Consider the following 60,948-nt stretch of genomic DNA (forward strand, 5'->3'; position numbering starts at 1 on the left):
AAGTGAGCTTGAAAGTGGATTCTCCAGCTCCAGTGGAGCCCTGCGATGACTGCAGCCCCAGCCAACCTCATGCAACCTTAGGAGAGACCCTGAGTCTCTCACAGAGACTCACCCACCTAATCAATGCCACTCCCAAATTCTTGACCTTCACAAACTGTGTGAGATAATCACCATGGGTTAAGTTGCTAAGCTTGGGGGTAATTTGCTAAGCTGCAATAGATAACTAATACACAAACAGAAAAAACACTGAAAAAAGTTACTAATACTTCAAAAAAGACATGATATAGCATTTCATGAAACAAGATCAGGATTCTATACGAAAGAGGAATGTGTTGAATTGACTGTAGTAATGGCCTCAATTTGTTAATGCCTCCCTGTATTCATACACTTTGATAGTGTTCTCCCACACTGACTCGGCCATGTGTCTTCCTTTGGGAGAGTAGCAAACACGACTCAGAGACTTAGAAAACACTTGCACATTGAAGCCTGGTCTCTTGCTATTCTTGAGACCCCGATACCATATGAGCAAGGCTGGGCTAACTAGCTGAAGGATAATAAACTAGATGGAAGAGAACGAAGGCACCCAAGGTGACAGCCAGCCTTTACCTGCCCCAGCAGCTGACTGCAGATGCATCAGTGAGCCAAACTGAGGTCAACTGAGCCTGGATCATAACAGCAGAACCTCATAGCCTAGTCCAGCTCAAATTTCTGACCCACAGAATCATAAGCTAAATAGCTGGCTGTGTCTTAAGCCACTAAGTTTTAGGGTGATTTTTAATGCATCATAAGGAAGCTGATGCAAGAATAGATGAAGAATAGGACAGAGCTCTTGGAAATGAAAATTATGACAGTCAAAATTTTTCAATGTTTTAGTAGAAATTCTAGGAATATAAAATCAAGAAGAAAAGATTAAAAAATGGATCTACAAGGTTTATCTCCAACCAATAGGAGTTCCAGAAAGAGAGAAAAGAGAAATTGAGAGAGGTAGAGGATGTATCAAAGAAATTGTAGTATTCACTGTTAATGTCCTGTCCCTAACTCTTCAACCTTACCACCTTAATATATACCATAATCAGCATCTGCATTTATTAACCTAGGGTTATTTCGTGGACATTGGAGCCTGCTTTGCTGCCTGCATATCAAAAAGAATAAATAAAATAGTTAGGAAGTGAAACTTCCTCTTTCCAAGTATTGGAAAACTATGTATTTCCAAACAACAAAGTGAAAGACTTATTCATCGAAAATTATAAAACACTGCTGAAAGAAATTTAAAAAGGCATAAATAGGTGGAAACACATCCCATGTTCATGGATTGGAAGATTTAATATTAAGATGTGAATTCTACCCAAAGCAATCTACATATTCAATGCAATCCCTATCAAAATCCCAATTATGCTTTTGCAGAAATAGAAAAATCCATTCTAAAACTCATGTGGCATAGCAAAGGACCTTGAATAGCCCAAACAATCTTCAATAAGAACAAAGCTGGATGACTCACTTTTCCTGATTTCAAAACTTACTACAAAAGTACAGTAATCAAAATAGTATGTTTCTGGCTTAAAAATAGACAAATGGAATAGGATAGAAAGCTCAGAAATAAACCCTTTAATATATGGTTAATGATTTATGACAAAGGTGCCAGGACCATTAAATGGGGAAAGGGCAGACTTTCAACAAATGTGCTGGGAAAATTGGATGTTCACATGCAACAGAATGAAGTTGTACCCTTACCAAAAATACAAAATATAACCCAAAATAGATCAAAGACCTAAAACTTTAAAATTCTTAAAAGAAAATATAGGACAAAAGCTTCACAACATTGGATTTGGCAATGATTTCTTGGGTACTTTACCAAAGGCACAAGCAACAAAAGAAAAAATAGACAAATTCATGAAATTAAAAAATTTTTGTACATGAAAAGACAGTATCAACAGAGTAAAAAGACAATCCACAGATTGAGAGGAGATATTAGCAAATCATACATCTGAGATCAATATCCAGAATACATAGAGAACTCTTAAAACTCAACAACAAAAAACCACCTGATTCAATGAACAAAGGACTGAATAGACATTTTTCCAAAAAGGAAATGCAGATGCCGACAGGCACTTTAAAAGATGCTCAACATCACTAATCATTAGGGAAATGCAAATCAAAACCACAATGAGATATCACCACATACCTGTCAGAATGGCTATCAACAAAAAGACAACAAATAACAAACATTAGCGAGGATATGGAGAAAAGGGAGTCCTCGTACACTGTTGGTGAGAACTGTACATTGGTACAGCCACTGTGGAAAGTATGAAGGTTTCTCAAAAAACTAAAAATAGAACTATCATATGCCTCAGCAATTCCACTCCTGAGTATATATCCTAAAAAACCCCAAAACACTAATTCGAAAAGATACATGCACTCCAATGTTCACAGCAGCATTGTTTGCAATAGCCAAGGTATGGAAGCAACCTAAGTGTCCATCAACAGCTGAATGGATAAAGAAATTGTGGTATATATATACACACAGTGGAATACTTCTCAGCCATAAAAGATGAAATTTTGCCATTTGCAACGATACGGATGGACTTGGAGGGCATTATGCTAAGTGAAATAAGTCAGACAGAGAAAAACTACTGTATGATATCACTTATATGTGGAATATAAAAAATACAACAAACTAGTGAATAAAACAAAAAAGAAGCAGACACAGATACAGAGAAGAAATTAGTGCTTACCAGTGGGGAGGAGGGTGGGCAATATAGGGGTGGGGGAAAAAGGGTTATTAGGGGATCATATGAAATCGTGTGTGAAACTTTTGAAAATTGTAAAGCACTAAAGAATTTAAAGAATTTTCGTTCAGGGACTTCCCTGGTGGCACAGTGGTTAAGAATCCGCCTGCCAATGCAGGGGACATGGGTTCGATCGCTGGTCCAGGAAGATTCCACATGCCGCAAAGCAACTAAGCCTGTGCACCACAACTACTGAGCCTGCGCTCTAGAGCCCGCGAGCCACAACTACTGAGCCCATGTGCCACAGCTACTGAAGGCTGTGTGCCTAGAGCCTGTGGTCGGCAACAAGATAAGCTACTGCAATGAGAAGCCCACACACAGCAATGAAGAGTAGCTCCTGTTCGCCACAACTAGAGAAAGCCCACAAGCAGCAACAAGGACCCAATGCAGCCAAAAATAAATAACTAAAATAAATAAATTTATTAAAAAAGAATGAATTTTCATTCAATAAAAAAATTTTAATTAAAATTTTTTTAATTTCAAAAAAATGAACAAAAGAGTTAAATAGACATTTCTCCAAGTAAGATATACAAATGGCAATAAGCTCATGAAAAGATGCTCAGTATCACAGATCACTAGGGAAATGCACATCAAACTATGAGATACTACCTCACACCCATTAGGATGGCCGCTATTAAAAAAAAAAAAGCACAGAAAATAACAAGTTTTAGCAAGAATGTTGAGAAACTGGAACCCCTGTGCACTTCTGGTGAAAATGTAAAATGGTATAGCCACTGTGGAAAACAGTACAGTGGTTCCTCAAAAAATTAAAAATAGAATTACCATATGATCCAGCAATTCCATTTCTGGATATTTACCCAAAAGAACTGAAAGCAAGGTCTCAAAGAGGTATTTGTACACCCATGTTCACAACAGCTAAAATGTAGAAACAACCCAAGAGTCCACCAACTCCATTAAGTGAATGGATAAGTAAAATGTGGTATATACATACAATGGAATATTATTCAGCCTTAAAAAAGCAGGAAATTCTGACATATGCTACAATATGGATTAACTTTGAGGACATTATGCTAAGTGAAATAAGCTAATCACAGAAAGGTAAATACTACACGATGTATGAGATACTTAAGAGTAGTCAAAATCATAGAGACAGAACATAGAATGGTGGTTGCCAGGAGCTGGGGAAAGGCAGAAGTGGGGAGTTACTGCTTAATGGGTAAAGAGTTTCAGTTTTATAAGATAAAAGAGTTACAGAGACGGATGAGTTGATAGTTTCACAACATTATGAATGTATTTAACATCACTGAGCTGTACACTTTAAAAATGGTTAAGATGGTAAGTTTTATTTTAGGTATATTTGACCACAATAAAAAAAGTTGGAAAAAAATAAGAAATTTTCAAGTCATCCTGAAAGCTAGAAGACAATGGAACATGTTTTCAAAATTATGACAGAAATTTATTTCCAAAGTATAATTCTATATCCAACCAAGTTATCACTCAAGTTAAAAATTATAATAAAGACATTTACAATGATTCAGGAGCTCAAAAAATTCACCTGGCATTCCTTCACTCATTCTCAAGAAGTCACCCATAAAAATGACTAAATAAATTAGGAAGAAAAAAGGCATAATGTCCAGGAGACAGGAGATATGACACAGGACAGCACAACATCTGTGTACCAGGTCTAGAGAGCAACCAGTCCAGATTGGAACAGGAGGAGAGGTCTGTGGGAGAAACGCCTCCAGAAAAACATATGGGCTGATAGATTGTTTGATATGTTCCAATATTTGGAAATATTATTGTGATGTGTTTGACAGGCCTATTAAAGCATTTGGGGAAAAAATAGTGATAGATATTGAAAAACTAAGCAAATGAGAAAAGGAGGAAGTTAACAACACCATGAGGGAAAAAAAAGCTCTATGAGAAAAGGACCAAAATCAACCATTAGGTCAGTGATAAATAACATTTACATAATCAAAAGAATATAAATAATAATTTTTCTATTTAATAAAAAATACAATATCACTATATTGGGACAGTAAAAGATGGGTGTCAGTGATTACTCATCATAAGGTAGTTAATAGATGGATAACTAAAATTATTAAATTAAGAAATGCAATGTACTAATATTGGGTTGGCCAAAAAGTTCATTCAGGTTTTTCTGTAAGAGCGTATATAAAAACCCAAACAAACATTTTGGCCAACCCAGTATTATCTTACAGGTAAGGATTTAAATAAACAGATAAAAGAAGGGAAAGTGGTTGCTTTAGGGAAGAGGGACTAGGAGTGGGGGAGCCAAAAGATCACACAATAGGTCTGCTGGGAACACCCTCTCCACCCACCCATCCTTTAAGATTCTGCTCAGCCTTTCATAGAACTTCTCCTCTAGGTAGAGATATATACTTCCCTCCAAGATTGCCTTGTCCCTAGGCCTCTGCCAAAGCACTCTTTACCCTGTATTTTCATTTTCCCTTTGTGGTCTAAGTATACATCTGACTTGGGCCCCTTGAGGGCAGGCATCTGTCTTCTCTTTGTAATCTTAGCACCTATCACACAACTGCCACTCAAAGTTGGTTGAATGAATAAAACAAGGAATCGGTGGGGAGTGGATTTAGAGAACAGGAGAGAACAAAAGGTAAGGAGTCTCTCTCTACTTTGCAAATTCCAATTAGTCAATATTTTTTGTGTGATTGGCTGGGGCTGCTCCCTACTTCACAAGAATCTCTGGTTGGAAAGGACTAAGGGTGGCAACTACTGTGTCCAATTTTGTGTATCTTCTGCACTTAACATGTATTATTTAGGATAACCGACTATTTTTAGCAGTATATGCGAAAGGCTTTTTAAAACACAGTACATAAATGCAAGAGATGGGTGAAGCAATTAGACCTGAATTACACCAGAGCCTTCTTTTTTCGTATTGTGTCTTTAAATAACCCCCTCCCAGCCCCCCAAACTTCCTTTCTAGTGGCTCTAGGGTGTTTCCATTCCCCTGGAGGGCTGTGAGAAAACAAGTCTGGAGTAATGAAAATGCCGAGAGCCACAGGTGGGGCAGGAGAGGTCTGTGCAGGACGGAGGGATGGGAGGGATGGGAGTAAGGGAAGGAAACAACTACTTCTCTGCCCGCCCAGTTTCCAGCATCCTCCTTCACCCCTCCCTTCCCTCTATCTACCTTGTGATGCCCGTAGAACCAGTGGGTGGGGACCAGGGGAAGGGGCGCAGGTCTCGAAGCAGCCGATGCTTCTGCAGGTAGAGCTTGACGGCCTGCAGCAGCCTCGGGGCCAAGCAGAACACCAACGCCAGGTCAAAGGGCCTCGCCCAGTGCGCCTCGCGCCAGGAGGATTCCATCGCTCTGCGCTGCGCGGATTGCAGGGGAGCTTTCTGTAGCCTGGCTCTTGGGGGAGGATCCATCCACTCACTCCAGGACAAAGCCAGCCCACCGCATCTCTGAGCCCTCGGGCAAGATCCCCGCTTCCCCCGGAGAAAGTAGGAGCTGTGGGAGGGGCAGCTCTGGCTTGGCGGGAGAAGGCAGGCGTGAGTTCCTGGATTTCTAGCCCTTTATCAATTGGTGCCGACCTTCGTTCAGGACACTTTCTTCTCATGGAGTGTCATAATTCAACTGTGACAGTTTTCAATCACGGAAGGTCTGCATTTAAGTTTTGAAATAATGCCAAAGCTGAGGTCATTGTTTTTCTTCTTTGCCACAAAGAACTAGTAAACTGCTCTGAAAAAGAGAACTTCTTTCCCACTGAAATGCTATCAAACCCCACAGGTGTCTGGGGGCTGGTAGTGGGTGTGTACGATCACTAGGCCTGAAGAGCGTGGCCTGTCCAGTGGTGCGCTGGTAAATGTTTTACAACTGGTTCTCACTCTGATTTCTGGTGCTTGCCAATGTCCACCATGTCCTATTTCAAGCCTGCCAGCAGAGGACCCAGAACACTCAGCTGGGAAGAGATGCAAAGTAGCTACCATCATACAGTATTTCCCCCACACGGACACAAGAAGGGCCCGCTGCAAGATTTGTGGGTCCCACAGCGCAAAATGAAAACGTGGGGCCCCTTGTTAAAAATGCAGCAGTTGATGACAGCAGAGCATTAAACCAAGCACCCTTCTGAGTGCAGAGCCCCGTGTGACTGCTCAGGACCGGGGCCCATGAAGCCAGCCCTGGATACAAGAGACGTAATTAATCTCAAGCTCATCTATTATTATAGATAATGGTAAAATATAGTAAAATAATTAGAAAGTGATGAGTTTTTAGTACTTATTACCTATCAGATGGTAAACTAGAACCCAACGGACCTAACTTCCCAAGCTGCTGTCCCCCACTCCCAGCCTGCTTTTTACACATTGCCCAGAATTCTTTTATTCATTCATTGATTTATGCTAAAACAGGCACATATAAGGTGTTGCATTTACAGCCCAGAACAATAAACCCAGTCTCTGCTACAACTCCCTGCTCTCCTCTCCTCACTGCCTTGCACTCCTCAGGTTGGGAACCCCAGTCTCTGGAGCCAGATTTCACTTGGCAGGGTAATAGTTAAGACACACTCCAGTGAGGATGACTTCATCTGGACCGAGTGCTGGCCCTTTGAATCCATCGCGCAGCACCCATGAAGTGTTTCAGCTTCTTCTTCTCCAGATCTTCCCACCTCCTGCCTACCTCCATCCCTCAGCTAGAAGTTGCTATTTGACAGTGTCTCAGAATCTTCTGGTTTATACAGTCTCTCCTGGGAGACTCATGGCATTTTCGTTTTTCAGATTCTTTCTCTGTGTCCTGCTCTTTCCCCAAATCATGATGAGTGTATGGTGGCCTTCATAAGACTGCATCATGGTGGTCGGGCTGAAGACCTCAGATCCATGCCTAGGGTCCTGGCTAGTCTAAGCTTCGTGAGATCTAGTCTTGTCTGGTCCCTGGGTTGGTGAACTTCTAGTTAGTTCTCTCGGCAAGGTCAGGGCCTGAGGACACCTTAGCTGACCCAGTCATACCCAGGCTCTTGCTGGAGGTGTTATCCCTCTGAGACCTGGCCAGTCCATCAGCTGCATTTCATGTCCTTCCTTGGAAAACAAAGGAACTTTGGGGCTTTTTACAATATACCCTGGAACCGAAAAGAGGCTTGAGGGTGCTAGCTCAGGCCTTCTTTCTGCTTTACTGCCATTTTCACTCTGGTTCCTCCCAAAAAGGAACTCTGTGCTCTCAACTTTTCCCTCATCTATCCAAAACTCCCCCTCCCCGGATCTGCACCTCGGTGGGAGAAATCAGTTACTCTCCTGAACACTGGCTTCCTGGCCTCTGCCCATTCTTGCCTCAGCCCACCAGCCTGGAAGAGGTGGATTTTCCACAACCTCCATTTCATGTAGTAGAAACTTTCCTTATGATATTACCTGTGTTCTTTCTACCTCTAATTGAGAGCAAAGATCTACAACCCACTCCAACAGTGGGAGATACAGGAATTTAGAAAATTATTTATTCTGGCCAAAGAAAGGCTTACCATACTTACTGCGACTCAAAAATCCCATTTTAGGGAAGCGATCCCTTCCTTCTCTTGGCATTCATATGCAAATGTCCACCGAATTAAATTTACTCAGCTGCAATACAGGGGACAGGGGACATTGAAAAAGCCCCCAGCAACACAGATAATGATGCTTGGCAGGTCCAGGTAAGGATTTCGGACTTTACTTAGGCCACTGAAGGGATTTAAGATGGAAAGTTACATGTTTAGATAGTAGAGCACCCTGATGACTATTTGGTTAATAATAGCAGGTAAATATTCATTGTGTACCGACTAAGTGCCAAGTACTGTTCTAAAGTGATTTATATGTAGTAGCTCATTTAATTCTCATATTAAAAATTTGAGGTTGGTATTAGCATTTTACTGATCCTCATTTTACATATATGGAAACTGGGACACAGAGAGATTATGCAATTTGCTCAAGGACATCAGAGGGTAAGGAGGCAGTTTCAGGAATCCACGTCCCAGGATCTTAACACTTATGGAAGCAAATTATGTGTGTGTATAGGGGGTATAAGACCTGAACTAAGAGACCAGTTCAAATGCTATTGTAGTATTCAGATAAGATGTGATGATGGCCTGGACTGGGAATTTCATGGGACAGAGAGGCAGAATGAGTGGGAGAAATATTGGAGTGTATTTTTTATGGGAATTGGTAACTGGCTGGATGTGGGCACAGTAGGGAAGAAATCTAGGACGATCCCTATGTTTCTATTCATTGAGATAGACAAAGGAAGAAGAATCAATATGCCTAACACCACCCTCCCCAACACCCCCCAACTCCTGTCCTGTGTGTCTCGTGCTCTTCTCAAAACCATGTTCATGACTCACCTCCTCTATAAATGCTTCTCTAACCACCACCCGCCCATGGGAATCTATCCTGTGAACAGTTAAAGCATTCATTTTTATAGCTCTCATTTGACACTTTGTTCATGGTTTCATTTACTATTCATTCCACAATCAGCAATCCTACGCAGCCTCTTTATGTATCTCTTTGTATATACAACTTGTCTTCCTAATTAGGTTTTGAAACTCTATGGTGATTCAAACATTGTTTTTTTCATCTCTTGGATTCCCTTGGAGCTCAGATTTGGGCTTGGCACACAGTAGATGTTTTACAGTTATTTAATTTACTTGAACTAAGAAGACGTATGGGAGAAGGGGGAGACTTAGGAAAGAGCAGAATGAGGAATATAGAAATGATCTCCAAAGCAAGGGGGCAACAAAGAAATGGAGACATTGCAGGTCAAGGAGTTTGTATACTAAGAGAATAAACATAGGGAAGGGAGTGGGGAAAGGAGCTGAGAAGAGGAAGACTAAATTAAAATGACGGCTGTTTTCATGACAGGGAGCCTGGTGTTTGTTCATAAGGGAGATGGTGCTGAAAAGTGCTGAGAGAGGGGCAGTAAGAGAGAAAAAATGGGGTCAGGGGGTGAATGGGCACTGAATAGAATGGATGAGCTGGATGGGATGGGGCTCAGAAACTTCATAGATGGACATTTTTATGAACGTATTGAGGCTAGGTAGAAATCACTTTGTTCTGCTCTTAATTTAAAACAGTAGTTGTAGTTTGTGAAGGGGTCCAACTGGGAAGACCAACACGTTAGAAGTATAAGAGACAAGAAAGGGGAAGGGAGTGGGCAGATTCGATTTCTGATGCTAAATAACCTCAATTTTCTTAGAGGATTCGGAGGCGTCATCTGCCCTGGCAGGGGCAGGGAGGATTGAGTGCCTGAGCAGAGTGGCGATCTGGAACAGCTGCTATTGTTAATGTTGAGGGCATGGGCAAGCAAGTTGTTAAAAGACAGGAACCAATAGAATTTACATAGCAGATTCCATACAGAGGGCCAAGGACTCATATTTCCATTATTTTCTCCCGCAAGAGCCTGGAGGTAAGAGAATGGAAATGTTCCGGAAGGAGGTATAGACTCAGTCCCCACACTCACTGCTGCCTCCTGTATACCAGCTAGTGCTGAGCAATGCCAGGATACAAAGGTGAATAAAGGGGTGGCCTTTCCCTGGGACAGCTCACAATCTGGTGGAGGGGACAGATTGATAAGCAAAGAGATACAGTATAATGGATAAATGCTACAACTGGAAGGACGTACATGGATTATCTAGACCTTGTCCTGTCTTCCGAATAAGGAAATTAAATCCGAAAAAGGGAAAGGGGCTTGCCCTAAGCCCCTTATCACCAGACTGAGAATTTCAAGGTCCTTTCTCCTTTCCTCATCACCTGTATGACACAGCAGTTGCACTATTCTCCCCAGTCCCTTTGAATGACACAACCAGTGAATCGGGGAGACTTTTGAATGAATGTGTCTAATCGTGTTGCTCTGTTACCTTGAGTAATTCCAATATTTTAAAAACTGGGTAGAGAAGTGTGAGGCTCCAGAGGAGGAAAAGGAGCCAGCAGAGAGGTATGAGGGAAACCAGGAGCACCAAGGGTTATGGCCTACAAGGAGTGTCGAAACACGTGAAAAGAAAGATGGATGTCAAGCGCTCCTGAGACAACAAGGACCAAGTATAAAATGTGTTTCTTGGAATTAGTGTCATGGAAGTCAGTGGTAACTGTTAGAAGAGTTGTTGAAATGATAGATATAGAAGCCAGAATAAAGTGGGTTGAGCAGTGAACACGATGGCAACTTGTCGAGACTGTGGAGAAAGTATTAACCACCCTGAAAAGTTTGGCTCTGAAAAAGAGAAAATCAGGATGTTACCTAGTTAGGGATTTGAGAGTGGAAGTTAAGGTCTCCCTGCTACCCTGGTTATTAGGAGAGGGGTTGGAATCCTTGGTGCAGTCACTAGTCTTGAGCTAGAATGGAAGAAGGAAAGGTTAGGGGTAGATGCAAAGTTTCACTTTTTGTGGTATTTCAAACCACAACAGAGAAGAGCACAAAATGTAAGTCTCCTAAAAATCCCATAAAAAAGTCTCCAGATCATAGTTTTGAATTATATGCATATCACTCAATTTTACAATTTCAAGAGCTAGTCTCTTATCTTCTATTTTAAAAATAGTTTCAAAACTATTGTAAATTCAAAATACTTGAATTTAAGAGGACATTGAAGTCATCTGATCAAAAGTATACTTGCATAATATCAAGTTAAATAAATTGCTATTCTCAACAGTAAGTTAAACAAATGCCTTCAGCAATCCTTCACATTTGTTTGAATTGGGTGCAATTCAAAAAATAATTATTTTATTTGAGCTATCACATAAGTAACGTAACTATAGGGCATAACAGCCTATGCTAAGATAGACTGTCATCCGGAATAATAATAAAATCAAAATAATATTGAACCCATACTACATGCCAGGCACTTTGCATGCACTGTCTCCATTCTTCTAGGTAGGCCTTACTTACCATCCCCACTTAACAGATGAGCACATTGAAGGCTAGAGAAGCTAAGTCACATAACCTTGATCTGTCCTCTGTATCACATGGTGCCTCCAAGGTATCATAAGACCCCTCCCCTGCCAGTTCTTCTCATTACACAGACACATACAGTGAGCCATAAATGGGCCAATATTTTCGAATATCAACCTGCGTTCATTATTGACTAAATAATATTTTACCCTGGTAAGAAACGAAAAGGAAAATCAGCCTGAATTATACATCTTGAAGTATTCAATATTACCAAATTCAAATCATCTAAGTATTTTTCCACATGACCACTATTCACATTTCCTTAAATTACTTAAATTCCTGAAACTTAGAGCACAGTTACCTACTCCAATTACAATGAACTCTGAGCCTTATTCAGAATTAGAAAAATATATCCAGGTTCCTATATTCTTGTAGAACAGGACCCAAACTTTCCTATGGACAACAGAGAGCTTATTTTTGTATAAGTAAATACCACATAACTTTATTCATAAAATGGCACTCATTTTGATAAACAAAAACTATATATACAAATATGAAATCTTAAACTTTAAGGAAAAACTTGACAAAGACTAAAGACGTTGCCTTTACAAGCAAATTTTAACATTTTTAAAATATTTTAAACTTAAAATATTCTTCTTTGTACTGTGACATTAGCAAAATTATAAATGTGTTACTACTTCCATTTTTTTCAATTGCTTTAGCTTCCATGGTCAACAGCACTAGCTCTATTAATCATGGCTATCCCATTGTGTTACTTAAATGGCTTTTAATTTTTAATATGCAGAAAGACATTCTACCATAGAGACAAAGATGGGAATTGTCAAAATAAAATTAATGAAGAACCTATTTTGCAAAACTTGCATGTATATTGTATTTATGATAATGATCTCAGCAGATCTGCAGAAGTATTTTTTCAATTTCATTTTTAATGATTTTATTCAAGGCCTTCATTGTATTGGTAATAGCTCTGATGGGTCACTTCATTTTTTGTTTTTTTGCAACCTTTATATTTTTTACAATAGATTTTCCTCCACTTGAAATAATTGGGTTGGAGGGGAAAAAAATGCAAGTATGTCAGCATCAGTAGGTCATTTCTTGAAATATTAAAATTGCTAAAGTAATCACTCTATCAAGTGCAGAACGAAAATGATACTTTATAGCCCTTTTGCCTGAAACACTGCTCAGAGTTGGGAGCACACCATCTGGATCTCAGCCAGTAGAAAACAAAGCAAGAGAAGAAACCAGTCTTTCTGCACTGCCTGCTCTATGTTAAACTTTCCCCAGGACAAGAAATAACCGAGCCAGTAAATGGGAGCAGGAAAGAGGGAAATGAGGATTAATGTCTCCAAAAATTATCCTGCTTTGTGTCAGATCTACTTACAGATTAAACCGCTCACCAGCTTCCTGCAATGTGCCGTTCTGTGGATGGAACATAACTCCTGGACTCACGTGGTACTTAAGCCAGTGGCAACCTAAGCCTCAGTTTCCCCAACTGTAAAACATGGCAATGACAATAGCACCCACCACAGTCAGTTACTGTGAGAATTAAATGCATAGCACTGAGCACTGTGCCGGAGCAGTGAGTGCACACGTGTTTTTATATACTGTGATTATCAGAGAAACCAGGGCTCCAGCCAGGGAAACCTAAGGAAGTGAAGGAAGGGGTTTGTCATTCAGCCATTAAACAAACATAAATTAAACAAAAAATGTGTATACTAAACAAACACACCCCATCAATAAACAAGCATGCAAAGACACTGTCATGCAGTTTACCATCTACAGCATATTTCCGACCGAGTGAATGTTTATTAAGTGAATGAATGAACCATGGTTCGAACCTCTTTTTCAATGCTTTCATCCCTACATTTTCAAAAATTCTGAGTGAACCAGCTACAACAGCTATTGAGGAAATGGTGGGGTGGCTTTGCCCCTAGAATGAAGCTGAAAGCTGGAAATTACCTTATGTGCTGCGAAGGAACTGAAAAGCACAGCCCAAACCTTTTAAACAGAAAGATGCTCAAATGGGCAGAAATGAGTTAAGTAATAAGGTTAGGTAAAGGACTTTAATTATTTTTTGTTACAGAAAAAGGGACTTACTTTAGAGACAAATGGACTTTTAGACTCTTGTAATTTAAAAGAATCCATACCTGGAAGTGGAAATAACAAGAGCTTACAGAAGTATGTCACTTTCAGAAATATTCCCTTGCTTGATTCTCCCGACTGCTCTGTGAAAGGTAGGGCAACATAAGGTTCATTTCACAGATAAGGATGCGGAAACACAGAGAGCTCCCAGGGTGAGCGGGATGTACAAGTGAGACTAAATCTGGGTCGCTGGTCCCAGCTCGGGCTCTCAGCAGCCGTTGCAAAAGGGACTGGCATGTGTATTGTTTCACATCTGTGTCATCTCTTTCTGGCCAGGATTTTCCAGAACTGGTAGGAGGGCATGCATGTGTTGCCAAGGAAGGAGGATGTAGGAAAGGAGAGTGGAGGTCAGACGATCAGTCAGTCTTGAAGAAGCTGAGCTGAGGAGGTAGAAAAAATGCAATGCCTGGGGTAGGGGCTAACTTATATAAGTCAGAGAGACCCACCTGATGATCTACAAGGGATACTAATGTCTGGACCCAGATGAGGAAGTCGTGGTCAGGGTGTGGATCAAGACCCAGTGCAGAAAGTAGGGGTGTAGTGATGAGGATAGATTCAGATCCCCCAGATTCCAGGGTAGAACAGATGCCTTACCCCCCATTCCAAAGACCCTTCCGTAGCCCGTATTTTGAGAGTCAGGGTAGAAGCCCTAAGTCAGTCCTTATTCTGGGAGCTCAGGAAGCCTTTGTCCTCCCCCTACCCCACCTCAGAATGGATGCTTCCTATCTGTGCTTGGTATTTTTAGAAGTCCAATGCGCTATCCATTGCGCCACTGAGCCCGACTGTGCTTGGTATTTTTAAAGAAACGTAGGCTCTGCACGGGGTCCCACTCAGACTTCCTTTTTTTTTTTTTTGCGGTACGCGGGCCTCTCACTGTTGTGGCCTCTCCCGTTGCAGAGCACAGGCTCCGGACGCGCAGGCTCAGCGGCCATGGCTCATGGGCCCAGCCGCTCCGCGGCATGTGGGATCTTCCCGGACCGGGGCACGAACCCGTGTCCCCTGCATCGGGGCAGGCGGACTCTCAACCACTGCGCCACCAGGGAAGCCCTAAATTTTTTTTTTCAGACTTCTTAATGAGCCTAGTGGGGGACCCCGGGGGTAAACTGACACTTTGTTCCCTGAGGGGGTGAATGGAGACCTCTCTGAAGTCTGACAGATACTTTCTCTTCCTGTTCTGCCTCACAAACTGCTGACTCTACCTTACAAACAAATTTCAAATCTGATCTGTGCAGTCTGGCTGCTGCCATGGTTGTAGGTCAGACCTAGACCAAGTCCATGTCTTGCTTCAAAACCATCATGGGTTTTGGAAAAGGTCTTCTTTCTTGTGATGGCATGCAAGGTATACCCCTACTCTTACTTCCATCTCCATCTTCCACGGCCCTTTTTCCCCCTCAGCCAACTCACCTCATCATTCCCTAAAAGCACCATGCCTCCAGACCTTTGCCTTTGCTGTTCCTTCCTTCTGATTCCTTCGCAATTCACCTCCTCCCCAATTGGATGGGCTCTGAAGGTTCCAGCAGAAAATTCACAGCCAGTAGAAGATTAGAGAGGATAAAGCAAGGGATTCATTTCATATCAGGAATGCCAACAGGCACAGAGTTTCAGCCAGCTTCCTCTTGAGGCCTTTCTTTCCACACATCTCCCCGCCCCCAGGGACTTACTTGAGGTCCCAAAGTAGGTAGTCAAGTCCAGACCAAGAGTGGAGTCTACTAGCCCGGCCACTGTCATTGTTCTTACTGCCATGAGGTGGCACTGTTGGAAACTGGTTTTGCTCTGTAAAGCCACCTGGGAGTGATGCAGAGGTACCACTGATGTTGCCCAAGCTTCAGTCAGGGCTACCCACCTAGGAGATTGCTAATGTCACAATTCTTTTTAGTTGACACCCTCTACCATTTCAGCCACTGTGCCTCAAAGCACTGCACCAGAAAAAGCTACTAGAACGAGCCACAAACCAAGGCAAAAATCATTCCTTCCCCTAAAAACTCCTAGGGGCTTACGTTGAATGTGGTGCCCAGTCTAGAATATCCCTTTGCATAAGGTAATTTTATTTAAATGGAATCACTGCCCTTCCCTGCCACTGAGATTATCAGGACCACGTTGTTGGTCCTCCCAAATCTCCCTCACTTCCAATTATGCAGCTGAGGAAGGAGTGTGTGTCCCTCTGTACCTGTCTGTGTAGAGAACTTTGACTCAGAGACACAGTTTTTGCCAAATCCCACAAACAGAAGGTCCTATTACACCCTGAGTTGCCCCAGAAAATGGATGTCTATTCTCCCTACAACTCAAGGGACTCTCATAGGACAAACAGAGTCAGCTTCAAGGTGTACATCTGATTCTACTTCTAGGTTAATATCCAAAATATATAAACAGCTCATACAACTCAATATCAAAAAAACAACCTGATTAAAAAATGGGCAGAAGACCTGAATAGACATTTTTCCAAGGAAGACATATAGATGGCCAACAGGCACATGAAAAAATGCTCAACATCACTAATCATCAGAGGAATGAAATCAAAACCACAATGAGATATTACCTCACACTTGTCAGGATGACTATCATCAAATAGAACACAAATAATAAATATCAGTGAGGGTGCGGAGAAAAGGGAACCCTCACACACTGTTGGTGGGAATGTAACTCGATGCAGCCACTGTGGAAAATAGTATGGAAGTTCCTCAAAAAAATAAAAATAGAACTACTATATGATCCAGCAATTCTAATCCTGGGTATATATCTGAAGAAAATGAAAACACTAATTTGAAAAGATACGTGCACCTCAATGTTCATAGCAGCATTACTTACAATTGCCAAGATATGGAAGCAACCTAAGTGTCCATCAACAGAGGAATGGATAAAGAAGATGTGGTATGTATATACACAATGGAATACTAATCAACCATTTTAAAAAATGAAATTTTGCTATTTGCAACAACGTGGTTGGACCTGGAGGGTATTATGCTTCATGAAATAAGTCAGATAGATGAAGACAAATACTGTATGTTATCACTTATACAAGGAATCTAAAAAATAACACAACTAGCGAATATAACAAAAAGAAACAGACTCACATATATAGAGAAGAAACTAGTGGTTATCATGAGGAGAGGGAAGTGGGGAGGGACGAGACTGGGGCAGGAGATTAAGAGGAACAAACTACTATGTATAAAATAAATAAGCTGCAAGGATGTATTGTACAGCACAGGGAATATAGCCAATATTTTATAATAACTATAAATGGAGTACAGTCTTTAAAAATTGTGAATCACTATGCTGTACATCTGAAACTTATATAATATTGTAGATCAACTATACCTCAATAAAATTGATTAATTAGTTAATTAAATTAAAAAAGAAGAAAAGCCAAGATGAGAGGTGGAGAGAATGTGGCCCCCTTGGAATCTCTAATTGCAGGCCTATGGCATCCTGTGATTTGGTTATGTGAATCAGTAAAGTCTCAGGTTAGGTTTCTGTTACTCTCCACTAAAACATAAACAAACAAACAACAACAACAATGAAACTCCCAACTAATATATCTGATCCTCACTAAAAATGGCACGTTGTAGTTTTATAAAGGTTTTGTGTACCCTTTCTCTCTAATGATAACCCTGTTATGAAGCACATGTATTTTCTTTAAAAAGTGAGACGTAATTCACAAACTACAAAATTCACCATTTTAAGGTGCACAGGTCAGTGGTTTTTAGTATATTCCCAAGGTGTCCAACCATCACCCCCGTAAAAAAATTTTTTTTCAGCTGACACTGTGCAACTCTTATAGCTACACAAATGGAGGGAAGCAGGAATAATTTCAAAGGACGGTGTATTCATTTTCTACTGCTGCCACAAAGTGCCACAAATTTAGTAGCTTAAAATAACACTAATTTATTATCTTACAGTTCTGTAGGCCAGAAGTCTGACGTGGGTCTCACTGAGCTAAAATCAAGGTCAGCAAGGCTGCATTTCTTTCTGGAGCCTCGAGGGGAGAATCCATTTCATTGTTTTTTCCAGCTTCTAGAGACCATCCACATTCCTTGGTTCATAGACTCCTTCCACCATCTCCAAAGTCAGCAACACTGGATCTCTGACCCTTCTGTAGTCACATCTCCCTCTGACCACAACCTGGAAAGTTTCTCTGCTTTAAGGACCCATGTGATTCAGTTTGGACCCATCCAAATAATACAGGAAAATTTTAAGCTCAAATTGTTCACTCAGTAGTTATAGGAAGCCCTGGAACTACTCTCCCTCCTCCACCAGCACCCAGGAACTGAGTCTTGTCTCCTGACAATACCAAAGAAATAGGGGGTGGGTAAAACAAAGAACCTAGGGCCTAGACCTGGGCTGGACAATATCTCCCATAGTAGTGTGGGAACTGGGTATTTCCCTGGGGTCTGTATGCCTTTGTCTTGTCTTTTGCTTCTACAGCTGATGACACTTCCCCCCCCTTTAAAAAAAAATCTTGGGTCCCCAATCCCCCTTGAATGATTCCAGCCATTTGAAAATCAACTCTTGTCATGCTCCGGGGCCCCAGTAGAGATAAGGTACCTAACCATGGAGCACGAATGACCATGTAGTCACAAACATTTGTTTGAGCTGGGTCTGTCAGACCTACTAAGTCATAAATTTGGGCAGGCCCAGCAGCAATAGATCATAAGATAGAAGTGGTACACCCGGGATCCGGTGCAACTAGGACCAGAGAGCACAGAGAAGCTGCATGAGTTCTATGTTATGCATGAGCTAAGTGGCTCAGACTTTCATGTTGTCCACCACTGTTGCTTGGGACACTTTCCCTCAGTTCATACCAATAGCTGCAGGTGTGGTCCTTTATGACTCACAGAAGAGGAAAAAAGGCTGAGCACGGAGCTCACGTGGGTTGGTGCAGTCTGTGAGTGCAAGTTGTTAATGGACTGCTACTGCTCTACAGCCCCATTCAGGGGCGGTTCTGAAGGGCAGCAGTGAGAGGAAATCTTCCCAACGCACAGAGCTTTAGGAAGTGCATCTGATCATACTTTCAATGGGAAATAGAATAAGAATATGTACAGACTCATGAGCAGTGGTGAGTGGCTTGGCTGGTTTGACTGGGACCTAGAGGGAGAAAGATTAGAAAATAGGAGAGAAGAAGGTCTGGGAAACAGTTGTGTGGATGGAAAAATGGCAATGGGCACGAAGTGTGAAGATCTTTGTATTGTATCCTAATACCCACCCAAGAGTTTCTATTACAAAAGAGGCATAAAAATCCTGGTAGACAAAGTGACTCAATCAGTTAACATCAGCCTCTGTCATCATGTGTTCCAGTACTGGCACAAAGGGTACATGAGCAGGGTAGCCATAGTGGCAGGGAAGGAGGCTATGAATGGGTCCAGTAACATGGACTCCCTCTTACTCATGAAGTTTTTACCTAGTGACTGCCACTGTGAAACATTCAACCTACCAACAAAAGAGACCAATGCTAAACCCCTGAAACAGGACATCCCCTGAGAAGATAAACACACTGGATATCTTGCATCCTGAAAGAAAGAGAATTAATCTTAACTGGATTTGGCCAAGTTCCAGTTATTGGTTTACCATTCTTGCCTGCAGGGCTTCAGCTAACACCATTGTTCAAGGGCTTACACAGGGTTTGGCTTTAACACAAGATCTCACACATCATCTTCGACTATGAGAGCTGCTTTACAGGAAAGGAGGTATGGTGGTGAACATAGAACCATGGGACCCATCATATACTGCCCACCAAAAAGTTTGTCCTGAAAAGGTGATGAAATGGCCTTTTGAAAGCACAGCTGAGGCTCCAACTTGGAGATAATACCTTGTGAGAATGGGGCCCCATGGACGTAATATACAACCTACTCATCGACCTAATGGTTCTGTATTTTCAATGCATAGATTACATCGGTCTAGAAACCAAACAGTGGAAGAAAAATTGACTCTGCTCACCATCACTCTCAGTGATTCACTTTGGGGAATTAATGCTCCCTTTATGCACAAAAATAGGCTCTGTGGATCTAAAGACTTTTTTCCCAAGCGGGAGATATTTCTACCAGGGGCACAGCAAAAATCCCATTAAACATTAATCTATGCTTCCACCCAGTTACTTCAGGTTCTTTTTACCAAGAGACAAGAAGGCAAGACAAGGAGTCCCATCCTGTAAAGGGTAATTGACCCTGATCATTAGGATGAGGTATGGCTACTATTCACGATGGGAGCAGGGTAAATTACTTTGACATCCAAATGACCAATTAGGAAATCTTCTGGTATTTACCTACCCAATTATGACAGTAGACAGACAAGTGCATCCTGAGATGATCATGTGTGATCAAGGGCTCAGTCCCTAGGGGATAAGGAGCTGAGTCACCCCATCTAGACCAGCAGAGATGCTAGCTGAAGATGAGGAAAATTTAGAAGGAGTAGAGGAGGGAGATGATGAGTATCATTTGTGACCTTGAGAGCACAAATGGTCATCTCATTTGCCTTCTAAATTTCCCAAGGAATTTACTACATGAAGCAAGTGGATCCAAGCAGTGAACAGTGTGGATTATAAAGGAGATTATGGTGCACCACTAAGTTCCCCCTTTAGGAATGAGGTACATATTCCCCCAACTGCTAGGAGTATTAGCTGCTGATGGCTCACATCTATGTTCCTCTGTGGGAAATTCCCTAGGCCACATGAGCCTGCCTTGCCCAAGGTCACATTCCTCCTTTAGGGGCAGCCTGCAATCAATGACTGGTCAGTGTAGAGGTACAATAGTTATTCCCCTACCCCTTTTCAGAACAACTCTAAAGGACACCCCAGATTCAGTGCTTACCATGAGATTGCCTGAGCCAACTATTTCAAGTGTATCACAGTTCATATTCTCCCCCTGCCTAATCCCTGCTGTCCTTGCTTCCTCACAGGTGTTGTTCCATAGAGCATTTCCTAAAAACTACCTTACAGGGTAGTATAAGTATTAAGGAAGCTAATTTAGTACAATGCTGAGAATATAGTATTGTGCCAAATAAATGATAGGCCAGTAGTAGCAAAACTGGAGTTAGAAATCTGAGGTGTGGGTCCTGACTCCAACACGTACTTGCTTTGTAACCTTGAGAAAGTCAATTGATACCTCTGGGCCTCAGTTTTCTTATCTGTAAAATAAGGTTAATAACACCTGATAAATTGAGGAGTAGATATGAATGTGCTTTGGAAAGGTTAAGCACTAGACAAAGGTAGAGCAGAATTTTTTTTTTTTTTTTTTTTTTTTGCTGCTCTACTGCTACCAGCACTGTGTTAGGTGCTAAGGAAAGAAAATCTCACTTTCTTAGAACTTGCCTCTGACTCTCATTCCAGATATGAAGTGGTGATACACAATGTTCCCAGCTGAAGAGAAACTTGACAGTTCTGTGCTTCGCCTTGGATGGGAAAAGTAGGCAAATATTTAAATATTTGAGTATTAGAAGGCCCTCTGCCACAGTGACATTAGGAAAGATGGCAAAGTCAGAAGCCCCAGGAATCCATATCTCCATTGAAACACTTGAGCTAGCAGGAGCTGTCTTAAGCAACTATTTTGGAACTCTGAGTCTAGTAGAACACTCATAACATCTAAGGAAAAGCTTGATGAAGGGACAGGTAAATTTCAGTCAGTTTCAGCTTTGTTGCATTAGTGGCTACTATCTCCAGGGCAGGCAGCTGTGGGGACAGTGGCATGTGTTTCCAGTGCAACCTGCTGGAGCCAGGGTTGGCAATAAGGCTCTGTCCTCCCAAGGCTGGAGTTGAGTGTTTCAGTTGCTGATTTGCTGCTTTTCATCACTAAGGGACCAGCACAATATGTTTTGGCCCCCACAGGCTGAAATGGCTTCCCAACTAAGAGGGAATTTTAAGTGACAGGATCTCCTCACCCCATCCTGTGAGCCAGATATTTAAAGAAATATTTTCCAGGTCACTGGCTGACAACAGAGACAATGGAAAACAACTGGCTGGCCACACACAACAAGGAATACACACTTTGCAAAAATAGTTTGGAAGAGTCACAAGGGATGGCTCCCAGCTTCAACAAGTAAAATACAAGTAATGACTGAAGAGTGACAGAATTAGACTTCCAAATTACTACAACATAAGAGTCAGAATGTCCAATAATCAACAAAAATTACAAAACGTGCAAAAAAACAAAAAATATGACTCACTCAAAGGAAATAAAGAATATGACATAAACTATTCCTGAGGGAGCCTAGACATTGGAATTGTTTGTCAAAGATGTTAACCAACAGTCTTAAATATGTTCAATGAGTTAAAAGAAACCATGGACAAAGAACTAAAGGAAATTAGGAAAATCGTGTTTGAACAAAATGAGATTATCAATAAAAAGATAGAAATTATAAAAATAAACAAAACAGAAAAGTACAATAACTGGCTCTGAAAAGTATAATAACTGAAAAGAAAAACTCACTAAAGAGATCTGACAGCAGATTTAAGCAAGCAGAAGAAATGATCAGTCAAGTTGAAGATAAGACATTTGAAATTAACCAGTTGGAGGAACAGAAGAAAAAGGAATGAAGGAAAACAAACAGAGCCTGAGACCTGTGCGACCCATGAAGCATACCAATACGTGCATTTTATGAATCTCACAAGAAGAGAGAGAAAGAGGAAGAAAAAATATTTGAAGAAATAATGGTCTAAAACTTCCTAAATCTGATGAAAGATTTGAATACACACATCTAAGAATCTCAATGAACTCCAAGCAGTATAAACTTGAAGAGATCCACACTGAGACACATTATAGTCAAATTATAAAAACCTAGAGGCAGAAAGAGAATTCTGAAAGCAGCAGGAGATAAGTGACTCATCACATACAAGGGATCCTTGATAAGATTAACAGCTGATTTCTCACCAGAAATCATGAGGGCCAGAAGACAGTGGAATGATATATGTGAAGTTCTGAAAGAAAATGTCAATTAAGAATTTGATATCTGGCAAAATTATCTTTAAGAATGAAGGAGAAATTAAGACATTCCAAGATAAACAGAAGCTGAGGGAATTTAATACCAGTACACCTGCCCCACAAAAAGTGCTAAAGAGGGACTTCCCTGGTGGCACAGTGGTTAAGAATCTGCCTGCCAATGCAGGGGACACCAGTTTGAGCTCTGGCCTGGGAAGATTCCACATGTCGTGGAGCAACTAAGCCTGTGCACCACAACTACTGAAGCCCATGCACCCTAGAGTCCATACTCTGCAACAAGAGAAGTCACCACAATGAGAAGCCCGCGCACCACAACAAAGAGTAGCCCCCGCTTGCTGCAGCTAGAGAAAAGCCTGTGTGCAGCAACAAAGACCCAATGAGCCAAATAAATAAATAAAAATATAAATAAAAATGCTAAAGAAATTTCTTCAGCCTAAAATAAAGGACACTAAACAGTAACTTGAAGATATAAAATATATGTTAAAAAAAAACTAGTAAAGGTAACTTCATAGGTAAATATAGAAGCCAGTATTATTGTAGTTTTCTTTTGGTTTGTAGTTTCTTTTTTCTACATAAATGAAAAGGAAAATTCATTAAAATTATATAGCTATGTTAATAAGCATACAATATATAAAGACATAATCTTTGACAATAATAATATAAAGAGGTTGGGACAGAGATGTATAGGAACACATGTTTATATACTACTAAGTATTATTCAATAAGATTAGTATAAATTTAAGGTGGTAATTGTAAGCTCCAAGATGACCACTAAGAAAATAAATTTAAAATATACATAAAAGGCAAGATGAAGGGAATCCAAAAGGTGTACTACAAAACATGAACAAAATGCAAAACAAAAAAGGCATTAATGGAGGAAATGAACACAAAACATATAAGACACACAGAAAACAAATAGCTGAATGGCAGAAGTAAATCCTTCTTTATGAGTAATCACATTAAATATAAATGCATTAGACTCTTCTATTGAAAGACAGTAAGTTGGCAAATTAGATTAAAAGAAAAAAAACAGGATCCATCTATATGCTTCTAGAAGAGACACACTCTAGATACAAGGACACAAATGGTTGAAAGTAAAAGGATAAAAAGTAAAGTAAAAGGATGAAAAATATATCCCATGCAAACAGTACCCATAAGAGAGCTTCGGTGGCTATATTACTATCAGAAAAATGGATTTTGAACTCAAAAATTTATAAGAGATAATAAAGGACATGATATATTGATAAAAGGTTCAATACAGCAAGAAGATACAATTTTAAATATATACACACCCAACAAAGGGGCCCCAGAATATATGAATCAAAAGTTGACAGAATTGAAGGGAGAGATAGATATTTCCATGATAAGTTGACGACTTCAATACCCCACCCAATAATATATTCTTTTCAAGTGCACATGGAACATTCTTTGGGATAGACCATATGTTAGGCCACAAAAAAGTTTGAATAATTTTAAAAGATTGAAATAATACAGGGACTTCTCTGGTGGTCCACTGGTTAAGAATCTGCCTTCCAATGCAGTGGATGTGGGTTCAATCCCTTGTTGGAGAACTAAGATCCCACATGCCATGTGGCCCATACGCCACAACTACTGAGCCAGCATGCCACAACTAGGGAGAAGCCTGCGCACCATGATGAAACATCCTGTGTGCCACAACTAAGGCCCAATGCAGTCAAAAATAAATACATACATACATACATACATATTTTTAAAAAAGAAATAATGCAAAGTACATTTTCTGATTACATGGAATGAAACTAGAAATCAATAACAAAAGAAAACTGAAAAATTCACAAATTTGTGGAAATTAAACAGAACACTTAAACAATCAATAGGTCAAAACCACAGGAGAATTAGAAAATACCATAAGACAAATGAAAACAAAAGCATAATATGTCAAAACTTATGAGATACAGTGTAAGCAATGTTAGGAGGGAAACTTACAGCTGCAATCACATATATTGGAAAAAAAGAAAGGTCTCAAATGATAACTTAACTGCATACCTTAAGGACTTAGAAAAAGAAAAGCATACTAAACCCAAAGCTGACAGAAAGAAAGAAATAATAAAGGTTAGAATGGAGATAAATAAAATAGAGAATAAAAAAAGCAATAGATAAAATCAACAAAACCAAAAGATGGCTCTTTGAAAAGATCAATAAGATGACAAACCTTTAGCTAGATTGACTAAAGAAAAAAAGAGATGACTCAAGTTAAAAAATCAGAAATGAAAGTGGGGATATTACTACTGATTTTACAGAAATAAAAAGGATTATAAAAGAATACTTTGAACAGTTGTATACTAACAAATTAGGTAACTTAGATGAAATTGACAAGTTCCTAGAAACACATAATCTACCAAACTGACTTAAGAAGAAATAGAAGATCCAAATAGAAGTGTAACTAGTAAGGAGATCAAATAAGTAATCAAAAACCTCCCAAATAAGAAAAGTCCAGATCAGATGGCTTCACTGGTGAATTGTATCAAATGTTTAAAGAAGAAATAACACCAATTCTTCTCAAACTCTTCCAGAAAGTTGAAGAGGAGGAAACACTTCTTTTCTCGTTCTATAAGGTCAACGTTACCTTGATACAAAACCCAAAGACACCACAACAAAAGAAAGCTGCAGGTCAATATTTCTTATGATTATAGAAGCAAAAATCCTTAACAAAATACTAGCAAATTCAATAGTATATTAAAAGGATTATACATCTTGACCAAATGACATGTATTCCAGGAATTACAAGGGTGATTCAACATACAAAAATCAATAAATATAATACACCACGTTAATAGAATGAAGGGGGAAAAAACTGACATGATCATCTCAGTTGATGCAGAAAAAGTATTTGACAATATTTGTCAAGAAGTATTTGACAATTTTATGATAAAAACACTTAATAAATTAGAAACAGAAGGAAACTTCCTCAAAACAATAAAGGTTATATATGAAAACCCCACAGGTAACAACATACTCAACAGTGAAAGACTGAAAGATTTTCTGCTGATATCAGGAAAAATAAGGATGCCCAGATGCCCACTTTCATCACTTCTATTCAACACAGTACTTGAAGTTTCAGCTGGGGCAATTAGGCAAGAAAAAGAAATAAAAAGCATTCAAATTGGAAAGAAAGTAGTAAAATTATCTCTTTGCATATGATAAGATTTTATATGTAAAAAACCCTGAAAAATCAACAAAAAAAATTGTTAGAGCTAATGAACTAATTCATCAAAGTTGCAGGATATAAAATCAACAGATAAAATCAGTTGTATCTCTATATACTTGCAATGAACAGCTGAAAAAGAAACTTTTAAAATCCATTTACAAAAGCATCAAAAAGGATAAAATAATTAGGAATAAATTTAACCAAAAAGGTGAAAGACTTGTACACTGAAAACTATAAAACATTACTGAAAGAAATTAAAGAAGACACAAATAAATGGAAAGATGTCCAATGTTAATGGATTGAAACACTTAGTGTTGTTAAGGTGAAAATACTACCAAAAGCAATGAATAGATTCAATACAATCCCTATCAAAACTCCAATGATTTTTTTTTTACAGAAATAGAAAAACTCATCCAAAAATTTATATAGAATCTCAAGGGACACCAAACAGCCAAAACTAACTACAAAAAAAGAACAAAGTTGGAGGCCTTATACTTCCTGATTTCAAAACTTACTACAAAGCTACAATAATCAAACCATTGTGGTACTGGCATAAGGATAAATGTATAGACAAAAGGGAAAAATAGAGTACTCAGAAGTAAACCCTACCATATATGGCTTATTGACATTCAACAAGGGTGTCAAGACAATTCAATGGGGGAAAAGACAGTCTTTTCAGCAAGTGATGCTGGGAAAACTGGATATCCACATGCAGAAGAACGAAGGTGAACTCTTACCTTACACCATATACAAAAAAATAACACAAAATGGATCAAAGAGTTAAAAGATAGCTTGCACAATGGCAGAAAATATTCATATATATCAGAATGAAAAAAAAAAACTCCTACAACTCAACAACAAAAAAACAGCAATTCATTCAAAAATAGGCAAGGGACTTCAACAGACACATCACCAAAGAAGATATGCAAGTGACCAAAAAGCACATGAAAAGATGCTCAACATCATTAGTCATTACAGAAATGTAAATCAAAACCAATGAGATACTATCTCACACCCTTGAGGATGGCTATAATTATTTTTTAAAAAAAGCAAATAAAAAATAACAAATGGACAGGATGTGGGAAAATTGGGACTTTTGTGCATCACTGGTAAATGTGAAAGGGTGCAGCCACCACCAAAAACAGCTTGACAATTTCTCAAAAAGCTTAAAATAGAATTCTACTCCTAGGTATATACCCAAAGGGATCGAAAGCAAGGACTCAAACAGATACTGGTAAGGCAATGTTCGTTGCAACAAACTAACAACTGACAAAAGGTAGAAAGAACATAAATGTCCATCGATAGATGAATGGATACACAAAATGTGGTATATACATACAAAGAAATATTATTCAGTCATGGAAAGGAATGGTGTTCTGATATACGCTACTACATGGATGAAGCTTGACAACATTATGCTAAGTAACAGAAGCCAGACACAAAAAGAAAAATATTGTATGATTCCCCTTATATGTAGAATTTAGTATAGTCGAATTCATAGAGACAGAAAGTGGATTGAGATTACCAGGGCATGTGGGAAGGCAGAATGGGAAGTTAATCCTTAATGGCTACAGAGTTTCTTTGGCGTGATGCAAAAATTTTGGAAATATGTAGTTGCAATGGCTACACAAAAGTGAATGTAATTAATGCCACTGAATTTTATACTTTAAAATGGTTAAAGTGGCAAACTTCATATTATATATATTACTAATTAAAAAAATAAGAATGTAATATTCCAAAAATCTTTGTTGGTAAATGGATGAATTGTATAGTATGTAAATTATATATCAATAAGGCTGGGTTTTTTTTTGTTTTTTTTAACTTTTTTTTTTTTAACATCTTTATTGGAGTATAACTGCTTTACAGTGGTGTGTTACTTTCTGCGTTATAACAAAGTGAATCAGTTATACATATACATATGTCCCCATATCTCTCCCCCCTTTGTCTCCCTCCCTCCCATCCTCCCTATCCCACCCCCCTAGGTGGTCACAAAGCACCAAGCTGATCTCCCTGTGCTATGCGGCTGCTTCCCACTAGCTGTCTATTTTACGTTTGGTAGTGTATATATGTACACGCCACCCTCTCACTTTGTCCCAGCTTACCCTTCTCCCTCCCCATATCCTCAGGTCCATTCTCTAGTAGGTCTGCATCTTTATTCCTGTCTTGCCCCTAGGTTCTTCATGACCTTTTTTTTTCTTTTTTTTTTAGATTCCATATATATGCGTTAGCATACGGTATTTGTTTTTCTCTTTCTGACTTCATTCTGTATGACAGACTCTAGGTCCATCCATCTCACTATAAATAACTCAGTTTCGTTTCTTTTTATGGCTGAGTAATATTCCATTGTATATATGTGCCACATCTTCTTTATCCATTCACCTGTCAATGGACACTTAGGTTGTTTCCATCTCCGGGCTATTGTAAACAGAGCTGCAATGAACATTTTGGTACATGACTCTTTTTGAATTATGGTTTTCTCAGGGTATATGCCCAGTAGTGGGATTGCTGGGTCGTATGGTCATTCTATTTGTAGTTTTTTAAGGAACCTCCATAGTGGCTGTATCAATTTACATTCCTACCAACAGCGCAAGAGGGTTCCCTTTGCTCCAGACCCTCTCCAACATTTATTGTTTCTAGATTTTTTGATGATGGCCATTCTGACTTGTTTGAGGTAATACCTCATTGTAATTTTGATTTGCATTCCTCTAATGATTAGTGATGTTGAGCATCCTTTCATGTGTTTGTTAGCAATCTGTATATCTTCTTTAGAGAAATGTCTACTTAGGTCTTTTGCCCTTTTTTAAACTCGATTGTTTGTTTTTTTGATATTGAGCTGCATGAACTGCTTGTACACTTTGGAGATTAATCTTTTGTCAGTTGCTTCGTTTGCAAATATTTTCTCCCATTCTGAGGGTTTTCTTTTCGTCTTGTTTATGGTTTCCTTTGCTATACAAAAGCTTGTAAGTTTCAACAGGTCCCATTTGTTTATTTTTGTTTTTATTTCCATTTCTCTAGGAGGTAGGTCAAAAAAGATCTTGCTGTGATTTATGTCATAGAGTGTTCTACCTGTTCTGCCCTAAGAGTTTGATAGTGTCTGGCCTTACATTTAGGTCTTTAATCCATTTTGAGTTTATTTTTGTGTACGGTGTTAGGGAGTGTTCTAATTTTTCTTTTACTTGTAGCTGTCCAGTTTTCCCAACACCACTTATTGAAGAGGCTGTCTTTTCTCCACTGTGTATTTTTTCCTCCTTTATCAAAGATAAGGTGACCATACGTGTGTAGGTTTATCTCTGGGCTTCCTATCATGTTCCATTGACCTATATTTCTGTTTTTGTGCCAGTACCATACTGTCTTGATTACTGTAGCTTTATAGTATAGTCTGAAGTCAGGGAGCCTGATTCCTCCAGCTCCGTTTTTCTTTCTCAAGATTGCTTTGGCTATTTGGGGTCTTTTGTGTTTCCATACGAATTGTAAAATTTTTTTGTTCTAATTCTGTGAAAACTGCCACTGGTACTTTGATAGGGATTGCATTGAAACTGCAGATTGCTTTGGGTAGTATAGTCATTTTCACAATGTTGATTCTTCCAATCCAAGAACATGGTATATCTCTCCATCTGTTTGTGTCATCTTTGATTTCTTTCATCAGTGTTTTATTGTTTTCTGAGTACTGGTCTTTCCTCCTTAGGTAGGTTTATTCCTAGATATTTTATTCTTTTTGTTGCAATGGTAAATGGGATTGTTTCCTTAATTTCTCTTTCTGATCTTTCATAGTTAGAGTATAGGAATGCAAGAGACTTCTGTGCATTACTTTTGTATCCTGCAACTTTACCAAATTCATTGATGAGTTCTAGGAGTTTGTGAGCATTGTGAGCCCACATATATAGAAGAAGCTGAGGACTGAGGGAGGGAAAGAAAGAGGTACAACCAGAATTCAAACCCAGGCTCTCCCACTTCAAAGGTCTTTCCCTTACTGCCCCTATCCTGTGGGCGAAAACCTGGTGCTGAGCCAAGTAAGGGAAAGATTTGGAGTCCAAGAGTCCCTGGGGGGGGGGGGGGTGTGGGGGTGAGGGGGGCCCAGAGGGGGATGGAGAGCAACCACAGAACTGGGGGAAAGTGGAGAGGAATGAATGTAAGTGGTTACATGCCCTGGAGTTTGGACCGAGCCCAGGATTTAGGGGAGAAAGGAAAGAACTCTGGCCTCATGGGTTGTGTAATGCATTAGCTGTCACGAGGACGGGCAAAGGAGGAGGGTGTTGGGAGTAAGAGGTAAATAGGTGGAAGAGCATGTCTGTAGGAAATGGGGCCCCTTGGAGGATGCCTTCCAAGGAATTCTTCCTGAAATGCATATTTTTTTTACTTTCTGCATTTTGGGTCTTGGATATGACCTTGAAGGAGATAATCATGAGAAAAGTGAGAGAAGTGTTGGGTTGAAGATGGTGTCCTCATCCCTGGCTTTTTTCTGTATGATATCCATGGATTTGCTAATACTTTAAAATCTTTTCTAGCGTTTGCCAACTGGTATTCTATCCATCCTCCAAGATATCTTTATTTTTTAATTTTCTCTTTCTCTAGGTGGTCTATGCCTACTATTCATTCCTTCAGGACATCCTTTATCATAATTTATTGTACTAATTTTTTTTTCTGCCTTTAGGCACTAAACTGTGAACTCAAAAGATAGTAATTTTTGAGTGAATGAATGACTGAATGAATGAATAATTCTATGAGGTATTCAGAGAAAGGATTACTATCCTACCTATCTTAGTCTCCTGGGACAACTGTAGCAATGTACCAGAATCTTCGTGGCTTAAAACAATAGAAATTTAATGTGTCATCATTCTTGGGGCCATAGTGTGAAATCAGTATCCCTGGGCCAAAATCAAGATATTGGCAGAGCCACACTCTCTCTGGAATCTCTAGGGTGAATTCATTCCCTTTCTTTTCAAGCTTCTGGTGACTGCTGGAATTCCTTGGCTTATGGCCACATATCTCCATTCTTCAAAATCAGCATCTTCAAATCTCTTTTCACTCTGTCTTCACATGATCACCTCCCATGTGTGTTACATCTACCTCTGCCTCCCTCTTATCAGGATACAAATGATTTAATCTGGGAGCCACCTTGATAATCCAGGATAGTCTCCCAGTCTCAAAATTCTGAATGTAATCACATCTTCCCAGACCATTTTTTCTAGTAAGGTAATATTTACATGGTCCTAGAATTATCAATAGAATCTGATATATTTGGGAGTCATTATTCAGCCTACGAATGTCTGCCCTCTGTCTCCCAAAGATTCATGTCCATTCCACTTGCAAAATACATTCACTCCATCCTATAATCCCCCAAACCTCAGTCCTTTATAGTATCAACTCAAGTCCAAAGTCTCATGGAAATATCATCGGCTCAGAAGTCTCAATCTTATTACCTAAATCATCTCACTTTGGTATGGGTGTGAGCCTGGGTATCAGCCATCCTGGAACAAAATTCCCCTAAATATTTGGCCCTGTGAAAGTAAAAAACAATTTATCTGTTCTCAAAGTAAATTGGTGACAAAGCCTAGTATAAGAGTTATAGACATTCCTATTCCAAAAGGAAGACAAGAGAAGAAAGGAGTCTCTGGTTTGTTGCAATTTCAAAATTCAGCAGGGCAAATGTCGTTGTATTTCAGGCCTGGGAATAATCCTTTGTGGCTTGAGGTTCCATCCTCTGGGCTCATGACTGTACCCTCTGACACTAAGGTTTTGTCTTGGAGTCATTCTCCCTTTCTCTTGAAGGACAGCACATATCTGCAGCTGAGTAGTTTTGTTAGCTTGTTTCTTTCCTGTAGAATTTGGAGTCCAGCAGCCTTCCTTCATTTTGTCCTCTCTTGATCCCTTTCAGTACAAGCTAGCTCAGCTAACAGAACATTCTCATAAATCCTGTGGATCACACCATTAGACACCATTAGACAGGAAGATCCTCCAGAGGCTTTTCCTGAATAATCCCACCTCTATTCCTGCCTTCTGAGTTTCTTGAGAGAATCTATGTGTCACACATTTGACCTCTTCAGAACCGACAAAGGACACCCTTGGACTTCTCTGCACGGCATGATTTCCTAAGAGAGATTCTCTTCATTTTAGCCTAATTTTTGCAATCTGGATAGGCTGGCAATTTCCCAAATCATAAAGAACTAGTTTCTTTTTGTTTAACAGCTCTTCCCTCAATTTATTTCTTTATTCTCACTTCTTATTATAAGCAGCAAGAAGAAACCAGGCTATATTTTCAATATTTTGCTTGGAAATCTTGTCAGCTAAATATCCAAGGTCATTTCTTAGAGGCCCTGCTTTCCACATAACTGTAGCATATAAGTCGGCTAAATTTCCTGCCACTGTATAACAAGATTTGCTTTTCTCTAGTTTCCAATAACATGTTCCTCATTTCTTTCTGAGCCATCATCAGAAGCGCCTTTAATGTTTATATTTCGCCCAACATTCTGTTATGCTGAAATGTATATTCTGTAAGACTATAAGCATTTCCTTCCATGCTTCCACTTCATTCTGAGTTTTCACCAAAGCGTCTTTCATGTCCATATGCCTACTAATCATCTGTTTAAGGCAGTCTAGGTTTTTTCTATCATGCACTTCAAAATTCTTCCAGCCTCTACCTAGTACTCAATTCCAAAGCCACTTACAGTTTTAGGTATTTGTTACAGCACCCCCTCCTCTGGTACAAAACCCCTAGGGCTGCTGTAACAAATTACCACAACCATGGTCACTGAAAACAACAGAAATTTAATCTCTCACAGTTCTGGAGGCCTGAAGTCCAAACTCAGCATCCTGGACCAAAGCCAAAGTGTCAGCAGGGCTGTGCTTCCTCCGAAGGCTCTAGTGGAGAATCCGTTCCCTGATGCTGCCAGCATTCCTTGGCTGTGGCTGCATCACTCCAATCTTCAAGGCCAACATCTTCCAGTCTTTCTCTTCTGCATTTTGGCATGCATGATCTTCTCCTCTGTGTGTGCCAAATCTCTCCCTGCATTTAGGGCCCACCTTGATAACCCATGAAAATTTCCCCAGCTTGAGATTCTTAAGTTATCTCATCTACAAAGACTCTTTTCCTAAATCATATAACATCCACAGGTTCTCAGGATGAGAACCTGATATCTTTGGGGGTCATTTTTCAGCCTACTGAAGTCTGCCCTCTGGCTCTCAAACATTCTTGTTCATCCCCTTTGCAAAACACATTCATCCCATCCTAACATTCCAAAATCCTCAACCCATTACAACATTAACTCCAGTCCAAAATCTCCTCAAATATCATTGGCTTAAAACTACAGTATCTTTCTTTCTTCTTCTTCTTTTTTTTAATGTTTGTGGTGGAATAGTGATAACGTAATGGAGATTGAAACATGTCACATGAATAGGGCTCAGGTTAGTGGCAGGAAATTCTTTCATAGGAAATGAATGAGTTGGCCATAACAAAATAATGGGTAAGATACTTGCACTCATAGAAATAAAATTGTTAAAGTCTTAAAACTAAAATCAAATGTGTAGATTTCTGGAATACAGAGGTTATGAAATGCTTCTAAAAATTGAATTTTGAGGGTGAGGGATAAATTAGGAGTTTGGGTTTAACAGACACACGCGACTATATAGAAAATAGATAAACAACAAGATCCTACTGTATAGCACAGGGAACTATATTCAATATCTTTAAATAACCTATAATGGAAAAGAATCTAAAAAATAATATATATACATGTATATATATATGTATGTATAACTAAATCATGTTGCTGTACACCTGAAACTAACACAACATAGTAAATCAATTATACTTCAACTTTAAAAACTGAATTTTTTTTTTTTTTTTTTTTGCAGTACGCGGGCCTCTCACTGTTGTGGCCTCTCCCGTTGCGGAGCACAGGCTCCGGACACGCAGGCTCAGCAGCCATGGCTCACGGTACCAGCCACCCCGCGGCATGTGGGATCCTCCCGGACCGGGGCATGAACCCGTGTCCCCTGCATCGGCAGGCGGACTCTCAACCACTGCGCCACCAGGGAAGTCCAAAACTGAATTTTTATAGGAGTATTGATCATGATGATATTAGCATACTCAGCTAATACTCAGCTAAGAAGAATAGGGAAATGGTCCAACTGCATATTTAACATGAAAGCCAGGTACAGGTTCTGATTCTCCCTCAGTTGAGTCAAATGGAGCTCAAGTCATTTCTTTTAAAGTTGAAATAAATCCTATTATGGTAAGTGGCCATGAGGGGAAATTTAATCATAAATATTCTTGAGTAATCATAAGAGTACGTAGTATACATGACCCACTTATTAATATAACTGATAATAAAATGATTGCTGAAATTACTTCATATGAAATTGTGCAACTGCTCCTATGTACCAATTTTAGGCATATTTTGAATTTGAAGCCTATCCTGATCTTGGGATGGAGTACACAGCTAACTTGCTATTCGTATAATAAATCATATCCCTAATTTCATATTAATTAATGGTATGGGTAAGGGCATTCAATTTAACATTAAGGCAAGCAACAGAAGTGATATAATGATAAATATTAACATAGAGGAAGTTCATGGTTATAATGATTCTTTAATAATTTTACAGCTTTGGTGATTATAGTAGTCCATAGAAGACAATAATACTAGGTCCTTTTTGAAGTTGTGTATACCCTAAAACTTTTTGTACAATTAACATTAGGAATGCTATGGCTAATTAAATAGGAATAGCTTGTAACAAGTGATTAATAATGAACGTATTGTTAAGAAGAAGTGTTGCAGGACTTCCCTGGTGGTACAGTGGTTAAGCATCCGCCTGCTGGGCGGAGTCAAAATGGCGCACTAGGAGGACGTGGAATTCGTGTCTCTGTACAACTAGGACACCTACCAGGCACCGGTAGGGGACCACGGACACCTAAGGGGACCATAGACACCCAAGGGGATGGGAGGAACCCCAGCGACCGGGTAGGACATGAGGTTTTGGGGGTAGTGAGGGGGGAGGAGAAGTGGAGGTGGGACGGGACCCGTGCCGCTTAGGGGTGGGTGGGGGAGGGGAAGGGATCCCACGCCTGGAGGGGGAAAGGGGGTCACCATTGGGAAGGCACAGGATAAAAAGGGAGTGTGGCCAGGGTTTCCCCTGCCCACTTGGCCCCTGGGAGTTTGCTGAGATGCCGGGCCTGATCCTCTGCCCACAGAGGCCCCCTCCAGATGCGTGGGTCCTGAGGGAGTGGGAGGGAGGGCAGGGGGAGGCCAGACCTATGGGACCGGCACCCCGAGGGGCGGCTGAGGGAGAGGAGGAGTTCCTACACCCAGCAGGACCCTCCCATGGTTAGGGGCCCAGCAGCAATGGGGGAGACCCTCAGGGGAGGCAGAGGAATGGAAGGGAATGGGGCCAGTGCTTTCCCTGCCCACGTGGGCACTGGGGAGCCTGTTGGGCTCCCAGGCATAATCCTCTGCCCTCAGAACATCCCTCTTGCCACAAAGAGCCCAAGGTCCGCACCTACACCCCCACCCAGGGCCCTACCTCTACACTCGGAGACCCCCCTCTGAGACCCCCTCCAACTGCACTGGGCCTAAACCTCACACACATACCCTCACTGAGGGCCTTACCTCCAAACTCCGGAACTCCACATTCCGGAGGCCACCCTGAGGACTTGCTGCTTTTCCCCTTCCGCACAGGCCCTAAGACTAGGCCCCGCCCCATGCTTAAAAGTAACCACCCCCACCACGCCTAGGCCCTGCCTTACCCTAAACCCCACCCCTGCCTAAGTCCCACCCCTGCAGAAGCTCTACCCTTGATAGCCAGGGCCTTTTTTCCTTCTTCTTCTTTCTTTTTTTTTTCTTCTTTTAGGTTGGGGTTCTGTCTTACCTTGTTGTTGATCCATTTATATTTTTATTTTTCTAATAAATCTTTAATTTTTCTAATTTTATTCTTTGTTTTTTTTTCTGCTCCTTTTGGCTTGCCCCCCACAACCCACTTTTTTTTTCTTTATTCTGTTGTGGTTTTGTTTTACCTTGTTGCAGTTCTTTCAATAATATTTTTATTTTTCTTAATCTATTTTTTATCTTTCTAATTTTATTTTATTTTTTATTCTTTGTTATTGTACAGCTCCTTTTGTTTCTTTTTTTGTTTTTTGCTGTACTGCATGCCTTGTGGGATCTTGGTTCCCAGGCCAGAGGTCAGGCCTGAGCTCCTGTGGTGGGAGCACTGAGTCCAAACCACTGGACTAACAGAGAACCTCAGACCTCAGGGAATATTAATCAGAGTGAGGCCTCCTGGAGATCCTCATCTCGGCACCAAGACCTGGCTCTAGCCAACCACCTGCAAACTCCAGTGCTAGACACCTCAAGCCAAACAACCAGTAAGACAGGAATACAACCCCACCCATCAAAAAAAAAAAAAAAAAATGAAATGACAAAAAACTATGTTACAGACGAAGGAGCAAGGTAAAAACCTACAAGTCCAAATAAATGAAGATAAAATAGGCAACCTACCTGAAAAAGAGTTCAGAGTAATGATACTAAAGATGATCCAAAATTTCAGAAACAGAATGGAGAAAATACAAGAAATGCTTAACAAGGACCTAGAAGAACTGAAGAGCAAACAAACAGTGATGAACAACACAATAAGTGAAATTAAAAATACTCTAGAAGGAATCAATAGCAGAATAACTGAGGCAGAAGAATGGATAAGTGAGCTGGAAGATAAAATGGTGGAAATAACTGCTGCGGAGCAAAATAAAGAAGAAAGAATGAAAAGAATTGAGGACAGTCTCAGAATTCTCTGGGACAACATTAAGCGCACCAACATTTGAATTATAGGGGTCCCAGAAGAATAATAGAAAGAGAAAGGGTCTTTCTATTTCTATAATAGAAAATATGTGAAGAGATTATAGCTGAAAACTTCCGTAACATGAGAAAGTCCAGGAAGCACAGAGAGTCCCATATAGGATAAACCCTAGGAGAAACACTCCAAGACACATATTAATCAAACTAACAAAAATTAAATTCAAAGAAAAATATATTAAAAGCAGCAAGGGAAAAGCAAAAAAATAACATACAAGGGAATCCCCATAAGGTTATCAGTTGATTTCTCAGCAGAAACTCTACAGGCCAGAAGGGAGTGGCAGGACATATTTAAAGTGATGAAAGGGAAAAACCTACAACCAAAATTACTTACCCAGCAAAGTTCTCATTCAGATTCAGTGGAGAGATCAAAAGTTTACAGACAAGCAAAAGCTACAAGAATCCAGCACCACCAAACCAGCCTTACAACAAATGCTAAAGGAACTTCTCTAAGTGGGAAACTCAAGAAAAAGACCCACAAAAACAAACCCAAATCAATTAAGAAAATGGTAATAGAAACATACATATTGATAATTACCTTAAATGTAAATGGATTAAATGCTCCAACCAAAAGACACAGACTGGCTGAATGGATACAAAAATAAGACCCACATATATGCTGTCTACAAGAGACCCACTTCAGACCTAGGGACACATACAGAATGAAAGTGAGAGGATGGAAAAAGATATTCCATGCAAATGGAAATCTGAAGAAAGCTAGAGTAGCAATACTCATATTAGATAGAATAGACTTTAAGATAAAGTCTGTTACAAGAGATAAGGAAGGACACTACATAATGATCAAGGGATCAATCCAAGAAGAAAACATAACAATTGTAAATATTTATGCACCCAACATAGGAGCACCTCAATACATAAGGCAAATGCTAACAGCCATAAAAGGAGAAATCGACAGTAACACAATAATAATGGGGGACTTTAACATCTCACTTACACCAATGGACAGATCATCCAGACAGAAAATTAATAAGGAAACACAAGCTTTAAATGACACAATAGACCAGATAGACTTAATTGATATTTTTAGGACATTGCAGCTGAAAGCAGAAGAATACACTTTCTTCTCAAGTGCACATGGAACATTCTCCAGAATAGATCACATATTGGGTCACAAATCAAGCCTTGGAAAATTTAAGAAAATTAAGACTGTAGCAAGCATCTTTTCCAACCACAATGCTATGAGATTAGAAGGTAATTACAGGAAAAAAACTGTAAAAAACACAAATACATGGAGGCTAAACAGTGCACTGCTAAATAACCAGGAGATCACTGAAGAAATCAAAGAAGAAGAAGAAAAAAACACCTAGAAACATGACAATGAAAACATGACAACCCAAAACATATGGGACACAGCAAAAGCAGTTCTAAGAGGAAAGTTTATAGCAATTCAAGCTCACCTCAAGAAACAAGAAAAATGTCCAATAAACAATCTAACCTTACACCTAAAGCAACTAGAAAAAGAAAGAACAAAGAAAACCCTAGTAGAAGGAAAGAAATCATAAAGATCAGAGCAAAAACAAATGAAATAGAAACAAAGAAAACAATAGCAAAGATCAATAAAACTAAAAGTTGGTTCTTTGAGAAGATAAACAAAATTGATAAACCTTTAGCCAGACTCATCAAGAAAAAAGGGAGAGGACTCAAATCGATAAAATTATAAATGAAAATGGAGAGATTACAACTGACACTGCAGAAACACAAAGCATCATAAGGGACTACTATAAGCAACTATATGCCAACAAAATGGACAACCTGGAAGAAATGGACAAATTCTTGGAAAGGTACAACTTTCCAAGATTGAACCAGGAATTAGAAAATATAAACAGACCAATCACAGGTAATGAAATTGAAACTGTAATTTAAAATCTTCCAACAAACAAAAGCCTAGGACCAGATGGCTTCAGAGGCGAATTCTATCAAATATTTAGAGAAGAGTTAACAACTATCCTTCTCAAACTTTTCCAAAAAACTGCAGAGGAGAAATACTCCCAAATTCGTTCTACAAGGCCACCATCACCCTGATACCAAAACCAGACAAGCATATCACAAAACAAGAAAATTACAGACCAATATCTTCATAAACATAAACAGATGGAGAAATATACCATGCTCCTGGACTATAGACACAAAAATCCTCAACAAAATAGTAGCAAACAGAAACCAACAACACACTAAAAAGATCATACAAGATGATCAAGTGGGCTTTATCCCAGGGATGCGAGGATCCTTCAATATATGCAAATCAATCAAGGTGATACACCCTATTAACAAATTAAAAAATAAAAACCATATGATCACCTCAATAGATGCAGGAAAAGCTTTTGACAAAATTCAACAGCCATTTATGATAAAAACTCTCCAGATGGTGGGCATAGAGGGAACCTACCTCAACGTAATAAATATCCATTCTAACAAAGGATAAAAGGGAATAAGTAAAACTACTCCTGCTACAACTGTAGTACTTCAATAAAGTAGGACTGAAACTGGTGGACCCTCTACGGGTGATGGAAGCAAGGGGTGCAGTCCCAGTTGAGCACATTTTCTGGTTGCACTTCAAATTAAACTTATTAGTAGGAAAATATCATAATTTAGATTAAAGATAAAACTTAATCTTGAAATTCTCATGTATTTGAATGGAGAAATGATTTTGCTATTGATATTGCAAAACCGATCTCTCCAATGTGATTATAAAAATGTTCTTGAAGGGCTTCTAATTAGCCACGGGCACAACCAGGAGGTAGGAAGGGGTGGGACGGGGGGAGTGGGAGGGCAGGGAGGGCCAGGGCTCTCAGAGCATGGTCCTGGTCAGCAAGTCCACAGGACAAAGTCTTGTTGTGTAACAAGCACGTGGTTCCTGGGAAAAACCAGGAATATTTGATCAATCAATCAGTGAGTCCGGGGAGCTCCCTCCCTCCCAGGACCCCGTGCTGCTGTCCTCGGGTCTGTCAGACACTCCTTCCTTAGGGAGATCTGCAGGCCGTCCTAGCAGCCCTGCGCTTCGAGGACAATTGCTCTTCTTACTAAGTCTCCCTGCTCTCCAGGCTGAGTAGCTTCAGCTGTTCTCATAGAACAGGCTTCTAGATGCTTCCCTGCCCCATCCCTCAATCGCATCCTCTCTGTCTGGCCCTGAGCTTGCCTGGGAGCACAGACATCAGTCTGATGGATGCTGTCCTGTGGGTTCACAGTCCATGGAGATGATAGACAGGAATCTAAGAAGGTGTCAGGTGACAGGAAAAGAGGCCCACCTGCTGGGTGGGGGGTTATGTCAGCCAGAGGGGGGCCAACTGGCTCAGTTTGGTGGAATGCAGGACTCTGAGTGGTTAAAACTGTGATATTCCCAGGCAAACTGATCAATCAGGCCTCAAGGATGGCCTCTAGGCAAAGGGTATTGACATTTGACTGTGCCATTAAGTAGGGTCTGTTCATCTCTGGGCTCTCTTCCCTCATACCGCGTACTGCGAGCTTCCTGGGGCTGAGATATCATCCCCTTCCTGGACGCCAGTACCCAGCACAGAGCCTGACCTGGAGAGATGCTCTGCCCAGCGTGTGGAGTGAGAGAGGATGGAGAGAAAGGAACAGCTTGCAGGCTGGGGAAGGGCAGTGCCTACCCACTGAGTGAGCCAGCACTCAGCCCTGGGGGGATGCAGGGGGTGAGGGCACACGGGGAGAGCCAGTGTTTTCTCAAGAGAAGGAGGCAGAGCGATTATCAGCAGAGCGGAGCTAAGATGGCTCCTACTGGAGTCAGCCACAGAGAGTCAGCCAAAGCCCAGTTTGTTCATGAAAATTGTTGTATTCGATTTCCAGATTATTTTGATTTTGAGAAATTCTGGTCTTTTTTTGATGCAGTTGTCACTTTTCTGACTTAAGAGTTGACCGATGGAACCACTAAAACACCTCCAGTGATGTTCCCATTATATAGATGGCCATCAGAGAATATATAGACTCAATAAGTAGATAATTTCTCTTACGTAAATTATACTACTCATGGTGCTTAATCACCTCTCAATTTCTACTGGCCTAATATAGCAACCACAACCAAATATTTCTAGCTCTTATAATACTGAGATTTCTTTCAACCCCTCTAATATTGGCAAAGTCAGGAATTAGAATGCCATACATAATCGGGTAGAACAAAGGCAGTGCCAATGAAGAATGATTTGCAGGCAGCTGGCTGGCTTGGGCACCAAGCAATCAGAAAGGAGGCATGCTCCTGTGCGGAAACACGGACCCCAAGTCCTCAGGGCCAACAAGAGGAGATCCAGGAAAACCAGGTAACACAGCTGGGGAGGTAAGAGGCTCCCACCAGTCAGTGTCTGCACTGGATCAACAGAGCAGGGCAGTCCCAATGATGGACGTGACCTGGGAACACAGAGCAGCCCCCAGAATGAATTCAAGCAGGACACGTCTCAGTTCAGGGCAGGATTGTCAGCCCCGCCCACACCCCCACTAGAACAGGAGCTCCACAACAGCAGGGATCTTGTTGTTCACTGCTGGATCTCTAGCTCCTAGGATGGTAATTGATCCAAAGTAAGTACTCAACACATAGTTACAAATAAACGAATGAGTCCTTCTACCCATCTACTCATTCATGTATTTGACATTCATTTGGATGTCTGCTCTGAGATCTCTTCCCTCGCAAAGGGTCGGCCTTTGAAAGCCCTATTCACCACCAACCACAGTTGACTATAGCAGATGGACGCCTTGGCCATGAGATTAGAATCAGATTCTTGGAATAGGATTCAGCAGTGCCACTCAGACATGATGGTGGCAGAATGGTAAGGTGCCAACCCCAGAAGGGTAGACGTTCCCTCCTGCATCGCCTGGACCCAGCTGCACAAGGACAGCGACTGTATCTGTTTATCTGTGACTGTATCTCCAGCTTCTAGTAAAGTGTCTGGTACGAGGTAGAGCCTCCAGAAACATTGCTGAGAGATGAAGGCATGATCGTACAGAGAGAAAGAATGGAGGATGCAGACAAACACAGATTAAGTCAATAATTAATAAACAGCAAGGTGAAAACAATGACTCTGAAAGGAATCTTGCTTTAAGAATCTTTAAGCCTCAAAAGGTGACTAAAGCAAGAGATCTGAATTAAATTTATTTAAATATTAAGTACATAATCCTAAACCTTTTTTAAAACTAAGACTATCGTATTTCAATAGTAGCCATATTTTACTGCATTTCAAATTTGTATTCTCTCATTTCTTAAGAAGGAAGGCAGGGGTATTGACACAGACATATCACTGCAAACTTAAGAAAATATTAAGCATCCATACCCTCAGTGTTCATTAACTTACTGGTTAGTTAAAAAAAAAAGCGGGGGAGATGGAATTTTCAGTTGCATGAGACGAATGAAAATGATTCATGTGGTCACGCAGGGTAGTCCACAGCTAGATGATACTACAGACTTAAACTCTGGTTCTGTACAATATCACAGTGTTAAACAAGATATCACAGGGATATGTTATTCAAAGAAGTTTTAAAAAAACATTCATTTTTCTGTTTTATTTCCATTTGTATAAGTTTTTTAAAAAGTAAGCACGTGATAGTTTGCAGGATCCTGCTACAACCTAAACTCCCATTTCTATTTATAAATATTATCGTCTCTTTATATTACTTACATTTTGTAACAGATATTGGTTTAAATTAAAAAAAAAAAAAACAAAAGACAACTCGGGAGACCCAGGTCTGAGCTCTGTCCTCACCTTCACCCTCACCCAGGTGGGCGGGGCAAGCCTCCCTGACCAGGCTGGGTGTTCAGGGGAGGTCAGCCACCTTCAGGGACAGTCAGCAATCCAGAAGCCGCTGCACCATGAGTGTCTCTGTGCTGAGCACCCCCAGAGCCCTGGGCGGTGTCTCTGGGCTCCTGCAGGTGGCCTCCCTGCTCGGCCTGGTTCTGCTTCTGCTCAAGGCAGCACAGCTCTACCTGCACAGACAGTGGCTGCTCAAAGCCCTCCAGCAGTTCCCGTCTCCTCCTTCCCACTGGCTCTATGGGCACATGCAGGAGGTAGGATGGAGTGGGACGGGGAAGTGGGAGGGCAGGGAGGGCCGGGGCTCTCAGACCGTGGTCCTGGTGAGCAAGCCCATGGGACGAAGCCTTGTTGTGGGACGAGCACGTGGCCTCACAAAAGGACCCAGCTTACCTCTCAGGTCTTGGCTCCTCATCCCAGTCCGGGGAGCTCCCTCCCTCCCAGGACCCCATGCTGGTGTCCTTGGGTCTATCAGACACTCCTTCCTTAGGGAGATCTGCAGGCTGTCCTGGCAGCCCTGCACTTTGAGGACAGTGGCTCTTCCTTCCTGAGTCTCCCCCGTCTCCAGGCTGAGCAGCTTCAGCTGTTCTCATAGAACAGGCTTCTAGATGCTTCCCTGCCCCATCCCTCAATCGCATCCTCTCTGCCTGGCCCTGAGCTTGCCTGGGAGCACAGACATCAGTCTGATGGACGCTGCCCTGTGGGCTCACTGTCCGTGGAGATGACAGACAGGAATCTAAGAAGGTGTCAGGTGACAGGAAAAGAGACCCACCTGCTGCGTGGGGGTTTATGTCAGCTGTAGGGATAAACTGGCTCGGTTTAAGACTGAGGAATTTTCCAGTCTCCTGATTTCGGTGCTTAAACCCTGACAAGTTGCTGGCACACATGAGCGAGGTTCCCAGGATGATGCCAGGTAAGGAGAACTGACATTTGAGTTGCAGCATCCGCAGGGTGAGGTCGCCCCCCTGGTGTCCTCCCTCAGTGGACTATGTGCTCTCGGAACCGAGCGTGAAATCCCCCTCACCCCCAGCACCCTGCACGGAGCCTGCGCAGAGGGCTGCCCATCCAGTGTGTGGAGGGACAGGAAGGAGGGAAGGAGCGGCTTGCAGGCTGGGCAGGGGCAGCGCCTACCCACCCAGCACTGGCAGCACTAGCCTGGTCGGCGGGGGGCTCAGAGCCACGCCAGGGGCCATGTGGAGAGGGGCTCATCAAGGGTTTGTGGACTGAACAAATGCTGGGAGAAAATCAGGGGTTGCAGAGAGCTGAGGCCTCCCTTTCTCTGCAGCGTGATTAGAGTAGAGTGGAGCCAAAGACGGGAACCGGAAACAGCCCGAGCCCCACGTGGGCTGGCCCAGTACCTCTCTCCCCTCTCCTTCCTAATCTCCGGCACCCCAGGTTACTCAGCATCCTCCCCGCCTGCCTGGGCATTCTGGCCTCTGGGACTCTGCTCCCATGTACCCTCTACCTGGAATGATCTTGTCCCTCATATGTCTGTCTACAAAGGCCCAACTCCAAGCCACCTCCTCCAAGATGTCTTTACGGGTCTCCCAGGAGCGGAGGGGATAACCCTTCTTCCCTTGGCTGTCCTTCTCATAAAGCAGTGCTAACCGGATTCCACTAGTTTTGTCTGCAGTGTCATAGCTGTGAGCTCCTTCCGGGAGAGCCTTCCTCTGGTTCATCTTTATAACCTGAGAGCATCTGGGTAAATGATGACTCAACGAATGAGTACATGCATGACAAAGAGCTTTCTAATGTCCAGATCTGAGTTAGGGCCCCTTCCCCAAAGCTTCCCCAGAGGCTTGGTCTTCCCTCCATCACACATTCATGAGCCCCTACGGTTGTCATGTCCTCAATCTCGCTGTCTCCTCCTGGAGGCTCCAAACAGACAAGCATCTACAGCCACATTCTCATTCAGTGCCTTAAACCAGTGCCTGGCACATAGTAGATGCTCAGTAAATACGTGATCAGTGAAGGAACCCATCCCACAGTAGGCAAGTTGCCTCAGAGCTGGTGAGTCCTGATGGTAGAAGGATGCAGGCAGAGATTAGATACCAAAGTGGCAGATGGTTGCTTTGAGTTACACAGAAGCCATTGAATTAAAGACGAGGTGACTGCATGGAACATGCCTAGGACCAAATGTTGACGAGAAATCCAGAGCTGATAAAACGAAGCTGAATCTGCAACGTTAAAGAGAGGCAGTTGCTCTGTGGCAAAGAGGAGGGGCACACCAGGTAGAGGAAAGAACCTGGGCAGAGGCTTAGAAGTGTGAGCAGGTGGGACCAGTGCAAGGCGCACAGGCAGCAGCATCTTTGGGGGCAGAGCAATGGGTCCTGTGGACTCACCAGCCCAGCAGGAGGCAAGAATAGAGAGGGTAAATGCAGACAGCAAGGGCCTTTGTGGTCCACACTGAGGAGTTTCAGGAGATTCCTTTAGGTGGTGGAAAGTGTACACAAGTTTCTGGACACTGGTAAATGAAAATGGGATAAAATAATCCACATATCAAAACCTTCCATATATACATCCAGAATCTGTGTACACACGCAATATGTAAAATAATATGATACAAACACAATTTAGTATATAATTTTTCTCACTTATCCATATACATCCGACACTCTTTCAAATTAACAAACATTTATATGTATGCTGGGGTACTACTGAAAATATATAACAACCAGTATAGCAAAATGAAATTAATTTATAAATTTAATTTTTATAATATATTTTATTCTCTAAATAAACAAAATTATATGACAAAACTACTTACCAAGTGATACGAATTATCATAAATTGCTCATGCAAATGTTGTACGAATCACTTCCCAAAGTTTTCTACGGCTGGGAGTGAATCCCTGATGTAAGTTTCTGTAGGCAGTTCGTACTGGTGGCCCAGGGCTCTACCCAGCAAGGGGACAGAATGTGGTCCTAGGACAAAGGTGGACAGCCAGCAGGTCTGGGGCAGAGCCCAGGTCAGAAGAAATAGTTCCAAACTCCTAGTTCTGCTGATCGATCAAGAATGATCTCCCTGTACCCATCCTGCCCTTCACCCCCACTCCAGCACTGGAACTCAGAGAAGGGTTTTATTGATTTATCTTTCCCTTGGGGACAGTTCCAAGACGAGACCGAGCTGCAACCCCTACTGAAGTGGGTAGAGAAGTACCCAAGTGCCTGTGCTCGCTGGCTGTGGGGGACAAAAGCCCTGGTGTTGATCTATGACCCTGACTACATGAAGGCGGTCCTGGGGAGATCAGGTGAGAGGGAAACCCACATCCCAGCAGGAGAAAATCTTCCCTCTCGGGTACATGGCCCTGGATCTGTGAAATTCCAGAAGAAACTGGCACTACAGCCATCAGTACCTGGCTCCCTACCAGCCGTCCTTGCAGCCCACAAGCCAGACTAAGGCCAGCATCACTCACGCACAGTGAGTGCTTCAGCACCCGGGTGGGGCTGGCTTCTCTTTCCTGCCTTACTTTCTTGTTTTAACCCAACTGAGATGATCCCAGGTCTGGAAGACAATTCCCTGTCCACACTGATGTAGGTTTGGCACCTCTCACTGTTGCCTGTCCTGGGTCATGAAATGGCCAAACCACCACAAACTGTAGAAACCCACAGGCTCCTTTCTTACTCTGTGGCGCTGAGCAGAGCCTATCTTTCTTGCCGATTCACCATCTTAGTCCTGTGGGTGTTCTGCTGCTGGGACACTGAGTCTGCCTTCCTGGGCCCACAGTGACCATCAGGACAGAGAGAGTCAGGGATGGGAGGCAAGAGGGAGGTGGCTAGAGACAGACTGCCAGCTGACCAGCATGAGGAATGGAAGGTACCACAGCTGCTCTGGGGGCTGCCTGCCTTGTTCGCTGCCCTCCACTTCCCTTCCTTCCCTTTCAGACCCAAAGTCTCACGATTCCTACAGAATGCTGATCCCCTGGATTGGTAAGTACATTTAAATACAACTGCAGTCCACCCACCAGTTAGGTTTACCAAGAGCTATCTCTTTGCTTAATGGAGAACAACGGGTACCAGGCACCCTGTCACCACCTCATCTCTCAGTCAAGCCTCATTTCTCTCCTTCCAGTGAAACTCTCACCCTTTGTAATGGTGCTGAGAGCCCGCCTGAAGCTCAGCCTCTTCTTCATCACTTCTCAGTCCTCTGCGATGTTCTCAGCCTGACTATTAACTAATTCCTTCTATCACCTGCCCCCCTACTCTTCTTCAACCTCTGTCTCACAGCTGTCATAATCACATCCTATGGACCAACCATTCTGGAAATTCACATTCCTGAACTGTACTGGCCTTTCCTACCTTTGCCCATGGTGTGTCTTTTCCTGACACCTTTGGTTCCTCCCAAGTTGTGCCCAGTCGTCCCTCTGATCCAGGCTCCCCGACCCACACACACACCCATCTGTGGCCCAGGGAATGGTTTGCTTGTGTTGGAGGGGCAGACGTGGTTCCAGCACCGGCGGATGCTGACCCCAGCCTTCCACTATGACATCCTGAAGCCCTACGTGGGTCTCATGGCCGACTCTGTCCGAGTAATGCTGGTGAGTCTATCCCTCGTCACCTGGACCCACTCATATCCAGCACTGCTGACAAAGTCCACTCTCAGGGGCTTCCCTGGTGGCGCAGTGGTTGAGAGTCCGCCTGCTGATGCAGGGGATATGGGTTCGTGCCCCAGTCCGGGAGGATCCCACATGCCGCGGAGCAGCTGGGCCCGTGAGCCACGGCCGCTGAGCCTGCGCGTCCGGAGCCTGTGCTCTGCAATGGAAGAGACCACAACAGTGAGAGGCCCGCGTACCGCAAAAAAAAAAAAAAAAAAAGTCCACTCTCAAACACTTGTGTCCCTCAGGCATCCGTCAGACACAGCCCCCAGAATTATGCATTCAGAACGTACTCTGAGACAGTGCTCACCAAAACTGGATGGGACAGAGGGGTATCCCAGCACCAGCTTGGATCCAAGGAAAGGGAAAGCAAGGCCATGGTGTATTGAGAGTCCACTCTCCTCTCATCTCCACATCTTCAACACAAAGGAAAGAGCAAGGGTCATTCCCCTGGACAGCAGTGCAAACTGCCCCTGGCTGCCCTGGACAATGGCAGCTTCAGTGGTAGAGTGGGCATCCTAGGATGTTACTCAGATAGACTCTGGCATGGAGTCCAGGGCCTCTGCATGGAATTGAGCCACTCATGGGAGGAAATGAGGCCAGGTTTACACGCAGAGAGCTGGGTCTTCACAAGCATCACCTCTCATCCGGACTGGGCACCACCTGGTCTCAGCTAACATGAAATGAATAAAAGGAATTGAAGTACCTCATGTCCCTTCCTAGGAGCCCCAATAGAGCCCCATAAGCTTTTCCTTGCCTTGAAATATTTGCATACTAGTGTTGGGCATCACCTGTCCGGTTCCAATCTCAGGACACAAAAGACTCCACATTTGTTCCCTGAGAAGCTATGTTTTCTGGCCTCCCATAAGGTGGTTATGATCAACACTTGTTCCTAAACTTTGGAACTAATACAGAATATTATGAGAGAACATGATTAATTATATAATAAAAGATTCTGAGAAAATAGACGTCACATTACATGTGTGTGATACAGCCTTAAATTGCTAAAACACATCTGCTTAGAAAGTGAGGAAATCTCTTCCGAAGATTTAGAGACAGAGAGAGAGCCCGGCCTTGTCAGCACAGGCCTTCTGGGAGAGCAGAGCAGGGTCAATGTACCCCTCCCACCACAGGACAAGTGGGAGGAGCTCGTTAGCCTGGACTCACATCTGGAGGTCCTTGGACACGTCTCCTTGATGACCCTGGACACCATCATGAAGTGTGCCTTCAGCCACCAGGGCAGCATCCAGACAGACAGGTCAGTGACAACCTTTCAACGGCAGGGTCCTTGTTCTCACCAGCTGGGGAGGACTTACCTGAGAAGCAGTTAGGGCAGCGTGGACACTTATGAGCTCTAAAAGCAATATTCTGCACAGAGCCATGGACCACAGTCAAATTCCACCCAGACCAACCTTGACTCAGTCACAGGTCCCTGATTCCTGCACAGGGAGAAGCCTGGCTGCTCAGGCCACTTGTAAAGGACTAAGTGCCTCCAGGGCTGTAAGGCAGAAATGACAAAGCTTCAGTGCTGCCTGTCCCCACTGACTGAGGAATCCCCACCCGGAGCCCCACTCCGTCTCCAGGTCAGAGGTTCCCTCCAATCCAGTCTCCTCTGCATCCTCTCCCTTCAGGAAAATCCAATCCTACATCCAAGCCATCAAGGACCTCAGCAATCTGAGTTTTTCCCGGGTGAGGAATATCTTCTACCAGAACGACATCATCTACAGGCTGAGCCCTGAAGGCCGCTGGAGCCACCGTGCCTGTCAGCTCACCCATCAACACACAGGTTCTTCTGATCCTTCTGGGCATCTCCCGCCCACCCACCCCCATCATGCACATGTAAAAGGGCCTGGCCTTGACCCCTCAGGCAGGGCCCAGACTCCTGCTTCCTCTTCAGGGGCTGGCACACACCCACACTGGGTACTTCCTGGTGCAGGGGTTGGGACCCGAGACGTCAGGGTGTCAGGTGAGGTGCAGGGAGACACATGTGTCACCACGTTGCTGACGGTGGAATGAGACCCCCTCCCAGCATCATCCAGGCAGAGCCTCCGTGGGCTGTGCTATTGAGGGGATTCCCGACCTGGATCAGACGATGCTGGAGCTCTCTGCCCTGACATGTGCGCCCATTCCCACCCTCGTCCTCATCCACCTGGTACCCAGATTGGGCCTGAGGGGCAGATAGGGGTACAGTGGGTGCTGCATCTGAGCCCCCAGGAGCCCTCAGCTCTGCCTGGGAACCACTGTTCTGGGACAGATGGAGTGATCAAGCTGAGGAAGGCTCACCTACAGAAGGAGGGAGAGCTGGAGAAGGTGAGGAGTAAGAGGCACCTGGATTTCCTGGACATCCTCCTCTTCGCCAGAGTGAGTGTGGGCAGGAGAGGCCTGAGGCTTTGCCCAGAAGCACAGAGGAAGGGCAGACCCTGCACTCTCCCTGCCTCCGCAGATGGAGAATGGGAGCAGCTTGTCTGACAGGGAGCTCCGTGCCGAAGTGGATACGTTCATGTTTGAGGGTCACGACACCACAGCCAGTGGCATCTCCTGGACCCTCTATGCTCTGGCCTCCCACCCTGAGCATCAGCAGAGGTGCCGGGAAGAGATCCAGAGCCTCCTGGGGGATGGCGCATCCATCACCTGGTGAGTGCCCAACAGGTGGGAGGACCTCGCCCCTCCGCGAGTGGAGGACCCCTGCTTGTCTGGCTCTGCCGCTCTCAAATGGGCTGCCTTTCAGGGACCACCTGGAACAGATGCCCTACATCACCATGTGCATCAAGGAGGCACTGCGACTCTATCCACCAGTGCCGTTCATTTTCAGAGATCTGAGCAAGCCCATCACCTTCCCTGATGGACGCTCCTTACCTGCAGGTATGAGCTTCACCCATACCCACTGAACTAAGCACTCTGCATGACCACCTGGGAGATCAGAAATCCACATGTGCTTTCCCAGTTCTGAGATGCTCTGACTCGTTTCCACCTTAAGATAATTAATGTGTACTCTGTAGTTTGGACAAGTTTTGTAAAATGCTTGACACAGAAGTTGAACACAGCAAAAGCTCAGTAAACAAATGCTAGACCCTGAAGGTGGTCTTGTAATAGAGCCTGAAAATTCTAATTCCTTGAGACATCAAGGCTTAAGAGAGAAGCAGGTGGAGATGTTGTTCTTTCCATATGGGGTCTAAGTAAATGAGGGAGCTCAGAGAATCCATTGTCATGGGTCAGTTGGTCCAGTCTCTGAGGAGCCCTCAGGTGGATGGCCGAGAGCAGCTGATGATCAGGTCTGAGAGCCCTGCCATGGTTGGAGGCCACCCATTGGCTCACCTCCCAGTGGGTCTGAATCCCAGCCCTGCCACCTCCTAGCTGTGGGATTATGGTCACGTCCCTTAATCTCTCAGAAGCTTAGGTGCCTCATCTGCACATGCGGATAGGAGTGCCTTCCTTGAGGGCTGCTGTGAGGATTAGATGAGTTAATGCACTTTCCCCGAGGGCTCATGATGGCATCTGATAACTGTGAGTTTTCATGTGAGGCGATCCTGATACTAAGCCTCCAATTCTTTTCCTTCTCAGTCCTGGCCATGGTTACCTGCTCCTAATCTGTGCTCATGTGCTTGGTCACCTCCAGCCCACCTGTCTTGCAAGAGCACCACTTCATTCAGAGGGATGGAGGGCAGCTCTCATGGTGGCTCCTGGGCCTTTTGTGCACATTGCCCCTGTTGCCATGGGTACCATCGGTCTTCTCTCTCTCCTCCCTGCCCCACAGGAGTCCCGCTCTCCCTCTTCTTTTATGGGCTTCACCACAACCCGAAGGTGTGGCCGAACCCAGAGGTATGATGGAGGAGGGGATGGGATGCTCTCTCCAGACCAGCACCTCCCCTGCTCCCCTCGGGGATTCTTGTCCCCTGGTGGATTGGTGCAAGGAGTTTGATCCCACCTGTCCTGGCCCCGGTGCTCTCTGCAGGTGTTTGACCCATCCCGGTTTGCACCAGGTTCTTCTCAACACAGCCATGCTTTCCTGCCCTTCTCAGGAGGATCCAGGTGAGGCCTTCTGTACCTGGGGCATCTGGGTGTCACTGAGTGCTACCTGATGTGTGTGACTGTCTACATTCATATGTGGTGTATGCAGTTATGTCCCTGTGTGTTGACGTTTTGAGAAGGAGGCGTGTGTCCCCATGTACAAGAAGGCCTTCAGGGCACGCCACGGAGACCTTGACCTCCTGACTTCCGCAACGACCAGCCACATTGCCATGGCCGTGGCCGTTCCAAAGTATTCCAGGGTTTTCCTCACTTTAGGAGTATGACTTTTCAGCTTTAGAATTTTTCATGAAAGGTAAACTTCAGATGTTTGCTTTCCACAATTATCAGTCATCTTTAAAGATAGTTTTCTCTCTTCACACATTCCTAGTCCAGCCCACTGCCTTTTCTACTTAATTCAACAATCCACCTCTCACTGTATCATCAGTTGTGTTTGCATGGGTTTAGATTTCCAGCTGCTTTTCTTCTCCTGAGGCTTCAAACCATGTATGTGATCACTTACAGTTGCCGTTTGAACAAAGTTACATAGCCACATGTGTCTTTTCTCTTTCTGTAGTCAAACCTAACAGTTGTGACTGCATATTCATATAAACATGACACCATTTCTAGTTGCCAAAATTCTATATATGTCGTGGGGATTATACACCATAGTCCCAGAATCTACAGAGTCTAATTTTGGCAAAAAAGGATGGAATTGAAGGCAATCAAGTGCTTTTGAGAGAAAACTCACTATTTTGTGTTGGACGCATGCATTTGAGAGGTTCCTGCCATGTACAATACAAAGCACACATGAAATAGCTGTTCACCTGGATGATACACTCCACAATGACTGCTGTGAAAACCTTCAACGGCCACAGATCCCCTCCGAAATAGTAACTTCCATAACTTTGGAACTACTTAGTAATCCAAGTTTTTTCTGAGCCTGTAATTCTGTGAAATTTTCAATCGGTGAATCAACCTTCACAGAACAGGCTTGACGCAACACGTTCCCGGAATTTGCTCTAGGATTTGGTCAGTGCCAAGGTCCTGTTCTTCCTTGTAGACATTGGCTGCAGGTCATGCGGCTGCCACCAGAGGACAGGGGGTACCTGGCAACTCAATTCCGAGGTCAGAATTAATGTTTAATTTTAATCCACTCCTTTTTTTTTTTTTCAATTCAATTAACTTTGTTCAAATAGAAAGCTATTTATTAGCCTGCCTCTGTGTGCCAAACCATATATTACAAGATGGGAACACAGAGACGAAAGGAACTTTCCTTGCTCCAACAGTTCACAGTCAAGAAACCACTACCGCTCTTCAAGACAGACATGCGACGTTTCCATAGTGTAGTGGTCAGTACGTTGGCCTTACAAGACAGACATCATGCATTCATCCACTCTTTCACTCGTTCATTCACTGAGCAGATTGTGGAATGTTCCATGTTCCTGGCACTGTCTGGTCACGGGACGGTGATGTGTCCTTGAGTTAACAGGAAAGCTGCTTGGGGATGCGGGAGAAAGAGGTGCAGGCGGCAGAGGCGGGAGGCCAGGCGGTCACTAGACTGAGTCTTGAGCATGTGGCCGGCAGAGGCGGGGGGAGGGGACCTCAACAGCAGCGGAATGAGGAAGAGGGGCTGGACAGGTGCGAGGTGAGTGAGGAGCAGCCCAGAGAGCGCTGTGACGCAGCTGAGGCCCCGCGACGTGTCCTCCCTGTGATGGAGGGCGCAGCAGGCCCCGAGCCACTGTGGCTGCAGTAGCGGGAGGGGAGGCAAGGAGACTGGAAAGGCCAGTGAGGAGCCCACGGGATGGGAGGAGGGGCCTTGCTGGAGTAGAATGGGAAGGCTCCAGGGGCGGGTTGACTGCGGGGCTGCAGGGAGACAGGAGGCCGGACATTAACTGGGAGGCAAGTGGTCCAGCAGGTCGAGGGGCGCTAACCCGTGGCCCCTCCAAGAAGCCTCCCGGTTGCCATCCTGACTTCCTTACACAACTCCGTCCTGTCCTGTCTGGGGACTGGGGCCCCTGCTTGTCTGCCATGGGTGGTGAGGGCCCGAGAGTTGCCCACACCCCCCTACAGTGCCCTGGCCTGGACAGAAACCAGAAACGGCCTGTGGACGAGTGAACAAAGTACTAATTCACATTTACTGATTCACGTGACTTGACCCTGTGGCTTAGAGCGCCGACCCTCCCCAACAGGACTTACTACTGCTGAGAGCAGAAGTAGGAGTTAGGAGCTAATCCTGGAGAGAGGTGGCCTTTGTAAAGGTCAGGGGGAGAGGGTGGACCGAGGCTTGGGCGGCACGTTCAGTGTGACCTGTAAGGAAGGGATCGGGGCTGGGCCAGGTGGAGGAGAGCCCTGAATGCCCTGTGCCCGGCAGGGGTTAGAAGCCTCTGCTCACTTCCTTTTCCCTGCCTGACCCAGGAACTGCATCGGGAAGCAGTTTGCCATGAATGAGATGAAGGTGGCCGTGGCCCTGACCTTGCTTCGCTTTGAACTGGCACCCGATCCCTCCAGGGTCCCTGTTCCCATTCCAAGAGTTGTGCTGAAGCCCAAGAATGGGATCCACTTGCAGCTCAGGAAGCTCCTGTAATGCTTGTTGGAGACAAGGACGAGCTCTGAGGGCCCCTGCCTGCCAGCCTGTCTCGCTGTCACTCTCTCCCGTCCTTGCCTCTGTGCCCACTTCCTGCTTCTATCTTTCCACCTGCCGGCCTACCTCATCTCCTGCCTCCTGCCTGTCAGATGTTCTGCCCTCCTCCTCTCACCTTTCTCCAGGCTCCCTATCTGCTTATCTCTCCATCTGTCTCTGACCCACCTGTGTCTCTGACTGTCCACCTAAACCCTGATCACCTGCCCTCCTTCAGTCTGTCTACTCTCTCCCTGTCTTTCTCCCCTTCTGCCTGCCTGTCTGTCCCTGAATTCACTTCCTTTTGCTGATAAAATAATTGGTCACAGCCTTAAGGACTTCGAACAACACAGAGTTATTCTCTGACAGCTCTGGAGTCAGAAGCCGGAAGTGGGTTTCCCTGGACACAGCCAAGGTGTTGGCAGGGCCCCCGGTGCAGGGATGTAGGAGAGCATCCCTCCCTTTGTCTTTTCCCACATCTAGAGCTGCAATCCTTGCGTTCCTTGGCTCCTGGGCCCTCCTCCATATTGAAATCCATCAGCTTCTTCAAATGTCCCCCTGCTTCTGTCTTCACATCACCTTCTCTTTCATAAGACCTTTGTGATTACACAGTCCCACTCAGATAAAACAGGCTTGCTCTGAGTTCCGGGGATTAGCACACGGACACCCTGGGCAGCCGTTACTGTAGCTGCTAAGTCCTGCGTGACTACCATCGCCTTGGGCCCCCGATCACTCCCGTGTGTTACGGGTCTGCCCATTTGTCACTCACCTGGCTTCCCCTCTTTCCCACTCCCTGGATAAATTCACAATGTCATATGGAGCGTGTGTGTCTTCCCTTGCAAGGAGCTGGATCGAATGAAAGAGAGAGAGAAGGGGAGGGAAGGCAGAGGAGACGAGGAGGGGACATGACCCCTGGTCTGTGGGCCCAGAACCCCAGCAGAACAAGCGTGTCCCAGCGCCCCTGCAGCCTCACACTCTGCGGTCCCTCACGCCCCACAACCCGCCTGTCACCTGAGGCTCCCACAGCAGCTGAGTCAGGAGAAAGGGCTCGTCTCCAAAGGCTCAGAGGGAAGAAGCTCACCCCGGGCACCTATCAGTGAAGGAGCCTCCCAGCTATTGTGTGGTAGCTTCCTTGCTACATCCTTAGAGGGGCCCAGCCAGAGCCCATCCTGCCCTGAGCAAAGAAGCCTTACAGACTTGGCTCAGCAGGAGGGCCTCAGGAACCAATCCTTCACCCCAAATGAGATTTGAGAAGAGCCCAGCCCAGATTTGAGAAGCACTGGCCATGTCACCAGACCCCGGCAGCTCTTCCTCACACGCAGGGCCTGCAGGCTCCTCAGAGGCCCGAGCGGGCGACTGTGCAGGAGGCTCTGGGAGGACCAGCTGGGCACGAGGCATGGCTGCTTGGAGAGGATGTCAGACCCGAAGCAGAGGACCAGCCAGTGCACCTCCCCCACAGGACAGCCCCTTGCAGTCCCCAGCGTGTCTGCCCAGGCCCTGAGCAAGGACGGGCTTCTTCAACCCTGGCGCTCCTGGAGACCTCGGGGGGACTGGTCCTCCTGACCCTGACCAGCGCCAGGCCCCTCGCACTCCTCCACCAGCCTCTCTGCACCAGCCCTGCTCTCTTGCTGCTTCTGCACACAGGTCCTCCTCCCGTCCCACCCCTGCCCTTCCTAACTCAGGGCCCCGGATGCCAGACGAGACCCTGCTGTAGCCCTGTGCTGTGCTGTGATGCCACCATGTGCCTCCTGAAGGGGACATCTCCCCCAGCCGCTGCCTGCAGCTGGAACCTTCGGCCCAGTCCCCTTCCCGTTCCTAGGTCACAGGGCTAGTTCACTCTGCTCCAACATGGGGCCAGGAGGACTCTCTGTGCCTGACCGGGGGTGGGGCAGGAGAGTTAGCTGGGAACATCCTGGACAGGAAGCTTGGCAGGTCCCCTGGCGTTAGGTGGTGCAGAAGGGCTCGGGCTGGTCACTCTCAGAGCATGGGACGATGGGGACTTTGTCTTCTGGGTGCCAGCCATGGACGTGAGCTCTAATCTCAGGATTTTACAGGAGCTGAAGAGAGTGACTAAGAAGAGACCCTGCTCACTCCACACAGTAGGAAAAACCCCAGCTGTGTCCACACTCCTATGCACACCCCTCAGGACACATACATAGACAGTCACCCCTGTGCAGCCTCACCTATATGTGCCCCTCGTACACTGCACGCTCTGCTCACACACATGCACACAGCCTCTGGATCCCAGGAGGCAGCAGGGTTTGTCTTGCGAGCGGGTAGGATTACGTGGAATTCATCTCTGGTGCCCGCTGCTCCCAGCTCCCCTCTCACATGGAGCCTCCTCCTTCCCTCTGGCTCCAGAGCTCCCACAGACACGTGTCCTCAGAGAGAAAGGCAATTCTACCCATGGGGTCTTAGTCAGAAGAGACCAGGGTCAGAAGGCCTCCGCTCAAGCTCCTCCCCGATGAGCATCTTGGCAGGTTCCTTCCCGTAGTATTTAAGCCTCCTCAGTCCTGCCTCACTGGCCTGCTAAGGATCCAGAGATCAGGGAAGGAGACACATCTTAGACTTGAGAGCCACCCGTGGGCCAGACATGGTTGGGACACTGGGCTCTGCTCCCTGATGATACCTGTTGAAACCATTTCTTCACTTGTGCAACTAAGCCCATGCACCACAACTACTGAGCCTGTGCTCTAGAGCCCACGAGCCACAGCTCCTGAGCCTGCGTGCCACAACAACTGAAGCCCGAGTGTCTAGAGCCCATGCTCTGCAACAAGAAAAGCCACTGCAGTGAGAAGCCCACGCACAGTGATGAAGAGTAGCCCCCACAACTAGAGAAAGCCCGCGCACAGCAACAGACTCAACACAGCCAAAAGTAAATAAATAAATATATTTTTTAAAAAATTCATTGTCTTGGGGCTTCCCTGGTGGCGCAGTGGTTGAGAGTCCGCCTGCCGATGCAGGGGACGCGGGTTCGTGCCCCAGTCCGGGAAGATCCCACGTGCTGTGGAGCGGCTGGGCCCGTGAGCCGTGGCCGCTGAGCCTGCGCGTCCGGAGCCTGTGCTCCGCAACGGGAGAGGCCACAACAGTGAGAGGCCCGCGTACCGCAAAAATAAAAAAATAAATAAATAAAAAATTTAAAAAAATTAAAAAAAAATTCATTGTCTTGTGTATTTCTGCTTTAAGCAATTTTTCCTTATGTCTGTTATATTCCAAAAACATACACACAAAGTTAAAAAAGAAACAGATCTCAGTGAAGGGGCAGGCTCGAAAGCCATCCATCTATCACATGAAGTGAGTGAGCGCCTGCTCATAACCGCCAATCCCAAGGCACAGCTTCTGCAGCAAACGCTGAGTAAATTTTAGAAAGACGGACAATTACGGGAGATGAATGGAGAGTCTAGAAGCAAATAGGTGTTCACCATATGTTTGTTGAATGAATGAGTGAGCTCTGGAACACATGCATAGTAAGCATTTATAGACACACATGTTTACATGGCACTGCCCTCGAGGTGACAGTCTACGCAGGTGCCTATTCCCCACTAATCCACAAGCCTGCGGAAGACAAGGGAACACAGCTACTCTGCAACCCAGCTTGGAGATGGCAGCACCCAGGGAGAGGCCACAACCTGGGCTGGCTGGGGCCCTACTCTCAGCAGATCTACTTCCCAGAGCCGGGACCCAGTGACTTCAGGTGGAGGTGGATGCCATTCTTGGAGAGCAGGGCATCTGGATGGGTGGCCTTGAGGGGTCCAGGGAAAACTCAAAACAGAGCAAGCAGAGGGCTGTGACCACATTCATCTTGTTCATGGCAAACTGCTGTGCGAGGCAGTTCCTGCGATGAGCAGCACAAAATGACATCAGGCTACACGGTGTCCAGAGTGATGAAAACCAGTGCTCTAAGTGACCAGCAGAAATCAGTAGCTCTTTTTGGATGAATAACTGGCTGATTGATTGATTGACCTGGGCTTAAGAAACAGACCCTGGGAGTATGATGAGGGTCCCAGACCAGGTAGGTTCACACTGTGGGCTGTGGCTTAAGGGGTCTCTCTTGGAACGACTCACCCACCCACCTGCCAAGGACAAGACTATGCTAATGGTAGGAGGAAGGTCCCTGGAACTTCCCCTGCATCAGGGTCACCGCACACCCAGCATGGTCCCCCTCATCCCAGAGTTCCCCCAAAGGATGCCTCCCCAATGACATCCTCCATCCTCACCTCCCTGGTCCAGAGGACCAGGGATGTTAGGCTCTCCTTACCTGGGCCCAGCAGAGAGCAGAATGAAGGCAAAAATCCAACCACATTCTCTGGGGAAAAGGGCAGGGGGTCGAAGACCTGAGGGGACAGGCCTTGCTTAAATACCTGCCAGGTCCTAGGGCAGGCTGAACCCGTAGCCACCCACCCCATCTGACCTCTGGGCCCGGGGATGGCGTACCTCGGGGTCGAGCCACACTGCACTGTTCCTACGGTGGGCATGAGCACTGCCAGTGACAGAGAGTCCATGACCACCCTCAACACATCAAAGTACCTCTGATCATCATCACACCTACTTCCTGTAGCCCCCTCACTGAGCACAACACTGGACACAGACATCTGTAGAAAGGAAAAGGGAAAAAGGACTGATGCACCCACCCCACCACGAGGTAGGACAGGCAAGGACTATCACACACTTCCTGCTTTCTATTACCTGACTCTCAAGGGAAGTACTTGTTCATGGTATTATGCTATCAGCAGTAACAGCTACCATTCGTTGGTGCTTACTAGGTGTCAGATCCAGCATTAAACACTCCTCACAAAGCTACCACACACGGTTGTATGGGTTGTACATGGCACAGCATCGTACCCGAAGTGAATGATGCCTCTTGAAGTTGTTCAGGGCCCAACCTGCATGGTGGTACATGCCAGCCCTGACGAATATTGTCTCTTTCCTCCTGAGAACAACCCAGTAAGGCAGGGACCCTTCTCATCCCGTTACAGAAGAGAGAGCAGAGGCTTAGAGGTAGAGGGATTCACCCCTACCTTATGGAGCTAGGACTTGGACGCAGGCCAAACACAAAGCCTGGGCTCTTCCCCACTGGTGCGAGGGTACAGAGAGCACCCGCAAGGACTCCGGTTCCACCCGGAATCCACCCCATCCCACCTGCAAGTAGAGAGCGGCCATCCACAAAGTGACGGGCTTGCTGAGCTGGCGGTACACCTGGGGCACAGCGGGGTAGAGGCGGAAGCTCTCCTTGAGGCACATGGTCAGGTAGGTCATCTTCCTCAGATCACCGCTGCCAGCAACACAGCCAGGCCTTTAAGGGCTGCGAGCAACACGGTCCTGCGGGAAGGCGGTACCTGTACTTTATCTCTTTTGATCCTTTTCTAACCCAGCAAGGTAAAAATGCTTTTCTCCACACTATTGACAAGGAAAGGGAAACACGGAGAGGAAGCACAGTGAAGGCCCATGATCAATGTCTGCTGAGTGAAAATAAGCCACACCCCCAGACCAGTGCTCTTCACTACCTAGCACAAGGTCAAGGGAACTGTCCCAGCAAAGAGCAAGGCCAGGGAAGAGGGCTTTACAATCTCAGGGGATCACCTTTCCTGGGCTTGAAGTTGGCATTCTCCCTTACCCCTTCCCAATACAGGCCAGAGTCACGGGCTCCTCCCAGGGGCCCCATCTTCTGGCCAACAGTATGGCTAAGCCCCTACTATGTGCAAGGTCCTCCCCAGGCCCCAGAGTGGAATGATGCGGGCCCTGGAAGACTAGGACATGACCCTGCCTCAAGGTGACACATTCTAAGAATTGAGGAGACTGACAGGTAGAGGACAGACTGTAACTGGAGGCCAAGAAGGGAGAAGTTAATCCTGATAGACAGTTCTTCCTGGCCCCTGGGGCCCTTCCTTTCCTATTTCCATCACCACTAGGTCTGAGAATCAAACTTGCAGTTACGCCGTACGGACTGATCACATCCTAAATGAAACGGCACAAGTCCACACAGCTGAGAACACAGGTACAATCCCCGGAGGAACGCAGGGGTGTTGGGCCCGCCATGGTTCCCCAGGAGACCTTTGTAGTATCTGAGAGAAACCACCCCCCCAGGACTTGCCCACCCTTCCTGGTGCCAAGGCCCTCTAATTCGTGTCAGAACCAAGAAGCCAGAACTAACCTGGGTTCCAGGTCCTCCACGCACTCTCAGGGTGGGGACAGGAGCATCTGGGGGAAGAGGGCAGCTGGCTCTGATATGAGGGTGGGGGAGCAAGGTCTCTGCCCCAGGGAAGCCCACAGGCTGATGGCAAGTCCCACTTTGATGGCAAGGAGAAGTGGAGGGGACATGAGAGGAAAGGGATTGAAGATCTCCTAAATGTCTCTCATACCCACATTAGGGTCAGACCTCAACCTTCCCAGGAAGGGAACTTCTCTGTACTTAGCACAGTCCCCCCAAACACCTCCTGGCCCCTCCACTTGTCCTCTCCATCACTGTCTCCTCTATCGGTACCCCACGCTAGTCTCTAACATTCACCGTCTGTTCATTCAGTGATGCCTACTCTGGGCAGGCTCTGTGCTGGACCCTGAGGAGACAGGGAAGAATCAGACTGGATCTCCATCCTCCAGGGGTCATGGTCAAGTGGGGAAGATGAACAAGTAAACAGAAGATGACAACCCTGTGGGACAAGTGCTGAGATACCAAGCCTGGGGCTGATGCAAAATGCTGGTGAGGCACCCCAACAGCCTGTGGGCAAGGAAGGCTCTGGTGTCTGTTTTCCCCCCTAGACAGTAAGCTCCTTGAGAGCAGAGCCTGGGTCTGATTCATCTCCCAGACCCATCCTGTCCTTTTCTGGGTGGCTCCAGGATGCAGGTCGATTACCAGGCCATCCTGAGAGGGTAGTTATTTGTACGGGCAAGAATAAGCCTGGGCAGTCCTCACCCAGCAGTAAAGCTCACCACTAGTGTCAATCATGGAGGAAAGGCAAAATTCTCTAGACTGCTTGTGGGAAAAGTGTACCCAGGAGCTAGTAGAAGTCATTATTCCTCTCTCTGAGCCTTAATCTCTGGCAGCTGTACCTGAGTTCCCAATGCTGGCTGCAGATCAAAATACTTGAGGGTGTTTTTTAACTCAGACTCCTACTTCCAATATGTTAATTAGGGTCTTCAGAGCTTGGGGGCCAAGGAATCTGCTTCTCACAGTTGATTCCAATGCAGCTGTCCCTTGCCCTGTGTTCAGAAAACTCTCGTCTA

At 44.2% G+C, this 60,948-nt stretch overlaps 1 protein-coding gene across 1 annotated transcript; it reads left to right on the forward strand.

Moving 5' to 3' along the window:
• Positions 1–42,570: 42,570 nt before the first annotated feature.
• LOC115860512 (taurochenodeoxycholic 6 alpha-hydroxylase-like) lies at positions 42,571–53,694 on the forward strand. The gene is made up of 12 exons (XM_030870394.2): positions 42,571–42,765; positions 45,617–45,758; positions 46,393–46,437; positions 46,918–47,045; positions 48,236–48,360; positions 48,734–48,888; positions 49,357–49,463; positions 49,546–49,736; positions 49,831–49,964; positions 50,857–50,921; positions 51,055–51,131; positions 53,526–53,694. The coding sequence occupies exons 1-12, from the start codon at positions 42,571–42,573 to the stop codon at positions 53,692–53,694; spliced, it is 1,533 nt and encodes a 510-aa protein (XP_030726254.1).
• The last annotated feature ends 7,254 nt before the right edge of the window (positions 53,695–60,948 follow it).

Source organism: Globicephala melas, chromosome 1, assembly GCF_963455315.2.
Source record: "Globicephala melas chromosome 1, mGloMel1.2, whole genome shotgun sequence".
In the NCBI taxonomy this organism is placed as follows: Eukaryota; Metazoa; Chordata; class Mammalia; order Artiodactyla; family Delphinidae; genus Globicephala; species Globicephala melas.

Excerpts from the sequence above, each read along its gene's own strand:
- LOC115860512 (XM_030870394.2), top strand. The coding sequence starts at position 42,571 with ATGAGTGTCTCTGTGCTGAGCACCCCCAGAGCCCTGGGCGGTGTCTCT. Across the intron at positions 49,737-49,830 it reads GATGGCGCATCCATCACCTG|GGACCACCTGGAACAGATGC; the intron begins GTGAGTGCCCAA and ends GCTGCCTTTCAG. Across the intron at positions 51,132-53,525 it reads CCCTTCTCAGGAGGATCCAG|GAACTGCATCGGGAAGCAGT; the intron begins GTGAGGCCTTCT and ends TGCCTGACCCAG.